Source organism: Triturus cristatus, chromosome 8 (assembly GCF_964204655.1).
Source record: "Triturus cristatus chromosome 8, aTriCri1.1, whole genome shotgun sequence".
Classification (NCBI taxonomy): Eukaryota; Metazoa; Chordata; class Amphibia; order Caudata; family Salamandridae; genus Triturus; species Triturus cristatus.
Genome location: NC_140591.1, coordinates 677,247,631 through 677,319,719, shown reverse-complemented (window position 1 = coordinate 677,319,719; position 72,089 = coordinate 677,247,631).

The following is a 72,089-nucleotide window of genomic DNA, read 5'->3' as shown; positions in this document are numbered from 1 at the left end:
AGGGTCCTCCTGCTTCTCGTTGTTTCCTTGTTGTCTTCAGGTGATTGCCATGGAATTTATTTAGGTGGTACAAAATGGACATAGACCCACAGGACTGTTTTTACTTATCCCCTAGACAGTGTCTTCTCACATAATGTTCATTTCACAAATTTACCTACAGTCTTTGATTCGCCTGAACTAATCCTAAAGGAATCCCATCCATTGTTTGTGTCACAACCACAGGAACTCCTCAAGATCCGGGCGATGCACAAAGGGGTCCACCTCTTGACATCCCCAACTCTGACTTTAGTATGCACAGAGTATTGAATGGATCAAGCGAGGGATATGAATTAGGGTAGGAGCAGCAGGGGAATGGGATGCCTGCAACAAAAAACACAGGGTTAATATACTCCTACAACACTGGCTACTCTCAAAGAGTCTCACTAGGTAAACCAGTACCTGTCATCCGACTCCAACAGCTGCGGGGGTGTCTTCCTAACCAGATAAGATGCCTCTTTCACCTGGAGAAATATTTACCTACAAACAAGACAGAACAATTAAAAATCCACTCACCCATTCTGTCCTTTTACCATAAGGAACAAAAACAACCTCATACATAACCTTTCTCTCATTTGAAAAACAAAGATGAAAAGAGGATAACAGAAAAGAACAAAATATATTGTCTTGTATCCTAAAGCGAAGGATGAAACCAAAGAGAGTCAAAGGAACTTCGACTCCATTTCTTAATCCTTCGAATTACTTCCAGATTGTTGTGAGGCAAAAGGCTAAAGGCAAAAATGAAGGTAGTCCCCCAGATGTAGAACAAATGTCAAGGTGCTAACTGAAAAATAAGGGTTGCCTCCCAGTTGATGAACCAATGTCAAAGTACCTCAATGAAAATTAAAGATTGCCTCCCAGTAGTGAAAAAATCCCTGAAAATCTAACATGCTCCCCGGGGAAGCCAGCCGCCTCCAACTTGACCTCCTACTATGGAGCAGAATGACCCCTTCGTTAGCCGCCGAGGATCTCCAACTGCCTTTCCTTCCGCAGACACAGGACAGGAAACGTGACTCGCTCTCTACCTCTCCTCCAAGCGGCTTTGTCGTCAGCAGTCTGTAGACCCAAGAGCAAGACCGGCTCGGGGAACAGCGGCTCCGACACAATACTGAAGGACGGGCACTGAAAACCAGCATGCGCTCCTCGTAAGGCCCTGCGATGAACTTCCCGATACTCCAAAGAATTACGCACAACGCTCTGTGCGCTCGCTATCATTTAACTGTACATGGTCCCTCCCAGAAGGACGGCCTTCTGGGAGATGTAGTCCTGCTGCCACAACCTCCAAAGCCACGCACAATGCAGGCACTACCGGTCACAGCCTGACAGTTTGATTTTTTCCAGGGAGGCCCTCATCTTCAGAATCACCGGAATGCACATCTTGGACTTCCTGCTCCTCCTGCTGGTCCACCTGAACTCCCTCTGCAGGCTCTTTTGCCATTTTTGCTCCCAAAATTCCTGCAGTAAAAAGCACTCAGCTGCTCACAATGTTATGGTCTCAAAGAAGACTCAAGAAAAATGAATGGGCTTGCGCTTCATATTCTTATACTTGAAAAGTGTATTATCCATTGTGAGACCGGACTCGTGGCGTGGGCCCTCCCGACCAGCAAGTTACCCTACAACCACGCCGAGCCTCGTGGACACGGCCTTCCGGCTCCCGTGGGCCAACATCCCGATGGCCGACCAGATCCCCAACACTCATGCCCGGTCGAGGGAGAACAAAACCCCCACCCCAAACCAGACCGAGAGGCGCCGACCCTGTCACACCTCTGGTCTCTCCCCCGAGGGAGGTTTTGATCGACCACCAGGCCCCCGGTGAGCGGGCGCCTCGCCTGCTGGTTGTCTGGAGTCCCTCCCAGACCCACCTGAACAGATCAAAGGGCCGAACGACAGGAAACCCCGACACACTGCCCCCCAGGCCCCAGACCCCTCTCCGCGAGGACTCCGGACTTCAAAGAGGAGGGGGAGTATAACAAGGGGTGCGGAAAGGACGGGGGCAGAGAAGACCTGGACTGACGAGAGCTTGCTGACCTGGTCGCGGCTCGATCGCTCACCGAACAGAAGAACGCTACCCGAACTCTGAACCACCTGAGCCCTGCTGACGCTGTCGCGGCTCTCCGAACTCTGAACCATCTGAGCCCTGCTGACACCGTCGCGGCTCCCCGAATTCTGAACCATCTGAGCCCTGCTGACGCCGTCGCGGCTCCCTGAACTACGAACCTCCGGTGCCTGCTGAGTGACTCGCGGCCCGCTCCTCCAAGAGAATCGGCAGAGATTGCCGAGAGAAGCAACATCCCCGCAGCTCGAGGATTGAGAGCTGTGCGCCGGATACCTCGCAGAGACACTAATTCAAAGACTGTCCCGCTACCCCTTTCCCTCCTCACGAGATCGCTGCCGCTTGTGGCATTAATTCTGCACCTGCCTGCCGGATCATAAAGATCCCTGACAACTACCGATAAAAGCATATTGTCTTATAACGACTTACTGTGTGGTGTCCCTCTATCCGAAGAGAGAGTAAGCGCAGCATGTGCGATCCTAGGTGCGAGACCCTTCCAGGAAGGGCCTCCCTGCTCTTGCTCGGCCTAACTCTGGGTAAGGTGGGCCTCCGGGTGGTCGGGAACGCATTCCGCAGCCTCCCCGAGGAACGCCTTCCAACATTTGGTGGCAGGCGACGGGATACGAGCCAACACCTAGAGATCGTGCAGTAGACGGCTTATGCACTACCAAGAAGAAATGGAAGGAGAAACTTCCCTAGGTGCCGCAGGCACCAACCCGAGCACGGCATTTCAAAAGGACCAGTTAGAATCTTATACGCACCGAGAACTGAAACAATTTTGCAAAGACTTTGGAATCGCTACCACCGGACTAAGCACGAAAGAGGACTTCCAGGGGGCATTAAAAACCTGGATCGAGGCGGGAACTCCCCGGACACAAACAGAAGGAGAGCCTCCCAACGAACCACGAAGCACCCCGGGGAGGAACGGCGCCCCCGAGGGGGGCCTATCCCCAGAGGAACTAGCGGACCGAGAAAGAGGTCGCAACCACGAACTGGAACTAGCAAAAGTAAAAATCGAAGGAGAGATAAAACTGGCTGAAATAAAACTGGCGGTGGAACAGTTACGCCTACAAGGAGAACTAGAGGAAAAGAAACAACAGAGAGAACACGAAGAAAGAAAACTCCAACTAGAGCACAAACGTAGCCTAAAAGAAATCGAGCTCAAGGCTAAGAAAGCGGAGGCCCGACCCTCGGAAACCCAACCCATTTCCTCCACCGCGGAACCAATGGTCCACATCCCCAAAGATGTGGTGAAAGAATACTATAAGAACGACGACATTCAGCAATGGTTCAAGGCCTACGAAGTCGCCATGACCTCCCACCGAGTCCCGCAGAAAGACTGGGGGGCTGGGCTGTGGGGCCGGTTCCTGAGCGAGGGGAGAGATACCCTGCTGGACCTGCCCTCCACGGTGATGAACTCCTACAGTCACATGAAAGAGGCCCTGGTAGCCAGATATGAGCTCACCCCTGAAATGTACCGGCAACGGTTTAGAGACTGCAAAAAGATACCCGGTACCACCTGGGTGGAGTACGTGAACTTTTACAGCCGGGCCTTGGACGGATGTATCAAGGGCAGCAAGGTCTCCACCTTTGAGGAGCTGTTCGACCTAATCGCATGGGAACACTTGTCCGCTAATTGCTTCGTAGAGCTGCGCCAGCACCTCCTGGACAGCAAACTCACCAACCCTCGAAAACTGGCCGTCGAGGCTGACCGGTGGGTGAACACCCGGGCCTCCCGGGGCCCCGTGGGAGACTACGGTCGCCACAGTCAGGGACCCCCCCGCCAGAGGGGCGGAGGGAATCAAGGCCGGCAAAGGGAGCTCCTGGGGGGATCCCCGCTCAGCCCTCCCAGAGGACAATCTCCGCCCTTTCCAGCTCCACCTCCGGCCAGCACCGGGCCACCAGGGAGGCCGGGGCCCGAGTGAGGATCACCTGTTTCCGCTGCCAACAGACCGGACACTATGCCAGTGACCCTCAATGTCCCCTGTACCAGCGGACCGCCACAACAACCCCGCCGGCTCGACAGATGGCCTCCGTAGCCCTGGGGGAAGAGATGGAAGACTCCGAAGAGTGGGAACCAGCCGCCATGGCCTTGGTCTCCCTAGGGGACTGGGAGATGGTCCCCGGAACGTCCCTGCCCGCCAACACGAAGAAGTACCGACAGCAGGTAACGGTCAATGGTTACCGCATCGAGGGCCTCCGGGACACGGGGCGAGTGTCACGGCGGCTCATTGTCACTTGATTTCGAAAGATCAGATCCTGCCTGTCGCCTTTTGCCCCGTCATATCATCAGACAATTCCGAGAGCCTCTGCCGGATGGCCCTAGTCCCCTTCGAATGGGGGGGAGTCACCGGCAAGTTAAAGGTGGCGGTCCGCACCTCCCAGCCCGTGGACTGCCTCCTGGGCAACGACCTTGAGAACTCCCCGTGGGGACAAGTGGAACGAAGAGCCCACCTCGAGATGATGGGCCTACCCGAGTGGGTATGCGCCACCACGCGCTCGATGACTCTCAGGGCGCCTTCCTCCGAGGGGGGAGAGGCCATGCCGCTGAGCACCGCCACCATCCCCGAGATCCAGATTACACCACCAGAGGCCAACGACCCCCTTCTGGACGAACCAACCGCTCCCGACGAAGGATCAGTGCCTTCCGACCCCGAAACCCTGACCAAACTCGGGGACTTGCCAGAACTGGCCCCGTGGCCCTGCGAAGGGGGCCCCTCCCGTGAAGAGTTCTGCCAAGAACAATCCACTTGCCCGTCCCTCATTGGACCCCGACAACAGGCCGAGGCCCAAGCAGCAGGCGACCGGACGGGCACCCACTGGGTATACTGGGAGAACGGACTGCTGTACAGCGAACAGAAGTCGGACGAGTTGGGATCGGCCCGAGTACTAGTGGTACCCCTACGCTTCCGAAGTCTTCTCCTGGGCCTGGCCCATGATGTACCCCTGGCCGGACACTTAGGCCAAGATAAGACCTACCAACGACTCGTCACCCACTTCTATTGGCCCAAGATGCGAGCAAATGTGGGGGCCCACTGCAAGTCCTGCCCCATGTGCCAGGCCAGCGGAAAGAGTGGGGGCAAGCGCAAGGCTCCGCTACAACCCTTCCCCGTCGTCAGTACCCCTTTTGAGCGGGTAGGAATCGACATTGTAGGACCGCTGGACCCCAAGACCGCCCAGGGCCACTGGTTCATCCTCGTCCTGGTGGATCATGCCACCCGTTACCCCGAAGCCATCCCTCTCCGCACCGTGACGGCCCCCGTGGTGGGCCGGGCCTTGATGGGGATCTTCTCCCGCATGGGGTTCCCCCGCGAAGTCGTGAGTGACCGGGGTACGAACTTTATCTCCCGATATATGAAGTCCCTCTGGCAGCAGTGCGGAGTATCGTACAAATTCACCACCCCGTACCACCCCCAAGGAAACAGCCTAGTCGAGCGCTTTAACAAAACACTGAAAGGGATGATCATGGGCCTCGAGGAACCCCTACGCCGGAGGTGGGACGTCCTCCTCACCTGCCTCCTGTTTGCCTACCGGGAGGTTCCCCAAAAATCCCTGGGATTCAGCCCATTTGAACTACTATATGGACACCCCGTCCGGGGACCCCTGAGCCTGGTCAAGGAGGGGTGGGAAACAACCCCCCGGGGGACCCCTCCGGATGTGTTCCTATACATCTTGGCGCTCCGCAACCAGACCCGGAAATTCAGAGAACTCGCAGAAGCGAACCTCTAGGCTAGTCAGGAAGAAATGAAGCGCTGGTATGACCAGAATGCTACGCTGGTCGAGTTTCAGCCGGGCCAACAAGTCTGGGTCATGGCCCCGGTGAGACCCTGCGCCCTCCAAGATAAATGGACTGGACCCTTCAAGGTGGTCGAGCGGAAGAGCCAAGTCACCTATCTCGTCGATGTACAGTCCCCGCGGAACCCCCTCCGGGTCCTCCACGTGAACGGCCTCAAACCTCACTTTGTACGGACAGAATTGAGTTTACTCCTGGCCACCGACGATGGGGCCGAAGAAGACACCGAGCCCCTTCCAGACCCCCTGGGGGCGAAAGAGACCGATGGGTCCGTGGAGGGAGTGAAACTGTCAACCGCCCTCACAGCCCAACAGTCCGACGACTGCCGCCAGCTACTAGGGCAGTTCGCGGACCTCTTCTCCCTGACCCCTGGGGTCACCAACTGGTGTGTCCACGACGTGAACACCGGCGACAGCCCGCCAGTGAGACATCGGGCCTACCGGGTCCCTGATCGGGTCCGAACCTGCATCCAGACCGAGGTGGCGAAGATGCTAGCCCTCGGAGTGATTGAACCCTCCGACAGCCCCTGGGCCAGCCTGGTAGTCCTGGTTCCGAAAGCAACTACCCCGGGTGTTGCCCCCGAGCTGAGGTTTTGCGTGGACTACCGAGGACTCAATGTGGTCACCCGAGCGGACGCTCACCCTATCCCCCGTGCCGACGAGCTCATTGACCGCCTTGGGGCCGCTCGCTACCTCAGCACCTTCGACCTGACTAGTGGATACTGGCAGATTGCCCTCACCGAGGGAGCCAAGGAGCGCTCCGCCTTCTCCACCCCGGATGGGCACTACCGCTTTAGGGTGATGCCGTTTGGAATGAAGAATGCCCCGACCACCTTCCAGCGGCTGGTGAACAGGGTCCTGTCCGGACTAGAGGGGTTCAGCGCAGCATACCTCGACGACATAGCAGTCTTCAGCTCCCAATGGACCGAGCACCTCCAGCACCTCCGTCAAGTCCTGCTGGCTCTGCGCCGGGCCGGCCTCACCATCAAAGCCAGCAAATGTCAAATTGGGCACGGCTCCGTAACCTATCTGGGGCACCAGGTGGGAAGTGGGCAGGCCGCCCCCTCCAGCCGAAGATCGACGCCATCCTGTCCTGGGAACCCCCCGCAGCCCAAACGGAAGTCCGGGCCTTCCTGGGCCTCACCGGCTACTACCGAAGGTTTATCAAGAACTATGGCAGCATCGCAGGCCCCCTCACAGAGCTAACCTCCAAAAAACACCCCAAGAAAGTACACTGGACTCCCTCCTGCCAGAAGGCGTTCGACACCCTCAAGGCCGCCATGTGCGCAGCTCCAGTGCTCAAAGCACCCGACTACGCCCAGGAGTTTGTGGTCCAGACGGACGCCTCGGAACACGGCATCGGGGCAGTCCTCTCCCAGTTCGACGACAAGGGCATAGATCGGCCTATAGCCTTCATCAGCCGAATGTTGCTGCCCCGGGAACAGCGGTGGAGCACCATTGAGAGAGAGACCTTCGCAGTAGTCTGGGCCCTCAAAAAGCTACGACCCTACCTGTTCGGAACCCACTTCCGAGTACAAACGGATCACCGCCACTTGCGGTGGCTGATGCAGATGCGAGGGGAAAACCCCAAGTTGCTACGCTGGTCCATCTCCCTCCAAGGGATGGATTTCACGGTGGAACATCGCCCCGGGACGGACCACGCCAACGCGGACGGTCTGTCCCGATACTTCCGCTTCAGCGAGGAGAACCCCCAAGTGGATGGGTAGTTCTCCCCGCCTTTCAGCTGGGGGGGCACGTGTGAGACCGGCCTCGTGGCGTGGGCCCTCCCGACAAGCAAGTTACCCTACAACCACGCCGAGCCTCGTGGACACGGCCTTCCGGCTCCCGTGGGCCAACATCCCGAGGGCCGACCAGATCCCCAACATGCATGCCCGGCCGAGGGAGAACGAAACCCCCACCCCAAACCAGACCGAGAGGCGCCGACCCTGTCACACCTCTGGTCTCTCCCCCGAGGGAGGTTTCGATCGACCACCAGGCCCCCGGTGAGCGGGCGCCTCGCCTGCTGGTTGTCTGGAGTCCCTCCCAGACCCACCTGAACAGATCAAAGGGCCGAGCGACAGGAAACCCCGACACACCGCCCCCCAGGCACCAGACCCCTCTCCGCGAGGAATCCGGACTTCAAAGAGGAGGGGGAGTATAACAAGGGGTACGGAAAGGACGGGGGCAGAGAAGACCTGGACTGACGAGAGCTTGCTGACCTGGTCGCGGCTCGATCGCTCACCGAACAGAAGAACGCTACCCGAACTCTGAACCACCTGAGCCCTGCGGACGCTGTCGCGGCTCCCCGAACTCTGAACCATCTCAGCCCTGCTGACGCTGTCGCGGCTCTCCGAACTCTGAACCATCTGAGCCCTGCTGACGCCGTTGCGGCTCCCCGAATTCTGATCCATCTGAGCCCTGCTGACGCCGTCGCGGCTCCCCGAATTCTGAACCATCTGAGCCCTGCTGACGCCGTCGCGGCTCCCTGAACTACGACCCTCCGGTGCCTGCTGAGTGACTCGCGGCCCGCTCCTCCAAGAGAATCGGCAGAGATTGCCGAGAGAAGCAACATCCCCGCAGCTCAAGGATTGAGAGCTGTGCGCCGGATACCTCGCAGAGACACTAATTCAAAGACTGTCCCGCTACCCCTTTCCCTCCTCACGAGATCGCTGCCGCTTGTGGCATTAATTCTGCACCTGCCTGCCGGATCATAAAGATCCCTGACAACTACCGATAAAAGCATATTGTCTTATAACGACTTACTGTGTGGTGTCCCTCTATCCGAAGAGAGAGTAAGCGCAGCGTGTGCGATCCTAGGTGCGAGACCCTTCCAGGAAGGGCCTCCCTGCTCTTGCTCGGCCTAACTCTGGGTAAGGTGGGCCTCCGGGTGGTCGGGAACACATTCCGCAGCCTCCCCGAGGAACGCCTTCCAACATTTGGTGGCAGGCGACGGGATATGAGCCAACACCTAGAGATCGTGCAGTAGACGGCTTATGCACTACCAAGAAGAAATGGAAGGAGAAACTTCCCTAGGTGCCGCAGTCACCAACCCGAGCACGGCATTTCAAAAGGACCAGTTAGAATCTTATACGCACCGAGAACTGAAACAATTTTGCAAAGACTTTGGAATCGCTACCACCGGACTAAGCAGGAAAGAGGACTTCCAGGGGGCATTAAAAACCTGGATCGAGGCGGGAACTCCCCGGACACAAACAGAAGGAGAGCCTCCCAACGAACCACGAAGCACCCCGGGGAGGAACGGCGCCCCGAGGGGGGCCTATCCCCAGAGGAACTAGCGGACCGAGAAAGAGGTCGCAACCGCGAACTGGAACTAGCAAAATTAAAAATCGAAGGAGAGATAAAACTGGCTGAAAAAAAACTGGCGGTGGAACAGTTACGCCTACAAGGAGAACTAGAGGAAAAGAAACAACAGAGAGAACATGAAGAAAGAAAACTCCAACTAGAGCACGAACGTAACCTAAAAGAAATCGAGCTCAAGGCTAAGAAAGCGGAGGCCCGACCCTCAGAAACCCAACCCATTTCCTCCACCGCGGAACCAAAGGTCCACATCCCCAAAGATGTGGTGAAAGAATACTATAAGAACAACGACATTCAGCAATGGTTCAAGGCCTACGAAGTCGCCATGACCTCCCACCGAGTCCCGCAGAAAGACTGGGGGGCTGGGCTGTGGGGCCGGTTCCTGAGCGAGGGGAGAGATACCCTGCTGGACCTGCCCTCCACGGTGATGAACTCCTACAGTCACATGAAAGAGGCCCTGGTAGCCAGATATGGGCTCACCCCTGAAATGTACCGGCAACGGTTTAGAGACTGCAAAAAGATACCCGGTACCACCTGGGTGGAGTACGTGAACTTTTACAGCCGGGCCTTGGACGGATGGATCAAGGGCAGCAAGGTCTCCACCTTTGAGGAGCTGTTCGACCTAATCGCATGGGAACACTTTGTGCAAAGGTAGGTCGCACACTGCTTCACACCAGCAAGTTGCCCCAAGGAACTGTGGTAAATGTAGTGGCGACTGCGAGTACGCCTATGCCACGATGTATAAAGAACAGTATGTGTTGCGTTAGCCATCCCTGGACACTTGTTTCGAGGTAGTTGCCTCTCGTCAGCAGGGAGCAGGTCAGTGTAAGGGGTGCCGCGTGGACTGCCAAAATGTAATTAAAACAGGTCAAGTACCTCTCATGGCACGCAGGTGCAGATCCAAGGCTCGTCAGCCCGTTGGCTCAAGGGAGCCGTAATAAATTGTGCAAAGGTAGGTCGCACACTGCTTCACACCAGCAAGTTGCCCCAAGGAACTGTGGTAAATGTAGTGGCGACTGCGAGTACGCCTATGCCACGATGTATAAAGAACAGTATGTGTTGCGTTAGCCATCCCTGGACACGTGTTTCGAGGTAGTTGCCTCTCGTCAGCAGGGAGCAGGTCAGTGTAAGGGGTGCCGCGTGGACTGCCAAAATGTAATTAAAACAGGTCAAGTACCTCTCATGGCACGCAGGTGCAGATCCAAGGCTCGTCAGCCCGTTGGCTCAAGGGAGCCGTAATAAATTGTGCAAAGGTAGGTCGCACACTGCTTCACACCAGCAAGTTGCCCCAAGGAACTGTGGTAAATGTAGTGGCAACTGCGAGTACGCCTATACCACGATGTATAAAGAACAGTATGTGTTGCGTTAGCCATCCCTGGACACGTGTTTCGAGGTAGTTGCCTCTCGTCAGCAGGGAGCAGGTCAGTGTAAGGGGTGCCGCGTGGACTGCCAAAATGTAATTAAAACAGGTCAAGTACCTCTCATGGCACGCAGGTGCAGATCCAAGGCTTGTCAGCCCGTTGGCTCAAGGGAGCCGTAATAAATTGTGCAAAGGTAGGTCGCACACTGCTTCACACCAGCAAGTTGCCCCAAGGAACTGTGGTAAATGTAGTGGCGACTGCGAGTACGCCTATGCCACGATGTATAAAGAACAGTATGTGTTGCGTTAGCCATCCCTGGACACGTGTTTCGAGGTAGTTGCCTCTCGTCAGCAGGGAGCAGGTCAGTGTAAGGGGTGCCGCGTGGACTGCCAAAATGTAATTAAAACAGGTCAAGTACCTCTCATGGCACGCAGGTGCAGATCCAAGGCTCGTCAGCCCGTTGGCTCAAGGAAGCCGTAATAAATTGTGCAAAGGTAGGTCGCACACTGCTTACCACTGCACCGTCGCTACTACATCGCCCATAGTTCCATGGGGCAACTTGCTGGTATGACGAGCAGTGTGCGGCCATTTATACCTAATTCATTACGGCTCTCCTGAGCTACCGGACTGACGAGTCTTTGACCGGCACCTGCGCGCCTTGAAAGGTACTTTACCTATTTTTAATTGCAGGCAGTCTACACGGCACCCCTCTACACTTACCTACTCCCTGCTGACGAGAGGCAACTACCTCGAAACACGTGTCCAGGGATGGCTAATGCGACACATACTTATTTCTTACACTTCGTAGCATAGGCGTACTCGCCGTCGCTACTACATCGCCCATAGTTCCATGGGGCAACTTGCTGGTATGACGAGCAGTGTGCGGCCATTTATACCTAATTCATTACGGCTCTCCTGAGCTACCGGACTGACGAGTCTTTGACCGGCACCTGCGCGCCTTGAAAGGTGCTTTACCTATTTTTAATTGCAGGCAGTCTACACGGCACCCCTCTACACTTACCTACTCCCTGCTAACGAGAGGCAACTACCTCGAAACACGTGTCCAGGGATGGCTAATGCGACACATACTTATTTCTTACACTTCGTAGCATAGGCGTACTCGCCGCCGCTACTACATCGCCCATAGTTCCATGGGGCAACTTGCTGGTATGACGAGCAGTGTGCGGCCATTTATACCTAATTCATTACGGCTCTCCTGAGCTACCGGACTGACGAGTCTTTGACCGGCACCTGCGCGCCTTGAAAGGTACTTTACCTATTTTTAATTGCAGGCAGTCTATACGGCACCCCTCTACACTTACCTACTCCCTGCTGACGAGAGGCAACTACCTCGAAACACGTGTCCAGGGATGGCTAATGCGACACATACTTATTTCTTACACTTCGTAGCATAGGCGTACTCGCCGTCGCTACTACATCGCCCATAGTTCCATGGGGCAACTTGCTGGTATGACGAGCAGTGTGCGGCCATTTATACCTAATTCATTACGGCTCTCCTGAGCTACCGGACTGACGAGTCTTTGACCGGCACCTGCGCGCCTTGAAAGGTACTTTACCTATTTTTAATTGCAGGCAGTCTACACGGCACCCCTCTACACTTACCTACTCCCTGCTGACGAGAGGCAACTACCTCGAAACACGTGTCCAGGGATGGCTAATGCGACACATAATTATTTCTTACACTTCGTAGCATAGGCGTACTCGCCGTCGCTACTACATCGCCCATAGTTCCATGGGGCAACTTGCTGGTATGACGAGCAGTGTGCGGCCATTTATACCTAATTCATTACGGCTCTCCTGAGCTACCGGACTGACGAGTCTTTGACCGGCACCTGCGCGCCTTGAAAGGTACTTTACCTATTTTTAATTGCAGGCAGTCTACACGGCACCCCTCTACACTTACCTACTCCCTGCTGACGAGAGGCAACTACCTCGAAACACGTGTCCAGGGATGGCTAATGCGACACATACTTATTTCTTACACTTCGTAGCATAGGCGTACTCGCCGTCGCTACTACATCGCCCATAGTTCCATGGGGCAACTTGCTGGTATGACGAGCAGTGTGCGGCCATTCATACCTAATTCATTACGGCTCTCCTGAGCTACCGGACTGACGAGTCTTTGACCGGCACCTGCGCGCCTTGAAAGGTACTTTACCTATTTTTAATTGCAGGCAGTCTACACGGCACCCCTCTACACTTACCTACTCCCTGCTGACGAGAGGCAACTACCTCGAAACACGTGTCCAGGGATGGCTAATGCGACACATACTTATTTCTTACACTTCGTAGCATAGGCGTACTCGACGTCGCTACTACATCGCCCATAGTTCCATGGGGCAACTTGCTGGTATGACGAGCAGTGTGCGGCCATTTATACCTAAGTCATTACGGCTCTCCTGAGCTACCGGACTGACGAGTCTTTGACCGGCACCTGCGCGCCTTGAAAGGTACTTTACCTATTTTTAATTGCAGGCAGCCTACACGGCACCCCTCTACACTTACCTACTCCCTGCTGACGAGAGGCAACTTCCTCGAAACACGTGTCCAGGGATGGCTAATGCGACACATACTTATTTCTTACACTTCGTAGCATAGGCGTACTCGCCGTCGCTACTACATCGCCCATAGTTCCATGGGGCAACTTGCTGGTATGACGAGCAGTGTGCGGCCATTTATACCTAATTCATTACGGCTCTCCTGAGCTACCGGACTGACGAGTCTTTGACCGGCACCTGCGCGCCTTGAAAGGTACTTTACCTATTTTTAATTGCAGGCAGTCTACACGGCACCCCTCTACACTTACCTACTCCCTGCTGACGAGAGGCAACTACCTCGAAACACGTGTCCAGGGATGGCTAATGCGACACATACTTATTTCTTACACTTCGTAGCATAGGCGTACTCGCCGTCGCTACTACATCGCCCATAGTTCCATGGGGCAACTTGCTGGTATGACGAGCAGTGTGCGGCCATTTATACCTAATTCATTACGGCTCTCCTGAGCTACCGGACTGACGAGTCTTTGACCGGCACCTGCGCGCCTTGAAAGGTACTTTACCTATTTTTAATTGCAGGCAGTCTACACGGCACCCCTCTACACTTACCTACTCCCTGCTGACGAGAGGCAACTACCTCGAAACACGTGTCCAGGGATGGCTAATGCGACACATACTTATTTCTTACACTTCGTAGCATAGGCGTACTCGCCGTCGCTACTACATCGCCCATAGTTCCATGGGGCAACTTGCTGGTATGACGAGCAGTGTGCGGCCATTTATACCGCATGGGAACACTTGTCCGCTAATTGCTTCGTAGAGCTGCGCCAGCACCTCCTGGACAGCAAACTCACAGACCCTCGAAAACTGGCCATCGAGGCTGACCGGTGGGTGAACACCCGGGCCTCCCGGGGCCCCATGGGAGACTACGGTCGCCACAGTCAGGGACCCCCCCGCCAGTGGGGCAGAGGGAATCAAGGCCAGCAAAGGGAGCTCCCGGGGGGATCCCCGCTCAGCCCTCCCAGAGGACAATCTCCGCCCTTTTCTGCTCCACCTCCGGCCAGCACCGGGCCACCAGGGAGGCCGGGGCCCGAGTGAGGATCACCTGTTTCCGCTGCCAACAGACCGGACACTATGCCAGTGACCCTCAATGTCCCCTGTACCAGCGGACCGCCACAACAACCCCGCCGGCTCGACAGATGGCCTCCGTAGCCCTGGGGGAAGAGATGGAAGACTCCGAAGAGTGGGAACCAGCCGCCACGGCCTTGGTCTCCCTAGGGGACCGGGAGATGGTCCCCGGAACGTCCCTGCCCGCCAACACGAAGAAGTACCGACAGCAGGTAACGGTCAACGGTCACCGCATCGAGGGCCTCCGGGACACGGGGGCGAGTGTCACGGCGGTTCATTGTCACCTGATTTCCGAAGATCAGATCCTGCCTGGCGCCTTTTGCCCCGTCATATCATCAGACAATTCCGAGAGCCTCTGCCGCATGGCCCTAGTCCCTTTCGAATGGGGGGGAGTCACCGGCAAGTTAAAGGTGGCGGTCCGCACCTCCCAGCCCGTGGACTGCCTCCTGGGCAACGACCTTGAGAACTCCCCGTGGGGACAAGTGGAACGAAGAGCCCACCTCGAGATGATGGGCCTACCCGAGTGGGTATGCGCCACCACGCGCTCGATGACTCTCAGGGCGCCTTCCTCCGAGGGGGGAGAGGCCATGCCGCTGAGCACCGCCACCATCCCCGAGATCCAGAATACACCACCAGAGGCCAACGACCCCCTTCTGGACGAACCAACTGCTCCCGACGAAGGATCAGTGCCTTCCGACCCCGAAACCCTGACCAAAATCGGGGACTTGCCAGAACTGGCCCCGTGGCCCTGCGAAGGGGGCCCCTCCCGTGAAGAGTTCTGCCAAGAACAATCCACTTGCCCGTCCCTCATTGGACCCCGACAACAGGCCGAGGCCCAAGCAGCAGGCGACCGGACGGGCACCCACTGGGTTTACTGGGAGAACGGGCTGCTGTACAGCGAACAGAAGTCGGCCGAGTTGGGATCGGCCCGAGTACTAGTGGTACCCCTACGCTTCCGAAGTCTTCTCCTGGGCCTGGCCCATGATGTACCCCTGGCCGGACATTAAGGCCAAGATAAGACCTACCAACGACTCGTCACCCACTTCTATTGGCCCAAGATGCGAGCAAATGTGGAGGCCCACTGCAAGTCCTGCCCCACGTGCCAGGCCAGCGGAAAGAGTGGGGGCAAGCGCAAGGCTCCGCTACAACCCTTCCCCGTCGTCAGTACCCCTTTTGAGCGGGTAGGAATCGACATTGTAGGACCGCTGGACCCCAAGACCGCCCAGGGCCACCGGTTCATCCTCGTCCTGGTGGATCATGCCACCCGTTACCCCGAAGCCATCCCTCTCCGCACCGTGACAGCCCCCATGGTGGGCCGGGCCTTGATGGGGATCTTCTCCCGCATGGGGTTCCCCCGCGAAGTCGTGAGTGACCGGGGTACGAACTTTATCTCCCGATATATGAAGTCCCTCTGGTAGCAGTGCGGAGTATCGTACAAATTCACCACCCCATACCACCCCCAAGGAAACGGCCTAGTCGAGCGCTTTAACAAAACACTGAAAGGGATGATCATGGGCCTCGAGGAACCCCTACGCCGGAGGTGGGACGTCCTCCTCCCCTGCCTCCTGTTCGCCTACCGGGAGGTTCCCCAAAAATCCCTGGGATTCAGCCCATTTGAACTACTATATGGACACCCCGTCCGGGGACCCCTGAGCCTGGTCAAGGAGGGGTGGGAAACAACCCCCCGGGGGACCCCTCCGGATGTGTTCCTATACATCTTGGCGCTCCGCAACCAGACCCGGAAATTCAGAGAACTCGCAGAAGCGAACCTCGAGGCTAGTCAGGAAGAAATGAAGCGCTGGTATGACCAGAATGCTACGCTGGTCGAGTTTCAGCCGGGCCAACAAGTCTGGGTCATGGCCCCGGTGAGACCCTGCGCCCTCCAAGATAAATGGACTGGACCCTTCAAGGTGGTCGAGCGGAAGAGCCAAGTCACCTATCTCGTCGATGTACAGTCCCCGCGGAACCCCGTCCGGGTCCTCCACGTGAACCGCCTCAAACCTCACTTTGTACGGACAGAATTGAGTTTACTCCTGGCCACCGACGATGGGGCCGAAGAAGACACCGAGCCCCTTCCAGACCCCCTGGGGGCGAAAGAGACCAATGGGTCCGTGGAGGGAGTGAAACTGTCAACCGCCCTCACAGCCCAACAGTCCGACGACTGCCGCCAGCTACTAGGGCAGTTCGCGGACCTCTTCTCCCTGACCCCTGGGGTCACCAACTGGTGTGTCCACGACGTGAACACCGGCGACAGTCCGCCAGTGAGACATCGGGCCTACCGGGTCCCTGATCGGGTCCTAACCTGCATCCAGACCGAGGTGGCGAAGATGCTAGCCCTCGGAGTGATTGAACCCTCCGACAGCCCCTGGGCCAGCCTGGTAGTCCTGGTTCCGAAAGCAACTACCCCGGGTGTTGCCCCCGAGCTGAGGTTTGGCGTGGACTACCGAGGACTCAATGCGGTCACCCGAGCGGATGCTCACCCTATCCCCCGTGCCGACGAGCTCATTGACCGCCTTGGGGCCGCTCGCTACCTCAGCACCTTCGACCTGACTAGTGGAAACTGGCAGATTGCCCTCACCATGGGAGCCAAGGAGCGCTCCGCCTTCTCCACTCCGGATGGGCACTACCGCTTTAGGGTGATGCCGTTTGGAATGAAGAATGCCCCGGCCACCTTCCAGCGGCTGGTGAACAGGGTCCTGTCTGGACTAGAGGGGTTAAGCACAGCATACCTCGACGACATAGCAGTCTTCAGCTCCCAATGGACCGAGCACCTCCAGCACCTCCGTCAAGTCCTGCTGGCTCTGCGCCGGGCCGGCCTCACCATCAAAGCCAGCAAATGTCAAATTGGGCACGGCTCCGTAACCTATCTGGGGCACCAGGTGGGAAGTGGGCAGGTCGCCCCCCTCCAGCCGAAGATCGACGCCATCCTGTCCTGGGAACCCCCCGCAACCCAAACGGAAGTCCGGGCCTTCCTGGGCCTCACCGGCTACTACCGAAGGTTTATCAAGAACTATGGCAGCATCGCAGGCCCCCTCACAGAGCTAACCTCCAAAAAACACCCCAAGAAAGTACACTGGACTCCCTCCTGCCAGAAGGCGTTCGACACCCTCAAGGCCGCCATGTGCGCAGCTCCAGTGCTCAAAGCACCCGACTACGCCCAGGAGTTTGTGGTCCAGACGGACGCCTCGGAACACGGCATCGGGGCAGTCCTCTCCCAGTTCGACGACAAGGGCATAGATCGGCCCATAGCCTTCATCAGCCGAAGGTTGCTGCCCCGGGAACAGCGGTGGAGCACCATTGAGAGAGAGACCTTCGCAGTAGTCTGGGCCCTCAAAAAGCTACGACCCTACCTGTTCGGAACCCACTTCCGAGTACAAACGGATCACCGCCCCTTGCGGTGGCTGATGCAGATGCGAGGGGAAAACCCCAAGTTGCTACGCTGGTCCATCTCCCTCCAAGGGATGGAGTTCACGGTGGAACATCGCCCCGGGACGGACCACGCCCACGCGGACGGCCTGTCCCGATTCTTCCGCTTCAGCGAGGAGAACCCCCAAGTGGATGGGTAGTTCTCCCCGCCTTTCAGCTAGGGGGGGCACGTGTGAGACCGGCCTCGTGGCGTGGGCCCTCCCGACCAGCAAGCTACCCTACAACCACGCCGAGCCTCGTGGACACGGCCTTCCGGCTCCCGTGGGCCAACATCCCGAGGGCCGACCAGATCCCCAACATGCATGCCCGGCCGAGGGAGAACGAAACCCCCACCCTAAACCAGACCGAGAGGCGCCGACCCTGTCACACCTCTGGTCTCTCCCCCGAGGGAGGTTTCGATCGACCACCAGGCCCCCGGTGAGCGGGCGCCTCGCCTGCTGGTTGTCTGGAGTCCCTCCCAGACCCACCTGAACAGATCAAAGGGCCGAGCGACAGGAAACCCCGACACACCGCCCCCCAGGCACCAGACCCCTCTCCGCGAGGACTCCGGACTTCAAAGAGGAGGGGGAGTATAACAAGGGGTGCGGAAAGGACGGGGGCAGAGAAGACCTGGACTGACGAGAGCTTGCTGACCTGGTCGCGGCTCGATCACTCACCGAACAGAAGAACGCTACCCGAACTCTGAACCACCTGAGCCCTGCGGACGCTGTCGCGGCTCCCCGAACTCTGAACCATCTGAGCCCTGCTGACGCTGTCGCGTCTCTCCGAACTCTGAACCATCTGAGCCCTGCTGACGCCGTCGCAGCTCCCCGAATTCTGATCCATCTGAGCCCTGCTGACGCCGTCGCGGCTCCCCGAATTCTGAACCATCTGAGCCCTGCTGACGCCATCGCGGCTCCCTGAACTACGACCCTCCGGTGCCTGCTGAGTGACTCGCGGCCCGCTCCTCCAAGAGAATCGGCAGAGATTGCCGAGAGAAGCAACATCCCCGCAGCTCGAGGATTGAGAGCTGTGCGCCGGATACCTCGCAGAGACTCTAATTCAAAGACTGTCCCGCTACCCCTTTCCCTCCTCACGAGATCCCTGCCGCTTGTGGCATTAATTCTGCACCTGCCTGCCGGATCATAAAGATCCCTGACAACTACCGATAAAAGCATATTGTCTTATAACGACTTACTGTGTGGTGTCCCTCTATCCGAAGAGAGAGTAAGCGCAGCGTGTGCGATCCTAGGTGCGAGACCCTTCCAGGAAGGGCCTCCCTGCTCTTGCTCGGCCTAACTCTGGGTAAGGTGGGCCTCCGGGTGATCGGGAACGCATTCCGCAGCCTCCCCGAGGAACGCCTTCCAACATCCATCATATGCCTTTCTTTCCCAGTCCCATGAACTTAATGATGACATCCCCGGAAATTGCAAAAAAATATATATTTTCTTTAAATTAAGTACACAAACATAAGTGTAAACCTTATGGTACTAAATCCAAAATGTTTAACATACAATATAATATCTATAAACATCTATTACACACTTTCTCAAAAAGAGACGCTCATCGTACTTATTAACATATTTGTGATGAGTGCTGACCACACGCAAAGTGAAAATGTATTTCAAAGAAATATTTTATTAAACAGAAATGTAAAATAATGGCATGGTAGTAGACCCCTAATGTGTAGTACATAATAAAATTTGTTTATATATGTGTTTTACATTTTATAAAATATACACGGTCATCCCGGATACTGATGTCATTGCGACGTCTAATGTCACCGCAATCAACAGTATATATATATCTATATATATCTGTCAGTACTTTTTGAAAACTAGAAGCGCACACCTGCTGGGCCACACACAGATGATCCTTCAGATGATTGAAGTGTGCCTTACAGAGAATGATTTATGTTCAATGGTAATTGGTATAAACAAACGCAGGGTACTTCGATGGGCACTTGCTTCGCTCCCAGCTACGTGAATCTTACTGTGGGCTGGTGGGAGAAGCAAATGCTCTGGAGTGAAGACTTGGAAAGGCGGACTAAAAACATTAGTCTTTGGTTGAGGTATATCGACGACATTTTATTCATTTGGGAAGGTGTGGAAAGTGATCTGTTTTTGTTCTACAATGCTCTGAATGATAACTGTATGAACCTGAGGTTTACCATGGCACACAGCCAACAGACTGTAGATTTTCTGGATATTAAACTCAACGTTACAAACCACACCCTAGCCACCACCCTCTTTAGGAAAGAAACATCCGGGAACAGCATCTTGCATGCTGCTAGTTGCTATATGCCCAGTTTCAGGTGGAGTCTCCCGTACGGAGAACTACTTAGAGCTAAACGCAACTGCAGCACAGAGGAGGCATATCAGAATACTAAAAAGGATATGCTGACTAGATTGAGGGATAGAGGATACACCAACAAAATGCTGGAAAAGGGGGTACAGAAAGCAGATAACATCAATAGAACTGAGGCCCTTTTTAAAAGTATGAGAGTACAAAAAACTACTCCAACCGATACGGCACCACTCAGATTTATCACTACTTTTTCCACCCAAGCAGACCAACTCAAAAAGATTTTGAAGAAAAGGTGGGATATCCTTACACATGATACCACATTATCAGCCAGGATTGGACCTAATCCATCTTTCTCATACAGGAAGAACCCATCCCTCAAAGATCTATTGGTTAATAGTCATCTGAAACCTAAGAAAGGGACCTGGCTTGAACAGGGTAAGGGCTTTAAGCGATGCAGAAAATGCAAAGCATGCAGTCACTCTGATGATGTTAAAGAGGTCACCCTAGAAAAAATAGGGAAAGTATGGAAGATTCCAAAATTGATCCACTGCAACACAGACTTATGTGTCTATGTCATCACCTGTCCCTGCCCTAAATGGTATATAGGGTCAACTACTTTTCCAGTCAAGAAACGTATCCTGGAGCACTGGCGAGCAATTACCAACCAAGATCAAAGTTACAGCACTGCCAGACATTTCAGGGAATACCACTCAAGTGACTGGACCAAAGCGAAATACTTTGCTCTTGACACTGTGCCCAAACACCCCAGAGGTGGCAACAGAATACAGTCTTTGAGGAGGTTAGAATCTCGCTTCATACTACAGACAGGCAGCCTTTTCCCGATAGGGCTCAATAATGATGAAGAAATGTATTTCTTAGCCAGGCTTGGCCGGTTTTGAAACCAGTTGTTTGACTATAAAATTGTTTTTATTCTCACTTTGCACATCATGGTCAATCTTGTAAAGGTTTCTTTTTCCCGTGTCTGGTATGTCGCAATTGTGGATAATACGTGAACCTGAGTTACATATGCTTACTTTGATTATTGATGTAATATGGTCATTGCAATAACAAGATATACATTAAGCACTAATGTTATATTATTTTCTTTGTTTCTGCAGCTTGGGGGCTCACGGATAGACCAGTGCATGACAAATAGTCACGGATATGGCGTATTGATAAAATTCTTGGTATGAGCACATTCCTCACTGGAAATATGCCACAAATGCAAATACAAGGGTACTATACCTTTACTCTGCACTCTTAGTCAACTGACGTGGACACACAGTGCCAATCACGGACCAACTCATCTTGGTACTAGACCGCTAATGCGCCAGCACCCCAATCACTGCGCTATTTACTCGCAGAATACTTTACCTTGCACTGACCATAGTCACCACCATTATCGTGTGATTTGCAACAAAGAAACTAACTAAATAATGACATAGACACTTACAGGTTTCTCAGGTTTTTCAATAATGAATTGATTAAAATGCTTATTATAGGGCAACAATGTTTTCCTGTATTTAATACGATTTATATTATTGCGACACAAATGTATTTCTGAATGCCATGATTGACTAAGTCTTTTTCACTTTCACTCCCCGCACGCTGTGACGTGCTCAACACGTATTTGTTTATATACTTCCTGGTTCACCATAGAGGTCATGTGACCAAGGCTGCTTGACAGCCGAAACGCGTCTTTTTGCCCCCTCGCGTAAATAAATCTATATTTTTCAGCAAGACCGGTGTGGCTAGTCTTCTTTCCAAGTGGAACTGTGTGGAGAATTTCTTTGCAATATATATATATATATATATATATATATATATATATATATATATATATATATATATATATATATATATATATATATATACTATATATATATATATATATATATATATATATATTACCTACTGAATGGTCAGAAGTAGGTAGTTATAGTTAGGACTGAGTTTCTAGCAACAAGATAATTTTCAGTTGCCTGTATCTTTGGCACCTGTTGATGATTTTCCATGAAAAAAATGTGCCAGGTACTTCAGATGGTGTCTGGAAAGTTTCGGGGTGCTTTGTGTAGCAGGTGCAGAGAAAAAGGAAGGGTCCCAAAACACGTTTTCCTTTGAACAAACTTACAGCCTGAAGCAGAGGTTGGAATTACACCAAATGTGGCAGGAAGCTAGATCTTGGTATGCAGATTGTGTCTTTTGTGATTTGGTGTAAATCTGTTCAGTATTTTTGGAGATATTAACTGGAAAACAAATTTGTATATCTAGAAACATGGATTACCCACGGATCCATCCGTGAGTAATCCTCAGATTCATACACACCACCGAACTCCTGATTGGCTGGCTGCACCTTCACAGAAAAGCTGTGACCGCCATTTTGTTTTTCGGGGAACGGTCCCAAGGGCTGAAAATTTGTTTGCAAATTGAATGAAGGAGTCAGGTGAGAGGTTTCCTGGACCCTTGTACATATCATTAAATAAGGCTGAACTCTGTCCTGAGGTCAGCAATGTGATTTATTTTTATTTTTGGCTACTTGGGAAATCCCCGGATCCCTCATGGGGCTCAGCACACACCCTCTTGTAGCCTGTGTGGCTGACAAAAATAAATATATGTATATATTTATATACTCTCTATTCTTCTCACAGCTATTCACATACCAATACAGATACTGCCACACCCACTTTAATACTCAAACAGAGACTCTCACATCCACTCCTACAGACACACAGACACTGTCACACCCATTCACATAGCTACAGAGAGACTCTCACACTATTCACATACTCTGTGACACCCATTCAGAAGCCCATGCAGTCACCGTCACACCCATTGAGAATTCCATTCACACTGTCACACCCATTCACAATCTCATACAGACTCTGTATCACCTATTCACAAACCCATAGATACGGTCACACCCATTCACATACCATTAGAGACACACACACCCATTTACAAACCTACCCGGACACTAGGTCACCCATTTAAATACCATAGAGATACTGTTGCATCCCTTCACATGTGTAAAGACACTAAGTCTGTGTTGTGAACTCCGCTCTGCTCATGTGGGTTTGTGGAGTTTTCCACGCTCCGCGTTACGCAGAGGTCGCCGAGTTCTGAAAAACTTCGCTATATGTAGCAGAGTATTCGTCTTCGCTCGAGTTCATCAACGTCAAGTTGGCGAGCGCAAGCAGGGACAATCCACCTCCCTGCAAGATTTTTCTTTGTTTGGAATCATCGACATCAAGTTGGCAAGCGTAGAAAATCAATCTCCAGGTGAGATTTCTCAACGCCGGCGGTCAGATTTCTCATTGCGAGTGGTCATGTATGCTCGCGACTGCTCGCTTTGAGAAACTGTCCGTTCGCGTTGAGAAAGCTGATGCTCGAGTAAAAATCTACTCGAGTGGCAGAAAGAAAACAGCGCCTGCTTGCACTGTGCATGGTGCTGTTTGCAATGATTTCACAGTGGGGACAAGCACCTGGCACTGAAAATCATCTTGAACCACATTTATCTAATGCGCTCTGCTGCTCGCGGAGCTTCATGTAGTGCGGCAGAGGTTTTTTTGCGCTCCACCCAGGCTTAAAAGACACTCTGGGGTCGATTCCGATCCTGGAGAAATATTCCCTGTACGAATCGTATCCGGATTTTTTTTCGTACGAATCGTACAAGTTCTGTACAAACTGGCAAGTATGATTCATATGTAAAAAACACCATACGAATCGCATTGGGAATATACCCCGACACATCCTCGGGTCTGAAAAAGTGTCCGACACATCCCCGGACGTTTTTACGTACGACTCGGTAAACCGACGTCCGAACGCGCAAGTACGATCCGTCCCGTCCGTCCGAATCCACAACCGTATGGTAAAAACACCGTACAGAGCGAACCTCCACAGCAACCATGGAGACGTCCAAACATGTTCCCACATACGCGCCGAACACCCCCACATGTCCGCGACGTCCCCCCAGCCCCCCGTATGTCCGCGATGTCCCCACAGCCCCCCGTATGAACGGTGCGGACCCCCACCCCCGTATGTATGGTGCAGACCCCCACCCCACCCCCCGTATGTACGGTGCGGACCCCCACCCCACCCCCGTATGTACGGTGCGGACCCCCACCCCACCCCCATATGTACAGTGCGGACCCCCACCCCACCCCCCGTATGTACGGTGCGGACCCCCACCCCCATATGTACGTGCGGACCCCCACCCCACCCCGTATGTACGGTGCGGACCCCCACCCCCATATGTACGGTCCACACCGTACATACGGGGGTGGGGTGGGGGTCCACACCGTACATATGGGGGTGGGGGTCTGCACTGTACATACGGGGGGTGGGGTGGGGGCCCGCACCGTACATACGGGGGTGGGGTGGGGGTCCGCACCGTACATACAGGGGTGGGGTGGGGGTCCGCACCGTACATACGGGGGTGGGGTGGGGGGACGTAGTGGACATAGGGGGGGCTGGGGGTATGGTGCGCACATACGGGGGGCTGGGGGGACGTCGCGGACATACGTGGGGGCTGGGGGGAAGTCGCAGACATACGGGGGGCTGGGGGTACGGCGTGGACATACGGGGGGGCTGGGGGGGTGTCCGGCACGTACCAGGCCCCCTTTTCCTCGCACTTCGCGGCGTACTTAGCATTACCGGCACTTTTTGTGTGCCGTAAAAATATAGCCGTCCGGAGTGCTGTCGGTACGAATCGTACTTGCTGGTACGTAAAAAGCTGCCTACTCTGTCCGCATGTCGCGTACGCGCCGTCCCGGATCTCATTTGTATGTGTTTTTGTGTCGGTCGGTGTTTTGTACGAATTGTACGGAAATGGTGTTTCCGTACGAATCGTACTTGCATGTTTGTATGGTGTTTTTACCGGGTACAAGTCGGACGGAGAAAACGCTCCGACCGACGGTTCGTACCCGGTTTCTCCAGGATCGGAATCGACCCCTCGGTGTCCCCCATTCACAAACTCATACAGTCACGTCATATCCATTCATAAACCTACATAGTCCCTGTCACACCCATTTACAACCCCATACAGACTGTCACTTCCATTCACATACTCACAGAGGGACTGTGAGAATCATTCACATACCCATGGAGACAATCTTACACCCATTCACAAACCCATACAGACACTGTAAGTTCCATTTATATATCATAGAGCTGCAGTTACACCCATTCAAAAACCTATACAGACTGTCTTATCCATTCACAACTCCATACAGATGCTCTTTTACCCTTTCACAAACCAATAGAAACATTGTCACACCCGTCACCCACGCACTCATAACCAGCAGACTGGACCACGGCAACGCCCTGTACGCCAGAATCAACAAAACCCTACTACACAGACTCCAGACCATCCAGAATGCCGCTGCCAGACTTGTCGTTGGACCGCCACGTCACAAACACATAACCCAACACCTGTGAGACCTCCACGTTAAGAAAAGGGTCACCTTCAAACTCCTCACTCACACCTACAAATCCCTCTACAACATCGGACCCAAATACCTCAACAAGAGAGTATCCTTCCACATACCCAAGAGGAACCTCCGCTCTGGCAGAGGTCCCGCACATACGCAGAAACAGAAGGGGCGGGAGAGCTTTCTCCTACATCACAGCCAAGACCTGAAACGAGCTCTCAGTAAACATCAGACGCTCGCCTACTCTGCACACCTTCAGGAAGGACCGCAAGACCTGGCTCTTCACTGATCCGGAGCTGCCCCCCTAGCGCTTTGAGATCCTCACAGGTGAGTAGTGCGCTTCATAAACTTCTGATTGATTTATTGATTGATTCACAATCCCATACAGATACTGTGACTCTAATTTACGTACTCAAACACACTCTGTCACAACCATTCACAAACACAGACAGACACTGTTACACCCATTCACAACTTTATAGTGTCATTGTCACATCCATTCACATACCTGTAAACACTGTGTGACACTCTTCACAAACCTATACAGTCATTATCATACCCATTGACAAACTTAATTAGACACTGTGACACCCTTTCATATGTGTTAGATACACTGTTACACCCATTCAGAAACCCGGAGAGTGTTATATCCATTCACAACCTCATAGAGACTGTGTGACACCGATTCAGGAACCTATAGATAGACTGTCACACCTATTCACAAACCCATAAAGACACTGTCACACAGATCCACACACTCAAATATACAGTATCACACTCATTCACAAACCCATGCAGACACTGTTACACCCATTCACAATCCCCTGGAGACAGCCACTTACCCATTTTCAAAACCCATACAGTGTTACAGCCATCCATATATATATATATATAGAGACACTGTTACTCCCATTGACAAAACCATAGAGATGCTGTCAATAATCTCACACCCTTCACTTCGTCTTTTATTTTACAGTTAATTAAAACCGTAACATACAAACATCATTTTGGTACTTAATAAAAATTAAGGATTAAAAGTTGAATACACATTATAAAATCTAACAGTACGAGATAAGAAACAATTCCAAAACAACATTTCAGGTTGATGACAATATATCACAATTAGCCATTTAGTGCCAAAAGGGAAGTGTGTAGTGCAGAGGCAATACCAAAATGACCCAATGCTCGTTACAGACACCGATAGATACCTTTAATCAAAGTTAATTTGTACAATAGCAATATAAAATAGAACTTGAGATTGATGCAGCGGCTCTTACTCGGCTATCTCTGTAAGTGCGTTGTTAATCCCTGCAAGGAGATAAGATTTAGCCCCCTTAAGCCCATCTCATGTTCTACGTCTATTTTTTAGTGCTGGGCTGTATGCAGTGCAGTTAAAATAATATTAACAAACGTCCCAGCCCTTGCTAGAACTTGAGCTGAATTATTACTGATGTACAAATCAGATGCTTCCCTGCAATACCTCAGTAACTTATCCCGATAGACTGGGACCAATAGATGACGACGGTCATTAGCAAGATGAGGACAACAACATATCAGATGTAACCAGGACTCATGTGGATAATTAGAGAGCCTACATGTTAGCTGTCCATTCTTCCAAGCCCACAGCGGGTTAAAATTGTAAATTGGAAGGGCTAACAGCCTCATATAAATAATTTTATTGTGAGTCTGTGGTTGGAGGGAGTATTTAAAGTACAGTTGAGGTTTCCCCTTGATACACGAGGCATCCAGACATGTGAGGCGTGGCTTTTTGGGAAGCCGAGCGATGTCTCTCTCAAATGACACTAAGGTCATTTGGCTTTTTATAGTTTTTTTCCACATTGACATGGGAATGATTGGGTTAGAGAGGTTTATGGTTTCAATCTTCAGTGTGGAAATGGCCTCACACCCATTCACAAACCCACTTATGCACCTAAAATGTACCCTTTTTGATTGCTATACATACTGCGAGATCCATTCATTGATAAATAAAAAAAGAGATTTATGGATAAAATAACTGTTTGGGACATAGGAGAAGAGCCATTGTTTTAATTGTGTTCATATGATGACTGCAGATACCACAAAATGCTGCGTTTTAAGTTGTTCAGAAACACTTTGTTGCCCTTATCTGTGAAGTGAACACAATCCCTCCTGTATGTTCCATGCATGTTAAAGCACAGTTTATTATTATAGACAAAACCCATGTTGTCGTCTCTGAGGAATGCTGAAACAGTTTTAATAACATGTTACCTGGTTTTTTTATTAACATGTTTCCAGGCTTTCTAAATCTGTGGAAAAAACATGCATAAGACCAGTTCAATTTCTGCCTCTGGCATATGTTAGAAAACACCGAAACAGTGTAAGGGAAGAGTTGCATTAATTGTTTAAAGATATTATTCTTTAGGATTTCCAGTCCTACCCAGACAATGTGCCCAGGTCATTGCCACCACAGTGCTCATGAGTTCTAGATGTTGGCTCTCCATAGTTCTTTCAACCAATGGAAACAAGTAATGCAACTTTAACCCCATCTGGCCAAATTAATATCTAAATTAGGCAAACCAAGTTTCTAGTCAATCCCTCTGTTTCTAGCAAACTCTCTCGCCCAGAACACAAAGCTGTGACCCACAATCCACACTATAACCATTTTGAAGGATGGAGCAGTAGCACACAGGAGACGTCTGCAGCTGAATGAGGCAGTTTTGAAAATTAAGTCAGTTAGAAATGGCTCAAGCAAGTAAGGTTGATTGGATGGTGCAAGTAAGGTAGAGAGTAAAACTAGGTTTTGCAACAAATGTAAAGTAAGTACATGTATGATTGGTTAGGAGGAGTATGTCTGTAATTGAATACACTCAATCACACCTGCAAAATGTCCCTTGAGAGTTAGCATGGTTCTGTAGAGATGGTTGTGAACTTCGGACCTACTGCTAGCAGAGAATGTTACAATTTTGATCACCATACAAACAGAGCTAAAGGAGTAGGGAGGAGGGGAAGAAAAAAAACCTAGAATGTTAATGTGAGGAGGCATTGTTTATGAAAGAAATAGCGAATGTGTCTAAATTTAAGAATTTGTAGGAAGTGATGTGTAAGTGGTAGTGTTTAGGAATAGATTTCAGTTTATCACACATATCCATGGATCCTCCACGAGGTCATAAGGGGGGCTGCACTAAGACTCTTGGATCACTTTGTGAATCTGTGGATCTTAATCAAAACTGCTACTGAATTGGGCTCCCTTCAGAGGAGTCAAACAGAGGGTTAAGAAAAGTGACCATACAGAAGAGCTGTATGATTAGAAAATAAATTAAAGCAGTGTTTCTATTTGTTTGCAACCTCTGTAACCTTGAGAGCTAAGTTGAATAGGGTGTCATTAGTTGTTGTCTTGTATGAAAGTGGTATACCATTCTTCTGCTTGTTTTTTTTGTGCTAACAAACAGAGGACGGCGGCTAACAATATCCTGGAGGTTAAACGGGGCGACGGGAGTAGTGTAACAGATCGTCAGGACATTCTTCAAGTTTTTGTTGATTTTTATGGAGATATTTATAAATCTCAGACTGATCCACAATCTGCCACAGGTCAGGGTTTAATTACTCCTACTCCCACTCTTACTCCTGAAATTTTACAGGAACTGGAAGAAGATTTTACACAAGCTGAGGTTGACGAGGCTTTACAGTCTATGGCATCTGGTAAGGCTGCTGGTCCCGATGCAATTCCTATAGAATTGTATAAGGTTTTGTACTCCGAGCTATCACACATACTTTTGGATTTATTTTTAGCAGTACAATATCATGGTACTACACCCCATTCTTGGAAAGACACTAATTTAATTGTTTTTTTGAAAAAAGGGAAACCATCTGATAACCCAGCCTCATATAGACCTATTTCTTTGATTAACACCGACGAGAAATTATACTCTAAAATTATAGCCAATAGGCTTTCAAAAATAATTGCTTCCTTGGTTAGCCCATGGCAGCATGGCTTTAGTCCCGCGCGTGGAACAACGGATCATGTGCGCCTGGTGATCTCCTTATTTGATATTACCGAACAGTTGGGGGGGCAAATGTCTCTGATTTTACTAGATGCACAGAAAGCCTTCGATCAGGTTGAGTGGGCTTTTCTTTGGCAGATTCTAAATTCTAATGGCTTTGGTCCTCGTATTCAGACCGCCATAAAGGCCATGTACGCACATCCATATACTAAAATACAAATGATGGGGATGGAATCTGGGAGAATTAAGATCTCACGTGGCACCAGACAGGGATGTCCATGTTCCCCGATTCTTTTTGCTCTGTACATAGATCCTCTAATAAGATCCATGCTTAACGATCAGGCTAGTAAACCTATAGTGGTTAGGGGATTTAGTACAAAAATCTTAGCGTATGCGGATGACATCGCTATAATTACTCCTGACCCCCTGACCGCGTTGGTCCGTATCGAGGCTCTTGCATTAGAATTTGGTCGCCATTCTGGATACAGGTTGAATACAGCGAAAACTAAGATTGTTTGCTCCGATAATATCCCGCTTAACGATGATAGGAGATCCTCGGTGGCTACCTATCTAGGGATTAATATAAGTGCGGGCGCTTCTACTATCTGGGATATTAATCTCCCACAGTTGCTAACTAAGATTAGCACTGACTTAAAGCGCATAGATAAATTATATATTTCCATCATAGGACGTGCTAATATCATTAAAATGACTATGTTTCCCAAATTTTTTTATTTTTTTAGATGCATTCCAATTGAGCCCCCCAATGAGTTTTTTCTAAAAATTGACGGGATTTTTTCTCAGTTTGTATGGGGGTACAAAAAGATTAGAAGATCTATAAAGTGGATGACTTTGCCACAAGACCGTGGCGGATTAGCTATCCCCCATATGAAATTTTATTTTTGGGCTGTAATGCTGCAGCAAATGGTTAGTTTATTTCGACCAAAATCTGGACCAGGTACAATTTCGGCACAGTATAATACGGACTCCCCTCCATCTGTCTATGAATTAGCATTAGGTGACTATGCACCAGGCGTTTTATTAAGGCAGTTAGATGGCAGCTATTACAAGAGAACGCGGTTCAAAATAGTCAGAACTGCCTGGAGAGTCTGGAGTAAAATAAGTAAATTTCTGGGGATCCCTAAGATACATAAATACCATGTTATCTGGCGCTCGTCTATTTTTCCACCTTTATTTTATGATAATTTAGGAAAAACTTGGGAACTGGCTGGTATAAATCTAATCGGAGACTTATTCGTGAGATCCGAGCTAAAATCCTTCCAAGAGCTTCAAAATCAATTTGGGGTGGAAACTAAGACTTTTTTTAAATATCTACAATTCAGGGAGATTATTAAAACTGCAAAGTTTCAATTAACTGGATTCGACGATATACCAATGCTTGATTGGCTTGGGCATAGGCAGCCTCGAATAAAGGATTTATACTTAATCTTGCTGAATGCTAATCAAGATGATATCGTCAGCTCCGAAAGTGCCTGGGCAGGCTTACTAGGGGACCCAGACGTGGACATTTGTAGGTCTCTTTATTTGTCAAAAAAAATATTTCTTGCAGCTAACCTTAAAGCCCAACATTTTAAAACTTTGTTTAGGCTATACTATACCCCGGCTAAACTCTTTAGTTGGGGGAAAAGGGAAACTGATTGTTGCCCCAGATGTGATTACGGTCCGGCAGATATAATACATATGTTTAGTGGATGTAATAAACTTGTTAATGTGAAGGAAAAGATAGAGAATTTTCTTAATCAGGTTACTGGTGGTTCGGCACGACTAACTTCCACTCTGATCATTTTAGGGATTGATGATAGTCTATGTCTAGATTCTTCCCAAATTTATTTTTATTTTATGGCTTTGGCCATTTTTCGTTTAACCATTGCAACTCATTGGAAGGACCCTGAACCACCTTCCTTTCAGGAATGGTATTCAAGACTTCATCATGTTTTTAATTTAGAGAAGGCACTTTATAAATGTAAAGGAAATAGAGCCAAAAGAAGAGGTCTTCGGATATGGGGCCCAATTTGGGAAACTGAAGAGATTTAGGGATGTATTTTTCTGATTGTCTAACCGTTATTTTGAAATGTATAGCTGGCTTTGTAATATGTTACTTGCAGTGATTAATTGGCTTTTTCCCATTGTCTGTATGACTATCTCTTTTTTTTTTTTTTTTTTTTTTCTTCATAGTGTAACTATGTTTCTCTTGATTTCCCTGTCTAAACCAATAAAAATATATTATAAAAAACAAAGGGAAACAAGTAATGCAACTTTAACCCCATCTGGCCAAATTAATATCTAAATTAGGCAAACCAAGTTTCTAGTCAATCCCTCTGTTTCTAGCAAACTCTCTCGCCCAGAACACAAAGCTGTGACCCACAATCCACACTATAACCATTTTGAAGGATGGAGCAGTAGCACACAGGAGACGTCTGCAGCTGAATGAGGCAGTTTTGAAAATTAAGTCAGTTAGAAATGGCTCAAGCAAGTAAGGTTGATTGGATGGTGCAAGTAAGGTAGAGAGTAAAACTAGGTTTTGCAACAAATGTAAAGTAAGTACATGTATGATTGGTTAGGAGGAGTATGTCTGTAATTGTATACACTCAATCACACCTGCAAAATGTCCCTTGAGAGTTAGCATGGTTCTGTAGAGATGGTTGTGAACTTCGGACCTACTGCTAGCAGAGAATGTTACAATTTTGATCACCATACAAACAGAGCTAAAGGAGTAGGGAGGAGGGGAAAAAAAAAAACCTAGAATGCTAATGTGAGGAGGCATTGTTTATGAAAGAAATAGCGAATGTGTCTAAATTTAAGAATTTGTAGGAAGTGATGTGTAAGTGGTAGTGTTTAGGAATAGATTTCAGTTTATCACACATATCCATGGATCCTCCACGAGGTCATAAGGGGGGCTGCACTAAGACTCTTGGATCACTTTGTGAATCTGTGGATCTTAATCAAAACTGCTACTGAATTGGGCTCCCTTCAGAGGAGTCAAACAGAGGGTTAAGAAAAGTGACCATACAGAAGAGCTGTATGATTAGAAAATAAATTAAAGCAGTGTTTCTATTTGTTTGCAACCTCTGTAACCTTGAGAGCTAAGTTGAATAGGGTGCCATTAGTTGTTGTCTTGTATGAAAGTGGTATACCATTCTTCTGCTTGTTTTTTTTGTGCTTTCTTGAGACAAGTTTAAGAACCCGATACAGAGAAAGAAGAGTACTCACCACCAACCACATTTAACAGGTATGTCTATTAAGCTGTAGCATAACCACATTGATACAGAAGGACTGAGTGTAAGTAAGGTGGATGAAAGTGAGGAGGATGTTTGAGAATAGTAAAAGGAAATGTTGAAAGTGAGTAGAAGATGAATATAAAGTCAAATGTATTGATCAGGGACTATGAAGAAAAAGTAGTGAATACAATCAAAACAGAGGTATACACCAATGTAGGGAGTAACACAAGGAGTGAAATGCTAATATTTGCAGTGAGATATTGAGGCATTTTATAACGTATACAGTTATGCAATGAGATATACACAGATATGTAGATTAAGATGAGCTGGTTCACACTGATGCTTTTGCTAAGAGAGCAAGATATAGTTAAATATATTTACTTTTCACACATCATGATATAGCTATGCACATAGTAAAAGAGCAGAGGGTAAACTGATGCATGCATTTATATAGTGAGAGGAAAGCTGATTTGTGCACCCTTTCCAATACTCATTCAGACCTCCTTTATTCTCATTTAAATACTTATACAGAGTCTCTGATATTCTCAACTATACCCATTAGGAGACTCTCACATCCACTCACATACCCATACATATATACACACCCTGTCACATACCGATTAGGACCTTCTTTATTCCAATCCACATATCCATACTGATACCCATACATAGACTGTCAAACCCTCTAAAATACGTATACAGGCACCCGTGCACGCATTCACATATGTACAGAGATACTAATATACCCTCTCACATAGCCATACAGACACTCATATACTGATTCACATAGCTATATGCATACTGTGACATCCTATCAGATACTCAAACAGACCTCATTTATTCCCATTAATATACTTATAAAGACAGTGTGATACCCATTCACATACTCATACAGAGACTCTTATACCCTGTCACATACCCATACAGACACTGTTAAACTCATTCACATTCTGATACGGAGACTGATATCCTGTCACATACGCATAGAGACATTCACACCCTCTCACATATCAATATGTAGACTGTCACAGCCTGTCATATACCTATTCTATCCTTCTTTATTCTTATGCATATACCTATACAGACAGTCTGACACCCATTCACATATCCATACACAGACTCTCACACCCTTTTACATATTTGTATAGAGACTCTCATCTCCTCTCACAAACCCACATAGACACGTTTATACCCAAAAAGAGAATCTGGTAAGAGTACTAAGCAGTTTCTCAGAAAAATATATCATAAAATGCAGAATGAGAGTACAGTCCTATATAAAAATGGAATTTGCACATCAAGTGAAGAAAAGTAAGGAGCACATTTCACAAAGTAGGAAATGTTCTAAGAAATGGGAGACTTTTTAATGGAGACAGAATGCGTTTAAGGAGTTAAGAGCTAAAATGTTACAAGCTAGGGTAATGCAAAATCTGCTCAAAAGGATGAAAAAATTTAAGAGGAGAAGTGATGCATTCAAGCAAAAACAGCATATTGAGAGTGTTATTGAGAAAGCATTTGCTCTGAAAAGGAAAGTATGTATATTAAGATTGAATAGAATGAGGACTCTAGACATAACAGTGTTGTGCTTGAAGCAAAGAAGTGTATGGAAAACGCTTATTAATTGAACTAATTTTTGCAAAATGTTTAGAGGTGAATGGAAGCACACATCTAGTACAAAACCTTATTTTAATGAGGAAAGCTATTTCCAAGAGAATACACTACAGCATGCTGTTGATTTAACTGGTTGTTGTAATGAAGTAAATGATGGTACTCCTATTGAAAATGAGGAGTCGGTTCCTAGGAATATAGAGGGAGTGATAGCTGAAGAGGTGCAAGAAAGGCATACACAGGCCCCAGTATATATGGAATTGTAGTAGTGTTTGAAATATTCATCAGGAATCAATTGATTTGTTACAAAATCTCATACGTGACTTTCCGTGTAGAAGTCTGAAAAATAAAATTTCTATTTTTCATGCAGTAGATCCATGCAAATTTAGAAAATATATCGTAATTTACAGGGACATTACTTGTCATGTCCTTCAGGAAAAGTTTGTAAAATTATGTTCCATAATTTTAACATGTTAGCTGTTCACCACTCCAAAATACAAACGTAGGTTAGAAAAACTTAGGGCCCGATTCACAGAACTAACTTAAGACAAAGTCCTAAACTTACTACCATTTTGGTATTCACAGAAGGCCCTTACTCATTTTGGTATTCACAGAAGGCACTTACTCATTTCGGTATTCACAAAAGTTAGGAGTCCTAACTTTAGGACTCCTAAATGCCTTCTGTGAATACCGAAAGTCTTAAAATTAGAATTTTTCTCAGTTTAGTAGTAGTATAGTTAGGACTCCTAACTTTACGACTCCTAAACTGAAAAAAATCCTAATTTTAAGACTTTCGGTATTCACAGAAGGCATTTAAGAGTCCTAAAGCTAGGACTCCTAACTTCTGTGAATACCAAAGTGAGTGTCTTAAGTTAGTTCTGTGAATTGGGCCCTAACTATGTAAAAATCCCTGCTTTATAATCAGGAGACATGAATATAGGTTTATTGTATAGGACATTAGCAGAGGTAGAGAAAGTTTGTGAAGATTTTCAGTGTCAGTGGTTTGGCCCAGAAAAAGAGTTTAGGGCAAATTAATAGGTGTAAAGGAACAAGATACAGCAATTATAACTGAATACATTGCTCAAGACATTGCAAAGTTTAACACAGATCCTCAGAAAAAATAAACTGTGTTTGTATTTGTTTCCGATGTACTCACTACAAAACTCAACCTTGGAATGTAGTTCTATACTCTAAAGTTGATAAAGAGAACAAAGATAAGTGGCAAGAATTTGGTGTATCGTTATTTGTTGAAGAAAGATTTTATTTATCCACAGAACAGATTATCTATAAATACTGCTATGAAAAGTTAGAGAATAATTAAATACCAGCTAAAGGTATACATAACAAGTTCAATTTGGTATCAATGACACAAACGCTTAAAGCATTTTATGCTTTGAATCAATTCTAGTACAACACATACATCCTTTTTAAGCAATATTTTGTATGGAGCCAAATACAGGGAAATTACCTCTAACTGAGCTCCAGAGAGGACTAAAAGGATGAGTTGTGTATTTACCTTTAGATTTTAGGAACAATAGTGAAGCTATATGAGTAGATAGAGAGATAGAAGAACCAATTATCATTTTAGTAAATGAGGTTATAACAAAGAATAGAAAAATCTGGCCAAGTAAGAGAAATGTCTTCAAAATGGGCTTTTATACATTGAAATGTCAAATCTATTTTCATAAATGGACCATTTGAATATCATACTACATTTTTTGAGGTATGTTGATTTATAGCATTTGAGTGGGTAAAAGTGAAATACATCTTTAACTGTTTGTAGTGAGTGCATGAATAGTATGATGTATTTACAGTGTTACACTGTATACGTCTGTGTTTTTCTCTGCAATCTATTTGGATGTTTTTTCCACGCTCTTTAACGATGAAACTTCAGACAGTACATTGTTTAAGGTGTACCAGTATGATACCATAAGAGCAGCAAAGAGAATAAAAATGAAATGATTGAGATACATGTTTAATTGCTTTAGAAATTCGCCGATCTGTAGTGTTTCTTTATTAACAAATGTATTTATATTGCAGAAACGTAAACTTTACTTTGTAAATCTATACTGTGTAACATTAACTTATATTTGTGTTTTTGCTTTTTTATCACAGAGCCAAGGAATTATTTATTCCAGTAATGTAGGTACCTAATTATAAGTTTACTTTTATAGTAAGAAAAAAGGAGCCAAATTAACTAAAGAAACTCTTCTGATTCTTCAGCAGGAAGATTTTGTTCCCATATTTTCAAAAGACGTTTTGCAACAAGCACTATATAAACTTCAATGCTGGTTGATGAAGAGTTTTATTTTCAGACATGGTTGGATGATGGTATATCTTCCTGCTTCTCTATCACTTGAGTATTTTCAAGTATCTTTAAAAAGTATAACATTAGCACGTCTTTGGGCTTTTACAACAAAACAAAACAAAAAAAAAGGAATTAACAGCGGTGTACCTTTACCTTCAACCAGTGGCGGCTGGCGACATTTGAAAGTGGTGAGGTGTAGTTTGTGATGAGTCCTGTCACCGGTGGGGAGCGAGCCCGGCCGTCAAAAGAGGGTTTTGGGGGGTGGGGGGCTCTTAGAACATTTTTTGATGATTTATTTATTTATTTTTCACATTTATAAAGCGCACTGTTACCCGGAGGTGTCCTGGCGCTGATTGTCAAAGAGTGTGTGTACAGAGGGATTAATGTGTGAAGAGCCACGTCTTCAGTGCTCTCCTAAAGGACAGGAGTTCCGGCAATTGTCTGAGGTTTAACGGCAGAGCGTTCCATGCCTTTGCTGCACCCAGGGAAAAGCTCCTACCTCCCCAGCGAGCTTTCCTAGAGAATTCCTGATCTCCTGATCTCTGGAGATTATTCATGAGAGAAACAGCCTTCACCTTACGGGGTAAGTGTGTTTTTAAACAGAACCACAGGGAGCAATTAAACATTCTCTAAGTTCCAAAGTAACTTTCTGCAGGGCCAAGCAAGGTCTCCTTTCACTCGGTATTAAACAGAGTTTTTTTTTAGTTCAAAGGTAACATTAAACAACACAAATAAAGACACGTTATGCAACAGAGAGACTAAAAGATTACACAAAAGAAAACGGCAGGTCAGACACTTTGAAGTATTTTCAAAGCCAAAAACAAACAAGTTTCCAATTATTTTTAATAAAGCATAAATCTCTCTTAAATTGTACTTAGTGGGCAGGACAGCAAGAAGAAAGCAATTTTAGTGTCAAAGACTAATATGTTACACGTCGAACATAAGCAACAGTATGGAACTGAGAATGCACAACGATAATTACTTGCGAGGAGACGAGCTTGGGTAGCGAGAGGAATGGGCAAAAGGTATGAGGATCTGCCATTGTATGCTCCGATGACAAGAGGCATTTATCTAAAAAAATGATGACAAGAAGCATTTATCTAAAAAACATTATTTATTTTGTACTTATTTTGGACTTCGGCAATTTATAGATTGCGGGCCTCAATACAAGAAGTAGCAGAACGCTGTAGACAGAGGGCCTCTTTGAGATACACGCAGGCAAACAGTAAAGAAAATAGCAGGTGCAAACTGGGAACCATATACAGATTTTACAGAGAGGTGGAACTGGAGATACGGTGTAAGTCGATTTTCTTTAGAACACAGAGTCAAACTCTTAGTCTTACACAACTACATGCCTCGCTCCAGCACAGACCCCGGGGCCTCCTACAATCCACAAGTCAGTCACGGCCGGAATTGCGGGTGGGGGGGTGGAAATGGGGTTGTCGCGGGGAAATGGTGGGAAGAGGGAGGGGTTTAATTAAATACAATACATACTACAATTATCAAATAAAAAAGTACTTACAGTTACTCAGCTTATGGATGGGTCCGGGTCCGACTCCAACCGTCCTACGCAAATTCCTGCAGCTCTCCTTGTGACCGCTGGTCATCAGGAAAGGAAGCCTCCCTCCCTCTTCCTCCGCCAATCACGACGCTGCTGAGGCACTGGGGAGAGCGCCCCAGCCGCGCCATTTTCTCCCGCATAGAGAACAAGGGAGAGTGGGCAGTCACGCTTGAGGGCAGGGGGGGAGTGGCTTACCCAGTGTTGTGGGTACTGGCTGTTTGGTTGGCTCCAGGGGCTGTCCAAACAGTCAGTACCCAAAACAGGGGGTAAGCCACTCCCCCCCTGCCCTCGAGCACGACTGCCCACCCTTCCGTCCCCAACCAGGCACTTCTGCTTTCTCGCAGTGCGAGAAGCAGAAACATGGCAGGGGGGCGACGCCCAAACGCCCCAATGAAGGAGCCGCCACTGCCTTCAACAATATGGTGATAAGGTATTTGTTTTCATTCAAAACAAGTTGTTAGCATTTAGAACAGTGAACAACTATGTTTTTAAACTCTGCACAAGTTGCTACAATGGTGATATGTGCAAAAGGTTGGTTGGGCGTAGATGACGATCCTCTTATGTCAGTAGAAGATGTTACTATCTCCTTCAAGATTCTTAATTATGCACGTTCATGGTTGCTCTTGATGTGCTTTCACATTTAGGATAGCTCTGGAAAGCTGTTCTGGCAGTGGCTTTCTTATCTCCTGAAGGTACAACAGATTAGTTCCACAGGATTAAAGTGAATGTTTTGGAGTTGGTTTTCTCAAAATCTGGGTGTGGTTAAAGAGGAGCCAATAGAACTGAAGCTTTTACATTTCTTATTGTGTGTCCCTAATAATTCCACTGCACAGTTCATTTCACCAGGAGATTGAAAATTTACATTAAAAATGTTTTAAATAAATTAAAATAGTTTGAGGTATAATTGTTGTAATGTATGTATGTATATATTTATATAGGGTTATAATAGTCATATGTAAATTAATAAAGTTGTTTAATTGTTTTGTTTAAATAAATGTATTATTGTAGTCATTTTCACTTATTTGTCATCTATTTCTCAATTCGATCTACTTTACATTGAGTCCTACCTTTTTCATAATTGTTTATGCTTTGGCATAATTGTTTCTGTAGTATTTACAGTTCTTTGTAATGTGTTTTTCCCAAAAATATAACATATGCCTTCTCATCTCCTTCCTATGTAATGTATGCCCATCCACACACACTGGAAGTTGTATGTGCTCAGCCAGCACATGCATAACACTGCAGTGGGGGAGGCCCACCAGGGCCACACACCTTCTTTAGTTTCAACACACATTGTCTTCTGGGGTGTATCAGTTGTATTCAACCGCACATCCCGGGTGCTGATTTACGAGCCCAGTGTGTCCCAGAACGTCACTCTTCTTGATGTTCCGGAGTCTTACAGGGCAAATCCATTCTTGGGAGGCCATGCAAAGCCACATAGATGTAGAGTAAGGCAAGGCAGCACTTGAACTGCTTTGCCTTAATCTATATCTATGAAGCTATTCAAAGCCACCCAGGTTGGCTTTGCATTGCCTCTTGGATATGATAGAGATACCTGCGCCCCCGGAGTGTAATTAAAAGTGAGGGTCCAGCAGTAGGGGCTTCTTGCAACAGAGCAAACACAAGTAGATGATGACGGAGTGCTGAAACTTTTCAGAAACTCCCCGCCAGTCACAGAACTGAACACATGGAAGGGAGAAACATGAAGGAGCCGTAGTGAGCTGTGCCACATGTAACTGGGCAGTGTGACTTAAATTTATGAGATGCCTAATGGTACATGACTCGCATAAATGCTTTTTGCCCTGTACTCGGTGCAGTGGAGCACTGGTACTTAGCTAGCTGCTCTGCACGATATGACCTTTTTGCTCACATTGCCCCATGTTGCGACACCCTGTAGGTACTGTTGTTCCTCATGGACTGCACTGTCTTGCCCTGTAACTCCTGCCACCAACTCCTCTAGGATGCAAACTGCCACTAGCTCCTCCAAGGCATCCAGCTTCTCCTGCTGCTCCAGACTTCGTCCTCCAGTCTGTATTGCTGCCTTCAGGTTGTTGGCCAGTTTCTCTTTTGTCCTGCGCTTTATGTCGTGCCAACATTTTTTCAACTCAGTGACTGTCCTCTTTGCTTGTCCCACGCTGTTGACTGTGAAAGAGGACAGTCACTATGGACTGCCAAATGAACTCCTTCTTTACTAATGGAAATTTTAAGGTGACAAATAGCTGATGTTGGTGGTCTGTCAAGTCAGTGGTCAGGATCTTATTCTCCTCCTCACTGAAGATGCACTTCCACTTCCCCTGAGAGTCTGTCTGGACATCCTGGCTGGTACTGGAGTTGTTGACATTGGGCCCGATTCACAGAACTAACTTAAGACAAAATCCTAAACTTACTACCATTTTCGTATTCACAGAAGGCACTTACTCATTTTGGTATTCACAGAAGACACTTACTCACTTTGGTATTCACAGAAGTTAGGAGTCCTAACTATAGGACTCCTAAATGCCTTCTGTGAATACCGAAAATCTTAAAATTAGGATTTTTCTCAGTTTAGGAGTCCTAAATACCGCGAAGCCATGGAACGCATCTTTGGGCAATTCCGCGTTCTCCGCGGAACGTGAAATTACCCAAATTCCGCAAATACCGCAAGCGGAACGGAATTTACCGCCCAGGCCTACTTGGCATGCTAAAACAGAACTACTTGGAGAGAATGACTGCTATGATGATCCTTTCAATGCTATGAAAGACACGACTTAGCACTCAGTCTTCCCAAACTACTTGCAAATGTTAAATCATAAGATTGAACGGAAGGAAAATATTGCTGCTGAGATAACGAAGGAGGTCTCACACAGCACACAAAGTTCTGGACCACTGAGTCAAGTTCCTCTTGAACAACCAACTATTGAAAATGAAGCTGCAATAGTCATGAATGAGGTGGAAAGTGCAATGGAACAAGTGAGACATTAAAGTGTTGATATGGAACAGTTAGTTGGACAACTGAACGAGGAACAGAAAGCAATTTATATGGCGATAAAAGAGAAAATAGAGCATGGATTTCTCCACAAGAAGAAAGAATGTAAATGTTCATCATTTAAGCCAATACTATCATAGATCAGTGGTGAAACTGGTACCCGGAAAAGCTTTTTAATTAAAGTTCTCACTGCTTATCTATAAAGACTACAGAATCAAATTTATCTTGCGTAGTAACAGCACCAACTGGATTAGCTGCACACAACATTGAAGGAATTACTCTACATTGACAACTAATGCTACCTATTGAACATGACAAAAAACTGTAATACCAGAAGTTTTTGGGTGAAATTTGTCATGAGGTGTCAAGAGTATTAAAGAAACTGGAGCTTTCAGTCATTGATAAGGCAAGCATATTCTTAAACCTAATGCTTGCCTTCCACACTTAAGAATGCAACAGATTTCCTACCAGCATTTTCTAGAAGCAAGATGGTGTTTGAAATGGTTGCATGGAGCTCTCTCAACCTAGCAGACTCTGGAACTTGTGTGGGATCCTAAATATGCCCCCATGGGCTGCAGTTAGTGTAAGACTTATTCTGGTTTTGCTGTGACGTTTTGCGGGGAAGAGCAGTACCGTCGAAATACATAGACTTTTTTTAATGTTGGAGCATTTAACTGCTCTGATTTTGGGCTCCCAGGGAATTTCCGATACTGTATTAAGTGGATGCGGCCGAAGTCAAACGTGGCTGCTGGCCACAAATGGAAGCCAAGAGCGTCAGCTCCCTCCCTCATTTGGAATGGTAAGAGCAAGTGTGCCACGGGATCTACGGCCAGGCAGAGCTCTCGCCGTGCTACAGGAACAATGGAAGCGAGTGAAAAGAAGGGGAAGAATGGCCTGCTACCTGCTCCACACCCCCACTTGCCCCTTAGGTGTCTAGCATCTCTATTGTTGATCTTTTAAGGCAGTCAGGGGATACTGCAGTGATCCCAAAAGCAAAGGAAAACTTTTTAATGGCCGCTTCCAGGTCAGAAACGGTACAACTTGAACCTGTCCATTTAATGGCAAATGGGACGTCAACAGCTCAGCATGTGGATCAGGCAGCTGTTGATGCTGAGGTAAATTAATATAATATCTAGTTGCTTTTTGAAAGTACTGGCGCATTATGCTCTCTAGAGAGACAGCAGGGTATAGATAGGAATCTGGCTCCGTCTGGAGGCAGGGGAGTAAAATTGGAGAAGGAATGGGGAATGGGGATCAATTGTTGTCTGACAATATGCCTGCTCCTAAGCTCATTTTGGAGTATATTCATCGTAGCCCTCCCAGATCACTGAAAAGCTTTTGTAAAACTCTAAAGCAGCGTACAAGTAATATGGTGGGTTCTAAGATTGGAGGTCTGGACACTGACACTGCAGAGTGTTTATTTTCTTTATCCAATGCCATGGAATGGCCAAAGAAGGACACAGATAGCACAAATGCCAGCATTACAAGTAGATCCTGTGAAACTAATGAATTGCTGATGTCTAGGGAGCCTCACAGGAGGGTTAAGAAGGGGCAGGAGTGGAGCTGAAGTGGGATTATTCTAGAATAGCAGCACATTTACCAGATGATACTACAAGGGAGTCTTTGATTGTGAATCCTCCAACACTGGAGCTCATCTATCAGACAGTTCTCGCACATAGGGAAGAGTCACAAATTGATAATTGGAAAGCCAGGGTAGCGGTGCACAAGCTACAAGGATCAGTGTGGAAAGTTGGTAAAACATGTGCCACAATTGCAGATAGGATGTCTAATCTGGGGCACAGAGCTACAGCCCTTGAAACTGATTTTTCTGGCTCTAAGGGAATCACCAAGGCTCTTGAAGCACAGCTATTAGATTTACAGTAGAAGTTGTGGGAGCATGAAAATCTCCAAAGAAGTAGCATCCTGCGAATTCTTGGGGCCACAGAGGCAGTGGAAGGGGCAGACGTGAAAGCTTTTCTGATGGATTTATTTCAGAAGGCTTTTCAGGACCTTCAGGGGTGAAACTGGTTGCAGGAGATTCAAAGAGTGCACAGAGTCCCAGTGGTTTTGAGCTAGAAAGGGAACAAGGCCGGAAAACTGAGTGCAATTTTGGTGTATTTCTGCAACTTTTTGTTAAGGCAAGTGATCTCTTAAAAGGCATAGATTATAACTGTATTGTGGAGGGATGTGAAATCTTTTTACGTCCAGATTTCTGCCATGTCATAGTCAAAGCAAGATGGGGGCTTAGAAAGCTAAAAAGGCCTTTCAGGTTAAAGGCGCCCTTGCATTCCAGATTAATCCGGCAAGACTCAAAGTTATGTGGCATAATACTACAACATCTCCCTACACATCAGAAATCAAAGCAAGGGAATTTCTGCAAAGTCAGAGTTTGTAGACCATTAGCCATTGTAGTCACAGGATAAGATTTGGTTCTGGGTTTTGACAGAGAGAGCTCACTCATCTCCTACAGACCATGAGTGGTATGTACGATTCACATAGGTGGGAGGGGTGTGATGAAAGGGAGGCTGAGGGCTGGAAGTGGGGAGGAGGTGTAGTGGGGGTTAGGGTGGTTCAGCAATGGAGAAATCAAAAAAGGAGCATGAACAGGAATAAATATTTGGTGCTAAGCAATGGAACCTCTTGGGATTTAAACTATGTGGTGAAGGTCAGGTGTCTTGGTATTACATAAATGTCACAGTGGGAGTGGGAATTGATGTGAGGATACGGAAGTGATGCACCACAACTCTGTGGCACATATCAGAGAGGCTCAGCTCCTCGCTATAGCTCAGAGCTCGGAGCTTGTACCAGCCTGCGCCAGCCTCCCCATGGCTCTCCTCTGAAGCAGAAGCCACCTGTGAGGCCCCAGCGGTCCCTTGGCAGTGAGGTCTCAGCAGCAAGGCTCCGGTAGAAGGACTTCAGCGTGGGTGGAAGGGTAGTAGTGTGGCCTTACTTGGGACGTTTACCATGCTTCAAGCTCACTCCACTTTTGCATAGGCCTCTCTGCAGCTAAAACAGATGCCATCTGGGATATCCAGGCTGAGGTGAGGAGTGCGGCTGGTGAAGTGGAGAGGACACTGGTGCAATGAGAATGTAGTGACGCCTGAAGCAACTAGAGCTGGGGATTGTACTCAAGAACCCAGATAGCAGGCAGACTCAGTTAAGGCCGGTGCTGCAGTAATCTCCAACAGGCACGGAAGAGGGCGGCACAAGACTGGTGCGGCTTGCTCCTTCGAAGGTCTGCACCTGTAGCTGACTGCTCAAAATGTCTGTGGCCCAGTGAAAAAACTTGTATAAGTAGCCTTGCTGGGGCAAAAGCTTGTGTGTGACTTTGCGAGTTCAAGTCACCATCTTGTGGAAATGTGGAAATCTTCATTTAGAGCTTCTCGCCATTCTTACTTTATATGTGGTCAGACGGCATATATGCGTCTGCCTCTAGATTGGGATGGTACCTGTTACATAGCATTCCTTTTGCCACCTGTTTTCCTAGCTCCCCCTGATTATTATCGAAATGTTCATTTAGTACACAAAAGAGAGCGTAGAGATCTCCCAGTTGTCGATTATACTGAGACGGCATGGGACAAGTATGTAGATTTCAATAAAGGTATCTTTCCCTATATAGGTACAATATCAAATAGTAAGCTGATACGCAGACTCACCAAGACTCTTGAAGCTGTAGTAAACGAGACTATAACCGCCCTAGGCAATCTGACAGAGGAACAATCAGTGATGAGAATTGTTGTTCTCCAGAATCGTCTTGTCCTTGACGTCATCCTGGCCGATAGGGGCGGAGCTTGCAGGGTCATCGGATCCAGCTGCTGCATATTCATACCAGAAAATTCGCCATCTGTATATAAAGCTATAACACGCCTTCATAAGATTGTAAGCCAGATACACGAGAATCCAGGCACTTGGACGTGGTCCGGGTGGTTTTGGAGTGTGATATCAGCCTGGGGATGGAGAGTTCTATCCTTCCTAGGTATTGGCCTTCTTATGCTCTTCAGTTGTTGTTTATGCCTGCAATGTGGACCAGCGATTTGTGGTCTGTGTGCCACATCATGCATTCCATATCAAAGTTCTCGTTCAAAATGCCGGAAAAAGAAGGAAGAAGAAATGATGCTCCATGAGCAAATCGATGGAATAATGAAGATTGATATCTCTTGAAGGGCAAGTAGGGGACAAGGAGGGAATGTGGAAATGTGGATTTTCCTGATCAGTTATGTCCCCTATCTTGGACCCCAACGATTCTATGTGCATGTCACAAGTACATGTATGTTCCCTCCAGTTCCAGTTTCCAAGACGCAAACATATGTGTGTCTACCGTCGACATGTTCTCTGTCAGATCCGCCATCAATGGGCTGGATATTCAATTCCTAAGTATGAAAAGCCACCGACTTTATATGGCTAAGGTACTCCATTTTTACAGTTCAGGCAAGTAGGCCCGATTCTTTCCTCAAAGCCTTTCCCTGCTCTCTGTCTCTGACAGTTTCAGCTTGAGCTCGCATCTGTATCCATGAACTTTGTCCTACTCCCTGTGCAGCTAACGGTGCCTGCCTCGGCCAGTTTTCGCCTGCCTGCCAAGAAGCTGTATTTCACCTTCGAATTATCTATTTTGCTCTTCAGCCGATGCATTCCTGTCTAGTGATTTAGGTAAACATTTCCTTTAGCTCACAAGCAAAGGACTCAGCCTTTCCGTCCTCCTGCAAGTGATTCATAGCCCTGTTGCCATGGAAAGTTTTCTGCCCCTCGCTTCTCATATAGACACTTAGACGCTTGTACATGCACATACAGTTAGTATAGAATAGATTCTGTCCGAGAGTCCTTCCTTGTGGATAACATAGTTCTCTAAACATAGGATGTTAGATATGATTTGGGATTAGGTTGACATGACCCCCTAGACTTCTCGTCTCCACATGTAGAGCTAAATGTCAAGTCCCCTTCACCCCCTAGTTGCACGTCAATCACACGTCATGCTGCTGCGCACGCATCCATGTTAAGTATTATCGTATAGATCCACCTATGTAAGATAATGAGAGCCAATCATGTTTCTTTTTGCTCCTTATTACGCCTAGTTTCAATTACGTATCACTATGTTAATTTATCTTATCAATTGTTACGCCTTTTTGCACTTGTTTCATTGTAAATGTATGACCTATAAAAGTTACTTCTTGTCAATAAAGTAGTGTACTTCACTTCCTGAACCCTCATGGTGACGGAACCTGAAGGCCGCGACTCGAGTCGGCCATTTTGGATGGAATAAAGCCCATTTAGAAACCTCTTATACCACGGATTTCTGCCTCTTGTTATTCTGAGCTATTTTACTTTATTTTAAGGATTCCGTATGAAATTCAGTTTCGGTAAAAAGAATATTTACCACATAATGGCGCCCGAACAGGGACACTTTCTCATCTCACGCGCCGGCGGTGCGTTGCAGGCCCGGTCTCCTGCCACAGCTGGACGGACCATAAACGCGTACCAGCAGGATTTCCTGTAAGCTCCCTCCGGTCAAGCGGGGGCGACTGAGGCTGCGATCAACCCAGACGAGGCGGTGAGAAGTGCGAAGTATCCCGACCAGAGCCTAGCTGAGAGAGCAAGATCCGAGGTATACAGAAGCCCACCAGGTTTTTCGAAATCCCGATGTCCAGAGGGTCCGCTATCCGCAGTTATCGAGTCCTGTCCATTCTCTGAGGCCTTCCGTTTCAAGGAGCTACTCGGTGAGTACCATCGCCGAGGAGGCGTGTTGACGCGCACATAGGTTGTGCCGGTCAAGACGGATTTGGGTACACAAATCCGGTCGGCACTGTTTAGCAGTGTATATGTACTGTTTAGCAGTATATCAAGTATTCCGAAGTATTCAGTTATTGTCAAGAATTCAGCGTGGTGATTAGTTAGGCAGACTGTCATCATTGTCGGTTATTGTTAAAATGTTTAATGTTTAAAGTGTTCAAATGTCTTGCATATTGTGGTATGAATGATTGTTCTTTGTTCGCTGTTCATTATTGTGTTTTTCGTATTAAGTGAATTCAAGAGTAAGTATCAGATCAGTTGTCAATATGCCGCTCTTCTCGAAGTTAAGACAGATTACTACCAGAAAAGGGGTGCTTGAAGAAGCAGTTCCTATTCCTCCTAGGGACACTCCAGGGCATTTTATGTACCACAAGCATGGCTTAGATGCCATATTGTTTCTTGATCTATGGGTAGATTATACCAAGGGATTGCCGGAAAGTCAAAGGTGGCCCGCAGCGGGAACCTGGGATGCAGAGTGCATCATGAAAGTGGAGGAAGAGTTATGGAAAAGAAAGGTCAGACAGTCACAGAAAGACGCTGTTGAGTTATGGCGTAAAGAATCTCATAGACGTACAGAAAAAGCACGTAGACAAGAAGAGAGGAGTAAAGAAAGTTCAAATAAAGTTCAAGAAGATCTATTAATTGAGGAAGGTATCCGAGTGAAGTCAGAACAAGTAAATAGACAAAGAAATGCTCTTATGAATGGTATGTATCCCCTTCTAACCGAAGGACTACCAAAGGCTGTTCCAGGGATGCCAAAAGACTTGCCACCCCCGTTATTTCCAATTAAGGTACATCAAAAAGGCATCCCAGAACCGCAGAAGATGTTTTTCTTTCCTCATATCTAGACGACACAGCTCCCGAGTATACTAACGCCACACTACATAGACCGTCTGGCGGAGGGGTTCAACGTCAGGATCAGGTATCCGACCCCGTGCAACAGCAAGTCCCGATACAAGCTTCGGCAAGCACATCTGTCCCCGCAGTCGATTCTACAGTGGTATCGACACCCATAGTTGCTGTGTCACGTTCAACGAACCCATTCACACCCGATGCCCCAGATGGGGCCACGGGAGGTGCTAGCAATACCTTTACACCACCCAGAATAAATAAACTTGTCTTTCAAGAATCAGCGCATTCACGTACACCTAAATTCGTAAGTGAACGTACGCTTAAGGAACTCCTTGTAAATTGTAGATATGACCCGGTGGTTGGTAAAGAGGACGAAATGGTCCTGGCATCATTACGCATCAGGCGAGCCGCAGAGTATTTAGCAAGGTTACCAGGAATGACTACGCATCTAGATAACATATACCATTTTGTTCAAACAGGACGAGATCCAGGATGTATTAACAGAGCTATGGAATTCCAGAAAGTAGAGATACAGGGGGAACTGTTACGTTTCCTCATAAACTGTGTGATCAGAAATCAAGACCGTCCGGGGGTAGACCCGAATGCAATGCTTATTCTTACAAGATGGAGCCAGAATATATCAGAAGGGAGACACGATAAGCAAAATTGTATAATAGCCATGTGCCGAAAAATCCGTAGAGAAATAGAGCGTATTCATGAAGAAAGATTGGGAACAGACGAGTTCGAGCAAGATGAAGTGTCCGAATCAGGGAATTCCGCAAGACAGTCAGAGACCATAGCCTATGTAGGCAGAGGAAGATCCTGTGATAATGCTAGATGTTTTTCTGATCCCATACACTCTGTATGCCCAAATAATAGCAGAACGTATCCGACGCCTGTAATAAATCTGAAGTCTCCTGAACATTTGTTTCAAGCCGCAGATAAAATACTACGAGAACGAAGGGGTTACCACCTCCTCGATTCCATGGATGAGCAAGAATTAGCCAGATCAGCTGTTCACTGGATTGACAGTCCTGAAATATACGGTGATGAGACCGTAGCACACACGTTTTTTAATCTCAGTGCAGATGAACAACGTTTAGCTGGAATCTATATGATTCAGCAACTCCTTATATTATATAAGAGCCAACATGCTGACCCTGGTCCTTTACCTGATATATTAACGGAACTACTCACGAACAGATGGAGAGGTTCTAGTAACAAGCTAATTAAAGAGATATTAGTGTCACGTAAACAGTATGTCCTTTTTGTAAATCCGGATTCTCTCTCGCTGCCCCACAGAGAAAGAACGCCGTACTATATGGATAGACAAAATCCTTTACGAGAAGTGCACCCAATAAAAGGCGAAGACAATGAGTTTCACCGTGTATTTGTTTACACACCCATATCAAAAATGGAATTATTAGAAATGAAGAAAGTAGTACCTAGTCATGATAAAGACCCAGCGGGTTTCCACCGAGAAATTAAAGACATGTTACTAATGGGAGAGTACACCTTTCCTGATATTATGACGATATTAAAGGTGCTTTTGCCTGCTGGCATCTATGAAAAACTGAAAGAAAAAGAGTGGGAAGTGGGAGACCAAAAGATAGACTGGACAGCATTAGCAGAGGAAGAAAGGGCCCGAACTGCAGGTTCAGGGCTCGGGGATAAAGTTAAACTGTTACCAGGTTTACTAGTACAGGTACTGCCACGTCTATTAACTACAAAAAAGGAAGATTGGGGTGCAATCACAGCCTGCAAACAAAAGCAAGATGAAGACACAAGCGATTATTATGCTCGATTTGAAAAATGTTTTGGTATAAACAGTGGTATAAAAGCAAGTAGTGACTCATATCCACATTTATTTGTGACAAAATTAGTGGAAAATGCATTGCCTCCAGTGAAGAATAGAATATTGAAATTCGAGAGTACCTGGCAAAGTAACACTCCGTCACAAATGCTACAAATGTTACAGTATCATCACAATAGAATTAGGGATGAACAAGAACACGAGCATAGACGCATGAAGGATACAAAAATGAAAATGCTAGTTTCTCAGACAGTACCAGCAGAGGGTCACAAAAAGGGTGTGACACATTCTGGTGATTCTGCAGCTCCTGTAAAAGGAACCTGCAATTACTGTAAGCAACTAGGCCATTATGTACACGATTGTCCAGTCCTGAAACGTAATATAGCTACAGGTATTGCAAAAGAGAGACCACGATTAGTTAGACAAGATCAGAATGAACAAGGAGCTATGCAGCATGGACAGTCCATGCCAGTTCAGCAACAGTCCATGCCAGCCTCACAGCAGCCCATACAGTTTGTGCCAGCTGCACCACCGTTGCCTGCTACTGCCACACAAACCACAACACGACAAATGTATCAGACTGCACAATATGAATATCCTGAGTATCAGCGTTACGCATGAACAAGCCTAGAGAGGGAAGTTGACTTACCGCTCATCGAGATTCCTGTAGATCAAGAAGGACCGTATGTACATAGTGAATTGTTAGGTCAAGATAGAAAATTCTTACTCGATACAGGGGCAAGTCGAACAACTATAAAACGTAGTGAAGTTCCAGGGGCACCCCTCTCAGGCTCTCAAAATGTTTCCCTTGGTTTTTCAGGAAAACCTATTGTTAATGAAGTATCACAGCCTCTCCCACTTACGATAGGACCTTTGACACGAACTACAGATTTATTGCTTACTAAATCATGCCCAGAAAATCTGTTAGGAATTAAAACTCTGAAAGCACTAGGAGCCATAATATGTTGTTCTCCGGAAGGAGTAAGGTTGTTTCTACGTGATTTTAAAGGTCACTATGTGTCTAGGGACATGGATCCCCGACTACAGACTTTACCAGTACATCTATGGGCACAAGGCCCTACGGATGTTGGCTGCATGAACATTACACCATACCGAGTCACATTGAAAGCAGGAGTGGTACTACCACGAATGCGACAATACAAGTTACCACATGATGCTGTAGTGGCTTTGCTGAAAATCATTGATGAGCTAATTGCCCAGGGAGTAGTTGTAGAAACAGACTCCAATGTATGTAATTCACCGATAATTCCGATTCTTAAACGAACTGATCCTACTGCCCCACCAGTATACCGATTGGTTATTGATTTGCGTGAACTAAACAAGTGCATTGTACCACAATTTCCTGTGGTCCCTGATATATCATCATTATTGACAGCAATTGATTCCGAAGCAACATTCTTTACTGTAATTGATCTCAAGAATGCCTTTTTCAGCGTCCCAATAGATCCGGAAAGCCAATATTTGTTCGGATTCAGTTTAAATGGGCGCAGCTTTAAATTCTCACGCGCTCCCCAAGGATTCACAGAAAGCCCCAGCATCTACAGCCAAGCACTGAAACGAGAACTTGACAGTATCCACATGCCAGTCAATACTGCACTGCTTCAATATGTCGATGATCTGCTGATCACCGCGAGAAGCGAACCTGAATGTGAAAAGGCTTCTCTGACAGTTTTACATTTTCTAGCCGACAAGGGGCACAAGGTGTCTCCTTCTAAGCTGCAATTCTGTGTCCAGCGAGTTATTTATCTTGGTCACTCGCTGTCCAAGGAGGGAAGGCAGCTTACACCAGATCGCATCCAGTTAATTGCTAACATGTCAATACCCCAGACACAAAAGGAAGTGCGGGCTTTTATAGGCCTCACTTCATATTGTAGGCAGTGGATCCCTCAGTACGCATTTCTAGCAAAACCACTCATTCAGCTAACCACACAGGAGGCAGCCACATCGACTGTTCTCCCTTGGACTCAGGAACATACACAAGCTTTTGAAAGCCTAAAGGAAGCTTTATGTCAAGCACCTGTTTTAGCAACACCATGTTATAGCAAACATTTTACACTTTTTGTTACAGAACGTGAAGGTACTGCCTTGTCAGTACTCACTCAGGATCAAGCAGGATCACGCAAGCCATGTGCTTATTTTTCCAGTACATTAGATCCCGTAGCTCAGGCTTTGCCTGCATGCCTGAAATCAGTGGCGGCGACAGCTTTAGCAATCAGACAAAGCGATGCCATAGTATTAGGACATCCATTGACAGTACAAGTACCACATGCAGTAGAGGTTCTTGTGAACCGAACACAAACACAACACTTGACCATAGCAAGACTTACCGGTTATGAACTGACATTGTTTCAACCACACATAGAGATCCGACGGTGTAATACATTGAATCCTGCTACACTATTACCTGTAATTGGAACAGACCCACTAGCTCATGATTGTGTTGAAATCATTGAAATAAAGACGAAACCTAGACAAGACTTGACAGACGTTCCATTGTTAGATCCAGACCTGACGTTGTATGTAGACGGATCGTGCATGAGAACAAGTACAGGAGATTTAGTGGCCGCGTATGCAGTCACAACAGACACTGAAGTTATTGAGACAAATTGTATAGATACTTTGTCAGCCCAAGCAGCAGAACTTATTGCTCTAACACAAGCCTGTATTCAAGCCACAAATAAGAAAGTTAATGTATACACTGACTCACGTTATGCATTCGGAGTTGTACACGACTTCGGCGTACTGTGGCGAGAGAGAGGTTATTTAACCTCCCATGGTGCCCACATTCAGCACGGACCCCTCATTCATGCCTTGTTAGACGCAATACATCTACCCACTGCTATATCGATTATGAAATGTAAAGCACACACGAAGGTTACTGATATCATTTCTCAAGGCAATGATTTAGCTGACAGAACAGCTAAACAGACTGCTCAGAATCGCACATTAGACATGACAAAGCCAATAGTTCAGACACCAACACAGTGTATGACAATTAAGGATCCCGCACTTGACGTAATTGACATACAGACACATGCTACTGCAGAAGAATTAAAGAAATGGACTGAACTAGGAGGGATCCAGACAGATCAGGGATGGATGACGAAGGAGAAATCTGTATGGTTTCTTCCTGACTCTATGGTCCAAGCCATTATAGCTACAATTCACAGCCCGGCGCATTTAGGAGAAAAAGCTATGCTAGATAGCATTCAACACATTTGGTTCAATAAACATTTACGAGCAGCAGCTAAACAAAAGGTCCGTACCTGTATGATATGTTGTCAGTTCAACCCGGGAAAAAGTGTTCCCGTAGAACAGGGTGGATTCCAGACTCCTGATCATCCTTTTGAAGTGCTCCAAATGGATTATATCCAGATGGAACGATGTTGAGGATTCAAATATGTTCTTGTAGTTGTCTGCGCTCTCTCCCGATGGACTGAGGCGTACCCAGTATCAGATTACACGGCCCCGACTACTGCCAAACAGTTAGTTCGAGAATTCTTCCCACGGTACGGGCTACCACGTGTTGTATATTCAGATAACGGCCAGCCTTTCTCATCCGAATTAATGAAACATGTCTCACTTTTGTTGGGATATCAGTGGAAGTTCCACTGTGTCCGACACCCCGAGGCAGCAGGTCTCGTGGAACGACATAATCAAATTTTGAAAATCAGATTGTCTAAAATATGTAAGGAGAAAGGTGTTGACTGGATAGTAGCCTTACCAGTTGCACTATTTTACATAAGAATGGTAGCACACTCTCGAACAGGGCTATCCCCGTATGAGGTGATCTTCGGAAGGCCACCAAATATGTGGGGGACGCCTGTACCACGTAAAATAACTGATGTTAATTGTAATATGCTGACAGATTACCTGGCTTCCTTGATGTCTGCACTACGATCTTGTCGTTCACAGGTAGCTGCAGCTTTTCCTGACAACACTGAGGTGAAACCCCATGACGTTGCTCCGGGGGATCTGGTGTTTGTGAGGAATTTCGATCGGAAAACCCAATTGGAGCCCAGGTGGAAAACACCGAAGCTAGTCCTGCTGACCACAAGAACAGCCGTGAAAGTGGAGGGCCGCAAAGGATGGATACATTCCAGTCACGTTAAGAAATTTCATGGACTATCCTCGGATATAGACACTGTGCCCTGCACTCCCTCACAGACTGATTCAAAACTTCCCTTTGTTGAAAGGAATGACTCTCAGAACTATAAATTAAAACTTAGGCCCAAACAGTCGAGCAATTTGATTGTTTAAGTCCTCTCCAAGGTGAAGCGGTTGAATTGTCTCTGACATGTATCCCTTGGACCTGAGTAGAGAAAATACCAGAGAAATGTTGAAACGACAGGCGTATTGTAAATCACTGCGTAGCTACTGTGTGAGGACATTATCAATTCTGTTTTTATTGAGTGTTTTAATAATCATTACGAGTGTGATTTTGCACATATATCATCCTATTTCTAGACATGTTTATAATATTACTGCTGAACATTCTTTTAGTGACCTACCGCCACATGAATTATCTTATAGACTTGCGCTGCGCAATAACACCTTCATTAGTATGTTACATCATTCCCATCAGACTAGTAATGCCACCAATTGTTGGGTGTGTGGCCGACTCCCTCCCTATCAGAATAACAAAGGAGTTCTGCCTTTCTTTCCACATCCGTTCACACACAATGGCTCCTGTGGAGCATGGTTTAGTTTACTAAATTCCATAGACCCAGACACAGCAGTTTATCAACAACATTGGATATGGGGAAATCTGAATCTAGTTTTATTCAAAGTCTGTCACCCTAATAAGGAGGGTCACCCCAGTAGAACAGGAACTGATTTAGAAAATGAAGTGTATAAATTAGGTAATTTTACGCCTAACCTCATGATTTTGAACGTCAAATCCGAAGTTGAATTAATTCTGCCCACTATGTCAGTATTTCCAGTTAAGGGTGAATTATGTGTGAGAAAAGTTGGTTCCATACACATGGGCCATAGCAAATGCGTTACTACAGTAGAATATAGTGATCAAGGGAAATCTTCATTTAGAGCTTCTCGCCATTCTTACTTTATATGTGGTCAGACGGCATATATGCGTCTGCCTCTAGATTGGGATGGTACCTGTTACATAGCATTCCTTTTGCCACCTGTTTTCCTAGCTCCCCCTGATTATTATCGAAATGTTCATTTAGTACACAAAAGAGAGCGTAGAGATCTCCCAGTTGTCGATTATACTGAGACGGCATGGGACAAGTATGTAGATTTCAATAAAGGTATCTTTCCCTATATAGGTACAATATCAAATAGTAAGCTGATACGCAGACTCACCAAGACTCTTGAAGCTGTAGTAAACGAGACTATAACCGCCCTAGGCAATCTGACAGAGGAACAATCAGTGATGAGAATTGTTGTTCTCCAGAATCGTCTTGTCCTTGACGTCATCCTGGCCGATAGGGGCGGAGCTTGCAGGGTCATCGGATCCAGCTGCTGCATATTCATACCAGAAAATTCGCCATCTGTATATAAAGCTATAACACGCCTTCATAAGATTGTAAGCCAGATACACGAGAATCCAGGCACTTGGACGTGGTCCGGGTGGTTTTGGAGTGTGATATCAGCCTGGGGATGGAGAGTTCTATCCTTCCTAGGTATTGGCCTTCTTATGCTCTTCAGTTGTTGTTTATGCCTGCAATGTGGACCAGCGATTTGTGGTCTGTGTGCCACATCATGCATTCCATATCAAAGTTCTCGTTCAAAATGCCGGAAAAAGAAGGAAGAAGAAATGATGCTCCATGAGCAAATCGATGGAATAATGAAGATTGATATCTCTTGAAGGGCAAGTAGGGGACAAGGAGGGAATGTGGAAATGTGGATTTTCCTGATCAGTTATGTCCCCTATCTTGGACCCCAACGATTCTATGTGCATGTCACAAGTACATGTATGTTCCCTCCAGTTCCAGTTTCCAAGACGCAAACATATGTGTGTCTACCGTCGACATGTTCTCTGTCAGATCCGCCATCAATGGGCTGGATATTCAATTCCTAAGTATGAAAAGCCACCGACTTTATATGGCTAAGGTACTCCATTTTTACAGTTCAGGCAAGTAGGCCCGATTCTTTCCTCAAAGCCTTTCCCTGCTCTCTGTCTCTGACAGTTTCAGCTTGAGCTCGCATCTGTATCCATGAACTTTGTCCTACTCCCTGTGCAGCTAACGGTGCCTGCCTCGGCCAGTTTTCGCCTGCCTGCCAAGAAGCTGTATTTCACCTTCGAATTATCTATTTTGCTCTTCAGCCGATGCATTCCTGTCTAGTGATTTAGGTAAACATTTCCTTTAGCTCACAAGCAAAGGACTCAGCCTTTCCGTCCTCCTGCAAGTGATTCATAGCCCTGTTGCCATGGAAAGTTTTCTGCCCCTCGCTTCTCATATAGACACTTAGACGCTTGTACATGCACATACAGTTAGTATAGAATAGATTCTGTCCGAGAGTCCTTCCTTGTGGATAACATAGTTCTCTAAACATAGGATGTTAGATATGATTTGGGATTAGGTTGACATGACCCCCTAGACTTCTCGTCTCCACATGTAGAGCTAAATGTCAAGTCCCCTTCACCCCCTAGTTGCACGTCAATCACACGTCATGCTGCTGCGCACGCATCCATGTTAAGTATTATCGTATAGATCCACCTATGTAAGATAATGAGAGCCAATCATGTTTCTTTTTGCTCCTTATTACGCCTAGTTTCAATTACGTATCACTATGTTAATTTATCTTATCAATTGTTACGCCTTTTTGCACTTGTTTCATTGTAAATGTATGACCTATAAAAGTTACTTCTTGTCAATAAAGTATTGTACTTCACTTCCTGAACCCTCGTGGTGACGGAACCTGAAGGCCGCGACTCGAGTCGGCCATTTTGGATGGAATAAAGCCCATTTAGAAACCTCTTATACCACGGATTTCTGCCTCTTGTTATTCTGAGCTATTTTACTTTATTTTAAGGATTCCGTATGAAATTCAGTTTCGGTAAAAAGAATATTTACCACAATCTTGTGGTTACGTGGGGTGCGAAGTTTAATATTCAAACCCCTGACAGCCCATAAAGTGGAATGCCTGGGAAGGTACTCACCACACGATTGCATTATATCCGTTCCGTCCATTCGGATAATCAGTTTAATGTGGTTGATAATCCCACTATGCACTCAGGAAGAACAAAAGGGACTCCAATAATTGCTCAGCATAGACAAAAGTATTTCTATGGGTTGGTTTTTAAAAGATACACACACATGTAAGCAGAGGCTAGAACAGAACAAGAAGGGGGATTTCCTTCAATTATACCAGAGGTTCCAACCACCAGCCAAATAGTACAGGGGAAAATGCAGACAGAATTGGGTTTTGTAAACAATCCATTGGATGCTCTACTTACATATCACAAAGAGACAAGGGGATTACAAAACCTGCAGCATCCTTTTGCACCTGTTTTTTCCGAAATAACACCCAAAACTCAGAAGTTTTCTCTAGATACTGTTACTTCCAAAGAAATTAAAACCAAAAAACCTGCTTTATATCCAGAGGACTTAGCGAAAAGGAGCTTCCAAGCCATGGAAAGACGGCAAACTCAGGGGTTCACCTCATCGGATGGTCATATTGACATAGAGATTTTGCAGTCTGAGGTGGATAATGTTCCTGAGGCAGTGGTTCCAAATTCCAATGGGCCACTGGCAGCTAACTGTGTAATAGAGCCAAACACTGTCTTGACAAAGGATAAGGTTATGCAAGAAATAGTTGAGGTGCATCAACCATTTCTTCCAATGACAACAGCCTCAAGCCTTGACTATCTGGCGTGGACGACAAGGATTCTGTCCAGGGAACAAAACAGAAAATTACCAATGGCATCTCTCTAACTGGGCTGTCTTATTCCATTTGATTTCGGAAGGAAGAATTTCAATTGGAAGAGACCTTTCCACTCTCACACGTGGAGCCACAGACAAAGCCTGTTTTGAGGCAGGAAGAAGGAATACCTCTGGCTGGCTCCCCTTTATCAATGTCTCGAGACATCTCCCTACAATCTGAAGTACTGGACAGTCACTCCCCTTGTCGAGGAGAAAACATTAACAATACATGGGACATTTTCATTCCAAGCTGCTGTCGGTGCATCAACAAACAAGTTAAAATAAGAGCTAACAAAACCGAACCAGTTAACACGTTGGGAAAGGAGCTGGACCATACTGAGCCGGCAGATACTCACAATGTGACCAAAACAAATTCCAAAGGAGCAAATAGTAATATCACAAGTAATACAAGCAAACCCTTATTACAATCAGATCCAACCCCGCTATTGGAAGCTTCCGCAGTACTAGAATATAAGAGTCTTAAAGCAGAAAAGTTAGAGCATAAGCAAGAACTAGGAGGAACAAAAACAGGCTTACAAGTGGTGAAGTTGTTTTCTCAAATAAAAAACATCAGGCTACTACAACTGCCCTTCAGGTAAAAAAAGATGAGAAATCTTGGGCCAATTGTTCTGCCAGGGTGGTCCATCTCCCCCCTGATGAAAGGATAATCTCCTACAAAGACGACAGTAAAAAGTTCAAGTACAACTTCATCAGACAGAATGAGTCCCCCCTTTAAAGACTAATAAGACCTTGGAAAAAAATCGCCTTCGACCAATACTTACCCATGTGATAAACTAAGCAATGTGTCAAATCAACAGGGACCAATGCTACATATGGCTCAAGAAATTCCGTCTCTATAACATATTGTGTCATCCGACACACATGTAGCTACTTTTTTAAATGCACAAATTTCTGGTGGGGACTAACCAACAACAATAACCTGGGCATCGGCTTTGCTGGCTGAACAAATATGAGCAGATAAGCAGGCTTTTTAAAACTGGAACATAGAAATCATACATGAAAAAGATTAAGCATATCCTCAGTTTCATCAGCTTGAATAATATGGGGCCTGTGGCTCAGCAACAGGGGGAGTGGGTTACAGGGGTTCACATGGTCTGAATAAAAGTTATTTCTCGAGTTATTCCCAGTCCACCGCAGTTTCAATACTAAAAGGGGCCAGGAGCCAATCAATCACTCTGTCCAATGCCAGAGTGGTTGCTTTAAATGATCAAAACACAGATGATCAATTAGTAAGTCAAGATCAACATGTAAACTCAGATTGTTCATGGTTACCGGGGGCACTCTAATCTACATCCCAAAAGAAAATGTATAAGTGACAGGGCAATCATTGGCCCACTAACCAATCGCAGGATACACTTTTGGCATGTGTTTGGAACAAAGAGGGCCTCCTGGGCAAAATAGACAATGACAAATTTTTCAACTTCATCAGACAATTCTAAATGGTGACAATGCAAGAGACGTGGGCTCAGGAGTGATAGATCTCCTAGAATATCTGTGTCTTAGTAAACCAGCAATCAAATGAAAATTAATGGGGGGTGCTGCGGGAGGTTTGGCCCTGTACATCTTAGTGAAATTAGATGTCAGTATAGAAGAAATGAAAATTAACCACCCCAAACTGCAAGCAGTAAAGGGTTAGATCTAATACTCATCAAGTGTGCTCCCACTGTTGATTATTAATGTTTATATCCATCCACAACTGGGCCGCAAAGAAGAAACAATCGAGATTGTATTGGCTTTGATATCTACTCAACGTATATCTAACTTCGAGTCTCATACTCTGTTGACCTGGATTTTAATATGAATTTATTTCAGATTGTGCCTCAGGACCAAATTACTAAAACCATTGACCAGATTTGGCACATTTCATTGATGCAACCCTTTAAACAGCGAGAAGATGCACGTGGGAAGCAATTTGCGAGCAACATGGAGCACCTTGGCCTGAGAGTTCTGAATGGCCGGGTGGCACCGGACGTCTTCACACATGCAAAGCACTACTGTGCATGATCCCAGGCCATTTTAGATTACATCCTAGTGTCTCTATCTTTATTCCACATGGTGATAAATTATGAAGTAGGAAATAGGCTAGCAAGTGATCACCAACCACACACGATTGGACTTAACATAAAAGTTTTATTGCACGACCATTCACCACCAGAAATCGATCACTCTACAATGACTGTCCGTAAAAAGCTGCGATGGTCAATAACGTGCGCTGATAAAGTGGAACAACAATCCAGATTCCAATGGAAAAAATTAAGTGAATCAACCCTTAACCTTTGGGATCATTGGGTGCAATTTTCAAAGCTCTTATTAGATAATCAAGTTGGCTGTCTTAGGGCCAGAAATATAATAAGAGTCAGATTGGGTTGTGGGTCAACAATCTCAATTATTTTTTTGTTGCGATTAATGGTTTGAAAAAAGGCTGTGTCCTGCCCCCCCCCTTATGTTTAATTTGTATCTTGCAGACATTACTCCTAGAACTTGATCATTTTTTTAGGGTTTTATAGAGCGCGAACTAGACACAAAGATATCAGGTATCAGACCGCTTTACAGTTTCATTACAGATGGACACATTCATTTTTGTTAGGCACGGGGAGATTGAGTGATTTGTCCAGAATTACAGGATGTTGAGCGCCGTTGCCAAGATTCGAGCCGTGTTCCCCAGCTTCAAAGTCAACCGCTCTAGCTGTATGGCTGCATCCTCTCATCTGAACTAATTTGCATTCCCCAACTGTGACTTGTTTCAACATTTCCCATCTATTGCATGCTGATTATATAGTTTGGACTAGTTATACAATAGTGGGGTTACAGCGATTAATTAACATAACTGAACAGTATGCTGCTGATCATGGGCTAATCGATAATTTAAGCAAAACTAAAACCATGTTAGTATCAATTGGAAAAGGGTCCTGTCCAAAGTGTCATACAGAAGGGTGAGTGTTGGGAAACTGAGACAGAGTATAGATATCTTGGGGTAATATTTGATTCAGGAGGTTTGTTCAAGAATCAGTGTGCTGCAATTTCAAGAAGGAATCATGCACTAGTGGTTGTCTTTGCTTCACTATGGAAAATCTTAAAAGGTTTGTCTCTTAACCCACTTTTGCAAGTTATGGCAGCTAAACACGCCCCTTCTCTGATGTATTGTGTGGAGATATTAACCACTTCGCTGCCAGGCCTTTTCCCCTCCTGTGCCACGCCCTTTTTTGGCTATTTGGGGTAGTGCGCGCTGAGGCCCCTGTAACTTTTTGACCACATAAGGTATCCACGCCATATTTGCATCCTTTTCTTCCAACATCATGGGGATTCTAAAGGTACTCAGGGTTTGTGGATTCTCCAAGAGGGGTCACAGAAATGAGCCAAAATACAGCAACATTTTGCTTTTTTCGGAAAAATTGGAAAAACGGGCTGCAAATGAAAGCATCTGGGTTTTTCCCTGCAAATGTTATCAAAAAAGGGTTTGTGGGGTTGAAATCACCATTTTCCCAGCTTTTCGGGGATACCAGACTTTTGTCAGAAACCCAACATTTTTTACACAGTTTTGGCATTTTTCTGGGACATAGCCTAATTTTGCTATTTTTTGTGCTTTTGACCTCCTTCCAGTTAATGGCAGAAATGGGTACAAAAGCAATAATGGATCCTGGAAAGCTATACATTTACTGAATTCAGCAAGAGGTCATTTGTGTAGATCCATCAAGGTTTTTTTATAGAAACTAACAGTTAAATATAGGATAAATTGAAAATTAGTTGAAAAAAAGCCTTTCATGTCAAAGTTTTCACCTGTAACTTCTTCTAATTATGACAGCTCTTTGAAAGCAATATACCATTACATCCGCTGGACATTACTGGTTGTGGGGATATATAGGACTTGTAGGTTCACCAAGAACCCGACGAACTTAGAGCCAAAAACTGAGCAGCAACTTGCAATGGTTTTTTATTATGTACCGGGTATATAGTAATTATTCTGTAAAAATGTGTACATGGAAAAATCGGTATGAAAGACACCTATGTATTTCTGAAATGGGAACAAAATATAGAGTTTAGAAACAGTAGATATTTGCACATTTCTGAAATTGGGAATACTCATACTAGCATGAGAATTATCAGTCATTTTTTAGAATGACTTCTTTTTTACACAATATCTTTCATTTGGAAGGCAGAAATGCATCGAAAGTCAATAGATAATAACAGTTCCTTTACAAAACTGAATTACCATAAGTCTCCCGATAAAAATGGTACCTCACTTGTGTGGGTAGGCATAGTGCCCGCGACAGGAAACGGCGCAAAACGCAACGTGGTCACAACTCAATATCGCAGTGAAAATGTACCCTTTTTTGGCAAAGTGCCTAGCTCTAGTTTTTGAACCCTAGCTCTACGGGCACCTTGGGAAACCTAACAAACCTATACATTTCTGAAAACTAGACACCCAGGGGAATCCAGAATGGGGTGACTTGACGGCCTCCCACCAGGGTCTGTTACCCAGAATCCCTTGCAAACCTAAAAAATTGACAAAAAAAACAAATTTCCCCACATGTCTGTGGTGGAAAGTTCCGGAATCTGCGTGGATTCACAAACTTCTACCCACCCCGCGTTCCCCAGAGTCTTACGAGAAAAACGGTACCTCACTTGTGTGGGTCGGCCTAGTGCCCGCGACAAGAAACGGTGCAAAACGCAACGTGGTCACACCTCAATTTCGCAGTGAAAAATGACCCTTTTTTGGCAAAATGTCTAGCTGTAGTTTTTTAACCCTAGCTCTGCGGGCACCTTGGGAAACCTAGCAAACCTATACATTTTTGAAAACTAGACACCCAGGGGAATCCAGGATGGGGTGACTTGCCTGCCTCCCACCAGGGTCTGTTACCCAGAATCCCTTGCAAACCTAAAACATTGACCAAAAAAACACATTTTCCCCACATTTCTGTGGTGGAAAGTTCCGGAATCTGCGTGGATCTACAAATTTCCACCCACCCCGCGTTCCCCAAAGTCTTACGAGAAAAACGGTACCTCACTTGTGTGGGTCGGCCTAGTGCCCGCGACAGGAAACGGCGCAAAAACGCAACATGGTCACACCTCAATTTCGCAGTGAAAAATGACCCTTTTTTGGCAAAATGTCTAGCTGTAGTTTTTGAACCCTAGCTCTGCGGGCACCTTGGGAAACCTAGCAAACCTATACATTTTTGAAAACTAGACATCCGTGTGCTTCCAGAGAGGCATGGCTTGCGTGGATCCCCCAACGTTTCCTTACCCAGAATCCCCTGCAAACCTCAATTTTAGCTGAAAAAATAACATTTTTCACACATTTTTGTGTGGGAAAGTTGAGGCATCACCGGGCTGACACAAATTTCCTACCACCCAGCGTTCCCCCGGGTTTCCCGATAACAACGGTGCCTCACTTGTGTGGAAGGCCAAAGTACCCGCGACTGGCAAGGCCCCAAAACGTATTTAGGCGACATGAAAATTGCCTACCTCAAAACGACCTGGTTTCGCAAGGGGGGTCACCTGGGTTTTTGGCCCGGTGCTCGGCGGCCACCTAGGGGAACCTACCAAACCCACACATTTCTGAAAACTAGACACCCGGGGGATTCCAGGGAGGTATGGCTTGCGTGGATCCCCCAACGTTTCCTTACCCAGAATGCCCTGCCAACCTTAAATTTAGCTGAAAAATCAGCTTTTTCACACATTTTTGTGTGGGAAAGTTGTGGCATCACCAGGCTGACACAAATTTCCTACCACCCAGCGTTCCCCCGGGTCTCCCGATAACAACGGTGCCTCACTCGTGTGGGAGGCCCAAGTACCCGCGAGAGGCAAGGCCCCAAAACGTATTGAGGCGACATGAAAATTGCCTACCTCAAAACGACCTGGTTTTGCAAGGGGGGTCACCTGGGTTTTTGGCCCGGTGCTCGGCGGCCACCTAGGGGAACCTACAAAACCCACACATTTCTGAAAACTAGACACCCGGGGGATTCCAGGGAGGTATGGCTTGCGTGGATCCCCCAACGTTTCCTTACCCAGAATGCCCTGCAAACCTCAAATTTAGCTGAATAAATCACCTTTTTCACACATTTTTGTGTGGGAAGTTGTGGGAGGCCTAATGACCCGCCACGGGCAAGGGCCCAAAACGTAGTGAGGCGCACTACGTTTAGGACCCTTGCTTGTTGAGGCGCACTACGGTTTAGACCCTTGCCTGTCACGGGTACTTGGGCCTCCCACACGAGTGAGGCACCGTTTTTATCGGGAGACCTGGGGGAACGCTGGGTGGTAGGAAATTTGTGTCAGCCCTGTGATGCCTCAACTTTCCCACACAAAAATGTGTGAAAAAGGTGATGTTTTCAGCTAAATTTGAGGTTTGCAGGGCATTCTGGGTAAGGAAACTGCCCTCCCGGGGGGGGCAGAAAGACTGGAATTTCTCTGGGGGTGGGGTGGGGTATTGTCATGCCCATTTTGGGGAGCCCCTACCCCTACACTAATAAAACAAAAAAATCCATGGTTTCTAGTGGGCATTCGGCATCAAAGACTGACATGGGGGGGCAGAAAGGCTGTAATGGTGGTGGGTGGGCTCATTGGCTTGCCCGTTGCGGGCAGCCCCCACCCTAAAATTAAAACTAAAAACTAATCCCTGGTGTTTAGTGGGCTTTCTGCCCCCCCAGAGGGGCAGATTAGGGGCCAATGCCCCACCTGCCCCCCGGGGGGGCAGAAAGACTGTAGTAATTGGGGGGGGTGGGGGCATGGGCCTGCCCATTTTGGGCAGCCCCCACCCCTATTTTTTTTTTACGCAACTTCCCTGGTGTCTAGAGGGCTTTTTACCCCCCGGGGGGGCAGATTGGGGGCTAATGCCCCCATCTGCCCCCCAGCAGAGGGGGCAAAAAGACTAAAATTCCCAAAATTACACAGGGGGGAGCCAAGGCCCTTGCCCAAGGGGCCGCTCCCCCCTCCCTGGTGTCTAGTGGGTGGATCCCTGCTTGGGGATCGCCCTCCTGTGGCATTGGAGATTCTCCCCTTTCCAACGATACCTCTCCCGTCTTTCTACGTGCTCAGGGGGCTGAGATAGCCCCCTGAGCACATACAAAGTGGAACCTGAAATGAGCCTCTTGGCTCATTTCAGTTTCACTTTCACTGTAATGAAGTTGGCGCGACGTGCGCGCCGATCGCCATTACAGTGAAAGGGGAGGGGGGGGCCTTGGGTGCTGGGGAAGCTCTTCCCTAGCTCCCGAGGCTATTTGTGCAGAAAGGGAATCCCTCTGGTGCCCGCACCAGAGGGATTCCCTAGGGTATGCCTCATGACGAGCTGGACTCGTCATGGGCACAGCGCGACTGTGCTCCATGACGAGTCCAGCTCGTCATGGGCATACAAGGGGTTAAGAGGGAATGCTGATAAAACTATAGATAGCCTCACAATGGGAACTTATCATTGACTTTTTAACCTACCTCGTCATGCATCGCAAGCTCAAATTCAATTAGAATTTGGCATTAGGAGGCAACACATAAGTAGCCTAGGAACATACTTGAGATTTTCTCACAAATTAAAAAATGACACAAGACCCACACTCAGTCATATTGTATGGGAGGCAATAAATTACCCTATAAACTTTACAGCACATGGATACCTTAAACTAGCTGTCTCTACTTCTAAGGCTGAGGAACTCTGGGACCTTCAGGTTTCAAAATCTGTATTTGACAGAGTTATTAATGGTCTTAGCAAAAAGATCTCATCCCTAATGGACAGAGAGGTGTTAGTAAAAAGAGTCCACAGTGGCGGCTCCTCATGGAAGTGCTGCGGGGCGGTGGGGCGGGGAGGGGCAGATTGGGGCAGGGTGGGGGGTAGTAAACTCTGGCTTACGGCCGAACGGAGTTAAGTAAATCATTAAATAAATAAAAACGAATTACATTGCGCGCTCTGCAACGCCAATCTGCAAAGCAGTGTGCGCCCCGCAGCACTCCCACGAGGAGCCGCCACTGAGAGCCCACGCTTGGATAGTCATTGCCTCATATGACATTAAAATCCGAGACTTACCTGAGTGGCCTGAATGGATCAGAAGCAAAATTACAGCTTTTGAGATTCCGGCTTGGCAACTTCCAATTTTGTCGTAATTTTCCAGCCTGGAAAAGGCTGGGGAAGAACTTATCATGTTATCTTTATAATTACATCAGAAAAGACATTTTTCATTATGTTTGTTGTTCCCCAGCTCTAGTTTGTTGTTAAATCATTAAATCAGAATACTATCCGCAAATGTCGTCAAGCAGTGATTGCTCCCCTTCATGGAGAGGATTTAATTTTTTGTGGGAGATTTTTAAAATTTATGTCTATTGCTGAAAGTAAACTTTAAAAGTGTGAATAGTAATACCCGTCGACTGGTACATTAGATGATTTACGAAGCACAGGTACAAGAAGGTTTATCGGTTTAACGGGCTATTCCGAAATATTATTCCAGGTTTTTTATTACAAAAGAACATAGCATTTTAACCTTCTGAATAAATCACATTTTCTTATTAATTCCAGGGTAGCCATCGCTAAGTGTGAGGGTAGTAAATTATTGGTAAAAAGGGTACTTGAGAAATATTTGGGCATGTGACTTTACTGACCACTTTATATGGTCTAACTAGCAATAGTTAAATAGGCGTAAGTTTGATTATTCTAATAAAGTCTGTTAACCCCAAGAATAATATATATCACTTGATTCCTTGGGGTATTCAATAGCGCACAATGCACTTTTGTGACTAAACTGAATAACAATGATGCAAGGTTCAAACAACAATAGTTTAAATAGGACTCTTTATGCGTAAGAGGCCTATTACACACAATATGTTCTATGGGATGATACCGTTTTAAACTAGTTTTATTTAAGATGTTTTAAAATGCTACCTCTGTACAATTACTTTTTTATTTAAGATGTTTTAAAATCCTACCTCTGTTTGAAGTGTTTTGATTGTGACGGAATGTAAGTTTTATTTAATTGAACAATAAACTTATTCACCATCATCATCATCATCAACATAGATATTACATGATGTTATTTAACAAATTGTCTATATGCTCTGTCAATGTTTGTGGGCTAAATCGTCAGGACAAAAGTTAAAGTGGCTGAAAAGCTTCAAATGTATCACCCGGATTGAATATGTGGGCAGGAGATCCATATATCTTGGGATAAGAGGGATCTTCTTCAGATCAGGGGTTATACCCTGATGGCATGCACATCACAAACAGTCCACACTAGAGGGGTGCCAATATATTAGCAAAAAGAGGGTTTGTTTCTCCAGGGCGGAAATTCATTGATAAACATGGTCATGTTGGGTCATCATGGAGTGTCATATTCTGGGTGGCAAGCTTACTATTCGTTCTGTTTAAGTTTCAAATCTACACGAAGCAGTGGTTTGGGAAAGGTTGGACATGGATTTGGCAGCATGGGCTACACCCTTAGTTGTGTGTGGGGATTTCAATATTCATTTGGATATTGGTGGTTCTGGGAAATAGGCAGCTAAATATATGGGAAGGACACCTGTGGTTTTCAGGGCACTATCACAATTTAAAGAAAGCCATGGTCTGGTTGATACAGAGAACAGGTTAAATGTTTCTGATCCAGCCTACACCTACTTTTCATATCCTCCCCAAAAGTATGCCCGACTAGATTACGTCCTAGTATCTCAAGGGCTGGTCAGGAAGGCTGCTAAAACGTTATCTTGAATCTTTTCCAACCAAAATCCACTATTCTAAGATCTTGAAGGGGTAGGGGCAGTGCGATGTCCTGACAAATGGCCATTCAAAAGGAAATTGCTCTTAAAACCCAACTATATAGAACATATGAATAAGTGAGTAGTTAATTCATTGGAACTAAATATGAACAGTGGTTCAGGAGGTGTTATGTGGGACTCTTTCAGGGCTGGAACGAAGGGGAGATGATTCGTTTTGCCTCCCATCATCAGAAGCAACAGGCAAACAAAACTACATAGCTGTATGAGGAGGTAGCGAATCTGGAAGCACAACATATCAGATTATTCAGGATGGGGTTCAGGGGTCAGGAGATACTGCAAAAACCTATGGTACTTAAATCAAGGATTATTGGGTAGCATTCAAGAAAGATGTCTAAGAAATATCAGATTTACAGGAAAGAGATGTATGAATACCGGGAGAAAATAGGTATACTACTAGTGCTGCAATGCACAAGCAGGAGATTGAGAGGGGTATTAGAGCAGTTAAGGGGTTGGATGGGAGCATAGCTGCCACACCGGTGGGCATGTTTGAAGATTATTTTAAGAGATTATACTGAGAAGATGGATGTCCAACTTCAGAGGAGTTAGCAGAATATATAGGTGCAGCTTGTGGCAGTAGATTAGATCTTAACGATATGAAGATTATGGACTCATATATAACATATGAAGAACTAGACAATGCTCCAAAAAGCCTGGCCTTGAGCAAAGTGGCAGGGCCCGATAAAATTCCCATGGAGTTTTATAAAGTGTTTTCACAGGAGTTGTTAAAGGATTTATTGGAAGTGTTTCTTTGTGTACAGTGGGATGGGATGACCCCAGCATTAATATTGTAATTGTTTTTTGTTTTTTTTGGAAAGCTTTATTGTGCAAAAAAGCATCATTACAAATATGGGCCTACAACCACCAGGGCCAGCGGCTAGTATATGCATGTCAATTGCTTGACGTCACGAAGCAGCGACTGATCTCCAGAGGTTCAGCCGGTTTACAGGAGATATTCTCGGCAACTCAGAAGTTAGACAGGATACAAATATTTTATATTTGAAAGAAAAGAACAAACAAAGAAACGACGAAACAAAACTCAAGGCGAGAAACAGTCTAGACGGTGTCGAGCGCCGATGGGGGGACCCCATCATACCAAGTAGAGAATCAGGAGGACAATAGAGATGGCCAGGGGGGGGGAGGCAACGGGGAAGTAGAACAATCAGCAAAAAGGGGTACAGTATTCCAGGAACCTCAGGATCAGGGGGACAGAGAAATGTCCGGAGTATCTACAAAAGGGGGCATACAGATGTTACCTCGGTAGGTGTTCCACTGACCCCAAATTCTACCCCACGCCCCGGGCTTGCCCCGAACCAGATATACCGTCTTCTCTCTGAACATGCACCAGTCCATGTTCTCCTTCCACGCTGACACGGTGGGAGGCCGTCGGGAACCCCAAAGCTGCTCAATATCCCGCTTTGCAACCATGTTCCCAAGTGCCGCCCACCGGGCCTGGGCGATGTTGTAGTCATTCGGCTCCCATACATTCAACAAACATCGACGAGCCTCAGGCAACAGAGCGACCCCAGTGACACACTCCATTACAGCATCCACACGGTGCCAATATGCCGCAACCTCGCGGCACTCCCAAAGGAAATGAAGGAAGGTGGCACTCATTCTACAGCCGCGCTTACACAACCCATCCGAAGAAAAACCCATCACAACCAAACGAGGACCCCTCACATAAACACGGTGAAGTATTTTGAGCTGACGAGACGGAGACGGGCAGGAATGGCGACCTCTTTCGGGGAGGACAGTGCGGACTGCCAGTCTTCGTCATCCAACTCCAACCCGTCTCCGGTCCAGGCCTCCCGAAGACGCACAAGGAGGTCCGCCCGATTGTTGATTAATTTCTTGTAAATCAAGGAAATCGTACTATCGGGCAGATGACCATCAAGTATACGGTCCTCGAGTGGTGAAGATGCAGGGACTGTGGTACCGGCCTCGAAGACCGACAGCAAAGCGTGACGAACCTGTGCATATCTGAAGAACTCCCTCTCACTCAACTCATACTCACTCTGAAGCACCGCAAAGGATTTGACCGCACCTTTCACCCAGAGATCACCCACTCTGCTAATGCCAATCGTATCCCAGTTCTCAAAACCTTTCGTTGTCCAGAGGCATCCCAATCTGTCCGACGCAAACAAGGGGGTCGCTCATGTCAGGCGATCATTCCATCCCATAGCCACATTAGCATCCTTCCACACACGTACTGCAATCTTAGTGGGTCCCGTTAGGTTCCTCCCCGCCGTCCGAGAGTAGAGCGCTCTGTTGAAGTTGCCACCAGGCAACTGATATTTATCCATCTCGAAAGCCGGATTTGGACCGGGTGCATACGTAGCATGGTTGACAGCGGACAACTGGGAGGCCCAATAATACCTCCTGATGTCCGGGAGCGCAATGCCCCCGTCATACCAGGGTAGAGTCAGTTTTGCAAGAGCGATGCGTACGCGACCGTCCCAAACAAGTCTCCTCTGTAAACCCTCCACCTCCCGGAAGTAGGCCGCCGGAATAATATCAAAGGAGTTCTGGAGTGCGTAGAGAAATCGGGGCAGGGACATCATTTTAAAAAGCGCCGCTCGACCGAGTGGGGACAACGGCAATCTACGCCACCGAGCCACGTCCAACTTCAATTGCCGGAGAGGGGGGAGGAGATTATGCTCGTGGCGGACCGCCGGGTCCAGCGATACGTAGACCCCCAAGTACTTGAAACCGGATTGCGAAATTCGAATGGGAAACCTATTCGGTAAGGGGGGAAGGCTACCGGAAATAACATACACACATGATTTAGACCAATTAATGATCAAACCGGAGTTTTTACCAAAAGAAGTGAGGACATCAAATAGGACGTTAAGGGATTCACGCGGGGAGGTGAGGTACAAAATAATATCGTCGGCGTACAACGAAACCCGGTCTTCAAAGCCAGGGGCCCACTGAATGCCCTTTATCGACGGTTCCCATCGGAGCCAGGCTGCAAGCGGTTCTAGAGCAAGAGCAAAGAGCAGGGGGGACAACGGACACCCCTGCCTAGTACCCCTCCCGAGAGCGAAGGGCTGGGACACCCTCCCATTGACAACAACCTGAGCAAGTGGATCCGTATATAAAAGTCTCACCCAACTAATAAATCCCGCACCGAAACCGAACTTCGCCAGAGTGGCCCAAAGATATGGCCATTCTATCGTATCAAAGGCCATCGTGGCATCCAAGGAAGCCAAGATGGCCGGCTCGGAAAGAAACTCCGCCCTGGCGAGAACGCCATGTAAGCTCCGCACGTTGAGAGCAGTGTTCCAGTGCGGAATGAAACCAGATTGATCCGGATGAATCAGGTCACAGATAACAGCGAGTAAGCGATTAGCAAGGACCTTGGCGAGAATCTTCGGTTCAGCATTCAATAGGGAAATAGGCCTGTATGAGGCACAATGATCACGAGGCTTGCCCTCCTTAGGAATCACAACTATAGTGGCCAGACGCTGGTCACAAGGGAGGGAACCAAGCTCACGCGACTCCAGAAACATATCGCGGAGAAACGGTGCGACTTTATCCGGGCGCAATTTGTACAATTCAATAGGCAATCCATTGGGGCCCATAGCCTTGCCAGAACGAAGGGAACGAATTGCGGAGGCAATCTCGTCGGCCGACAACGATGCCTCCATGCACTCTCGATCCTCGTCAGACAGGCAGGGCAGCGCAATGTCCCTTAACAAGAAACGAGAGTCATCCTCATCTCTATCGGACACCGGGGAGTAGACCACGCGAAAATAGTCAGCAAAACACTTCACAATCTCGCCAGGGTCAGTCACATGCACACCGTCAGAATTCTGAAGCACAGGGACCACACGGTTCGCTCTCTCCTTCTTATCAAGCCATGCAATCAATTTACCCGCCTTATCCCCAACATCATACAGTCTACCTTGCTGTTCCCTATACATTGTCTTGGCAGCATCCGTAACAAGGGATTTATATTCAAACTGTTTCAAGCTAAGGGTGTGGAGCCTATCCTGGGTGAAACCTAAGTCTAGATCAGCCTCCAACTCCAGTATTTCGGCCTCCAGCTTCACGACCTCCCCATTCCTGGCTTTCTTGGTCTCGTTTATTAAAGATAGGGCCTGTCCACGAATAACAGTTTTGAAGGCTTCCCACAGGGACACTGAGGACACAACAGACCCCTCGTTCTCCAGGAAGTAATGGTCGAGCGACTTAATGAGGCTGTTGCGAGTCTTGGGGTTGCGCAGATGCCAAGGGTTAATAGGGGCGATCCGCCCCGCGGCTTGCGTCCCTGTGTCGAAAAGAAGCCACACAGGGGAGTGATCTGAAATGCCTCGGGCCAAGTGTCTAACCTCCCCAACGTGGGAGGACTGGGCCGCGGGCATGAGGAAGTAATCAAGCCTGGAGAGACTCCCATGAGCCCCAGAGTGGAAGGTGTATTGACATTGCGTCGGATGCATTAACCTCCAGCAATCCACCAGACCAAAGGTGTCCAAAAACCCACCAAGCCATGATTGGGAAATGGGAAGGGCCCTGGGGGGGTGCCGATCCAGGTCGCTGGATAGCACGGAATTGAAGTCCCCACCCATGAGGAGAAGACTATCGGGGAGTTCCAGCAAAATCCGACCAACATCAGAAAAAGTGGAGGTCTGGAGGCCTGTGGGAACATATATCGTGACTAAAGAAAGAGTCCTACCCTCCCACCTACCGGTTAGGGCGGCATAACGCCCTCTGTCGTCAAGGATGACATTATCAATCTCTAGTGGGAGGGAAGACCGGACCAGAATACCAACCCCTCTGGAACCAGTGGTGAACCCGGAGTGTGCAACAAATCGGTATCCCCACCTATTGATAGCATGACACACATTGCCTACCAAATGCGTCTCCTGCAGGAGTACCACATCAGGAGTCAAACAACGCAAATAAAAGTTGCATGAGTCCCCCCACAGAGAGCTGGACACCTGAAGCAGAAAAAGA